This window comes from Bufo bufo, chromosome 1 (assembly GCF_905171765.1).
Source record: "Bufo bufo chromosome 1, aBufBuf1.1, whole genome shotgun sequence".
In the NCBI taxonomy this organism is placed as follows: Eukaryota; Metazoa; Chordata; class Amphibia; order Anura; family Bufonidae; genus Bufo; species Bufo bufo.
Window position 1 is genome coordinate 754,062,851 of NC_053389.1, and position 71,441 is coordinate 754,134,291.

General features: G+C 46.8%; 2 protein-coding genes and 1 long non-coding RNA gene across 8 annotated transcripts; 1 reads left to right on the forward strand and 2 right to left on the reverse strand.

The window, feature by feature from the left end:
* The first annotated feature begins 4,154 nt into the window (after positions 1-4,154).
* CNNM3 (cyclin and CBS domain divalent metal cation transport mediator 3) lies at positions 4,155-37,711 on the forward strand. Of its 6 annotated transcripts, none has more exons than XM_040414503.1 (10): positions 4,155-5,593; positions 6,022-6,165; positions 16,495-16,647; positions 17,844-18,013; positions 18,091-18,187; positions 18,279-18,385; positions 19,210-19,351; positions 27,273-27,330; positions 35,412-35,448; positions 37,270-37,711. In XM_040414503.1, the coding sequence occupies exons 1-8, from the start codon at positions 4,177-4,179 to the stop codon at positions 27,320-27,322; spliced, it is 2,280 nt and encodes a 759-aa protein (XP_040270437.1). In that variant the 5' UTR covers positions 4,155-4,176; the 3' UTR covers positions 27,323-27,330; positions 35,412-35,448; positions 37,270-37,711. The 6 variants fall into 6 exon arrangements, with proteins under 6 accessions (XP_040270437.1, XP_040270440.1, XP_040270436.1 ...); XM_040414506.1 differs by having other exon boundaries at positions 19,210-19,345; XM_040414502.1 differs by lacking the exon at positions 35,412-35,448.
* On the reverse strand, positions 16,656-32,554 carry LOC120986135. Its single transcript, XR_005775645.1, has 3 exons — positions 32,544-32,554; positions 28,996-29,000; positions 16,656-17,588 (listed from the first exon to the last, which is right to left on the reverse strand). It is a non-coding gene; the product is annotated as an uncharacterized LOC120986135 (long non-coding RNA).
* Positions 37,712-37,853: 142 nt separating the features above from the next.
* Positions 37,854-51,929, reverse strand: ANKRD39 (ankyrin repeat domain 39). The gene is made up of 4 exons (XM_040414507.1): positions 51,749-51,929; positions 45,566-45,669; positions 41,829-42,032; positions 37,854-38,239 (listed from the first exon to the last, which is right to left on the reverse strand). Exons 1-4 carry the CDS (start codon positions 51,873-51,875, stop codon positions 38,102-38,104), a joined length of 573 nt encoding a protein of 190 aa, XP_040270441.1. The 5' UTR covers positions 51,876-51,929; the 3' UTR covers positions 37,854-38,101.
* Between the last annotated feature and the right edge of the window lie 19,512 nt (positions 51,930-71,441).

Here is a 71,441-nt window from a genome sequence, read left to right on the forward strand (position 1 = left end):
AGGCATGATGGGACAGTAGAATTTAAGCATTGAGGATTAGGTATATTTAAAAAAAAAAAAAAAAAAAAAAAAAAGAAGAAATGGCATCTAGAGTAAAATACGCTTTAGGGGGACGTTCACATGGCAGCTTTTCAAGCAGAATTTTGGCGTGGACAGCCGACCCGAATTCCTGCTGAAAACCTGTCAATGGGCATGTCCTCTCTGCTTCCCATACATCTCAATGGGAGGCAGCACTGAGGATCGCGGTAAGGACATGTCCCTTCTTGCTGCCGCTCCGCAATCCTCAGCACTGTCTTCTATTGAGATGTATGGGAGAGCGAGTGGACGCTGTTGGCGGGTTTTCGGCAAAATTTCAGTGCAGCTGTCCGCGCCAAAATTTCGCTTAAAAAGCTGCCGTGTGAACATCTCGTTAAAGTAAAAATGGGTTTCTGGCCCAACCCCTTTAATGTATGATGTTGCATGGAGTCAAACAGCTGGGGTGTCGCGAGTTGGACCCCCAACAATCTGACATCAGTGATCTGTCCTGAGGAGAAGTAATCCGTGTGTCCGTAAGTCATTTGTTATAACCTAGTAAATTCCTTTTAAAAAAAATAAGCCTCATGTATAAAAGCATACCACGTTTATCCATCCCAACCAATCAGATTCCAGCTTTGTTATTCCAGGGCTCAGGTCGTGATATAAAAGCTGTGATGTGATTGGTTGCTATGGGCACTGATCAAAGTACACGAGGCGGCACAAGCCATACGTCATTACGTGCGGCTGTGGCAGATCGCTGGATCTGATCCTTCTTGCTCAGGGACTGGAAGCGAAGCAAAATTTTAAAATTTAAAATCTATTCCTGTTTACGGAGTTCCAAAGAAGGGAAATTGTTTTATGTTCTTTTTTTTCTTTTTTTCCCCTGTGTGTTCTTTACCCTCCGGAGGGGTAGTGGTTAAAAAAAGTGTATGATTTATGATGACTGTAAATATATAAATTGTTTAATTATTAAAGAGTTTATTATTTAATTGCACTGTCCCTGGGAGACATTTTGTGCGTGTGCTGCAGAGATTGGGGGGAGATTTATGATATGGTCTGTTACCCATAGCAACCAATCACAGATCCACTTTCATCTCTCACACTGCTGTTTAAAGATAAAAGCTGCGCTGTGATTGGTTGCAGTGGGCGCCAGGTTTTCTTTTAGCCTCTTTTCATAAGTCCGATTCCCGTTGCGTTGTACACCATTTTGTGCTATAATTGAGCTGTTTCCTTTATTCCACATGTGATTTTATTTTGATTTTTATATTAATGGACTCTAGTAGAGAGAAGTAAACCTGCTATGCGTGTGGGAATAGCACCTTCCGAACCTGACACAAGGGGTCCTCGTTCAAAACTGACAGAAAAATTTAGCTTGGTTTACCCACAGCAACCAATCACATCACAGCTTACAGAGCCGTTTAAGAAATGAGAGCAGAGCTCTGATTGGCTGCTTCTAGTATAAGGCCACTTTCACACTGTAGTCAGTGTTTGATCAGTGATTTTGACCCGCACCTAGTTTTGGCTCACAAACGCAGAACTGGAGCAAATCTTTCCATCCTTCCTTATCTCTGCGGAGGCTCCACTCCTGGTTTTTCCTCACAAGCACTGACCAAACACTGGGAGAGACTGGTGTAAAGTAGAACTGGCTTAGTTGCCCATAGCAGCCAATCAGATTCAACCTTTCATTTTTCAGAGCTTGTTTGGAAACTGAAAGGTGGATTCTGACTGGTTGCTATGGGCAACTAAGGCAGTTTTGCTTTGCACCAATTTTGATCTCCCCCACTGTGAAAGCGGCCTTAGTCGGTGTTGATAGATAAAACCGCCACCTACATCGATTCCCATGTCCTAAGCTGGCGATTAGTATGTGAAGCAAATGCGTCATTAGGCCTAGTAGACATTCTCACAAAGAAGACACGTCCACTGAAAAGCTATTGCACCCAGCTCCTATAAATGCACACTGGCTTGGCCGAGCATGCATGTGTTTTTAACGGGGATAGGGGGGGGGATTGCATTTTGTTTAGTTTCCTCCCCCCCCCCCCCCCCCCCTTCTAAGTCCACTCCTTTTATATTGATGACCTGTCGTTAATATGTGATCGGCGTGGGTCCGATACCCAGCACCCCTGCTGATCAGCTGTTTGCAAGTTGCGCCACAGTGGATGGAACTGTTACTGCGGCGCTCCCTATACCACGTACGGAGCTGTGTAGTTCAGCCCTGATATCCAGCATCGGAGCTACAGCAAACAGCTGATCTATAGGCGGTGCGATGAGACGGACTCCCACCGATCATATATTGATAGCCTGATCTGTTGATAAGCCATCAGTATAAAAGGAGTGGAGAACCCCTTTAAGCAATGTCCACGTGACTATTGCTGGGAATACTCCCGTTGAAGACTCTATAAGGCTAGGTTCACAGCAGCGTTGGAGGTTCGACCGCAGAAATTTTCCGAAAATTTTTACCTGTGCTATTTAACACCTTGACCCAACCCAAATTCTGAATCTGTGGGGTCTGTCAGGCGCAGTGCTTTTCCGTCATCCACTGATGAAATGATATGTAACGTTATAGGGGAACCACATAGGCAAAGCGGATAGGGGGTGTCCTGATAATTTAAAGGAAACCTGTCGCCTCTACTATGCTACCCACACAAGCGTTTCTAAATGTTCATTGTGCTACCCTAAACATATAAATTACACTTTTAATTTCATTTGCAGGCGAAGTCAGTAAGTATTATGCATTTTTGTACTTCCTGCTTTTTATGCAAATTAACATAAGAGTCATATCTTACCTGTGTGACCAGAGAAGTCATATTTTCAAGCTCTGACTCATCTCAGGGTAATTTGCATATGTATCAAATCGTTTTTTTTACACAATAAAAGCACACAGAGCTATGGGGACTGGGTATTGCGGATGTGCTAGCGGCGATCTAGCAACCCATGTCCTCAGCTCTATACCCAAAATCCAGGCGACAGGTTCCCTTATGCACTTTTCGACGCCAAAGGAAGGAGTGGATTAAATAAATGAAAAAGTAATAGCTGTTCTTTACATTAAAAATAATAATAATAATAATAAAAACCCTGCCCATGTGAACATAGGCACTGTTTATATGAAGTCTTTCGCAGCCTCCCTCGCCAAAAAGCTGCTGCTGGCGGCTGCGCAGTATCCTCTTTCCATTGCTTTTAATAGGAGGCCGTGCTGCAGCCGTGAACATCGTAAGAGAGAACATGTCCTTTCTTGGCACGCTGTCTGGACGGACGCCACTAGACACTGTGGCAGGTGTCTCCTCACAGCTAAGGTCTTTTTTAATGGGGCCTTTAACTGCGAGCAAGTCCACGGCAGAAATACGGCGGGTTTTACCTTCGCCCTTTATAAAATCCTCTGGGCGTAAGTATTCAGGATCTTTTTTCATTTTTTTTTTTTTCCTCCCAGCCTCTTCATAGACAATGATGTTTTCATTCATTCAGTGAAAGCAAACAAAGGGGGTCATTTATCAAACTGGTGTAAAGTGGAACTGGCTTAGTTGCCCATAGCAACCAATCAGATTCCGCCTTTCATTTTCCAAAGGAGCTATCCAAAATGAAAGGAGGAATCTGATTGGTTCGCATGGGTAACTAAGCCAGTTCCACTTTACACCAGAAATAAAAAGACATCTAAATAAAGTCTATTAAAAGTTGCAGACATTGGTAGCAAAACGATGGTTTTGGCCGAGCCCAGCCTGTGTAGCCCTCTGCGGTCCTCAGGCTGTGCCCTGGGCTTTCAGTGTGAATGGAGCTGTAATTTGATGCCTGGCTTGGAATGTATTGAATGCGGATGTGACTGTGGCACCAGTGCTGGCAGACACACCGCGCCGCAGGGCTCTACATGCGGGTACACAGCGTGCCCGGGCCCCGCATAATAATGGAGCCCTGTGTTCTCTGCACCAATCTTACCATTGGCAGAATCTTTCCATTGTTTTTATTCCTGAGCCCCTGGTACGGAAGGGGTTAAGCCCGTCTTGGCTCCACTTCTTGTTTACAGCTGCCTGCCTGTAACCACGCCCCATTTTCACGACACTAGCTTTTTATTGGTTGTCGGGGAGTGCCGCGTTTGGGCTGAAATAGCGGCGGCGGCTTATGATTGGCCGCAGTACTTATATTGTGCGCGGGGCGGCTTTTGCCTCCACCAAGATGGCCGCTGCTGCTTTGCGGCTTTTACTAGTGGCTGGATTTGGGGTGACACGAGCGGCGTCGCTGATAGATGAGGCCGGTGGTCAGGCCCAGGTGTTGGGGTTGCGACTGGAAGATGGAACTGGAGTGTCTATGAGCGGCGGGGTCATTAGGGCTCGTCCTGGTTCTCTTTTCCGTCTCCGTCTGTACGGCTCAGGTTTACGGAATGACACCTGGCCCTGGCTGTCCATTGGGGCCCCTGAGGGCCAAGGTTGTACCCCTGCGGCACAGTCTCCGTTGAATCTCCTGGATGATTTCGTGGTGTGCAGTGAGCACTCGGGACTAGTCACTGTGAAGGTTCAGGATGGGGTCACAGGGGGGAAAGGCCTCGCCTATCACCTGTGTATCCGCCAGGGGGCAGAATGGATCATATATCCAGGGGGTGACACAGTTGTCACAGTGGCAGAGGATGAAGAAGAGGAGAGGCCCCCATGGGTGAGGGTAGAGCAGGCGCAGTGTGTCCCGTTTTCACCCAGCCCTAGGTCTCAGGTGGTGGGCCTCAAGTGTTCCCAAAAAGAATACCTGGAGGTGTGGGTCCTGGCTCTGCTCATCGTCCTGTGTGTACTGCTGTCTGGCCTTCTTCGAGGAATACAGCTCAGCACCCTAATTCTAGAACCCCCTGAACTTGGCATCCTCAAGGACTGGGGCTCCCCCTCGGAGAGATCGGGTGCCACCCGGCTGGATTATCTCAGGACTCGATGGGGAGGCTACACGCTCATCTCCCTTTTGGCCTTGTGCTGTATTACTAATGCAGCTGTTGCTGTCCTCCTCTACTATGCCATAGGCTCGGTGGCTGGCGCCATTTTTTCAGCAGCTGGACTGCTCTTATTTGCTGGAGAAGCCCTGCCTGCTGCCGTTACTTCTGTCTGGGGTCCTTGGTTGGCATCCAAGTGTCTCTGGCTCACCCACTTCTTTCTGCTTCTGCCCGTGCCTGTTTCGTTTCCCCTATCCTGGCTCCTCGAGAAGGTCTTTGGGCAGGACCCAAGCTGCTGTCGCCTGAGATTGCGAATTTTAGAACTGGCCAGATGTGGGGATCCCTACATTGAGCTGGTAAGGGATGAATTCAGCAAGGTAACGTTGAGGAACCGGACAGTGGAAGACATATTGACACCCGTGAGCGACTGCTTCATGCTACCGAGCGATGCCCTACTGGACTTTAACACCATGTCCAGTATCATGGAGAGCGGCTACACCCGTATCCCGGTCTACGAGAATGAGCGCTCCAACATTGTGGACATCCTGTACTTGAAAGACCTGGCCTTTGTAGACCCCGACGATTGCACCCCTCTGAGCACCATTACACGGTTCTACAGCCACCCGGTCCACTTTGTCTTCAGTGACACCAAGCTGGACGCTGTGCTGGAGGAGTTCAAGAAGGGTGAGGGGATACGGCTATGTCGGAGCTGGGTCTGTATATGAGTGTCTGCTATTCCAGATGGGAAGGAGGCCCCTACATCAACCATGGGGGTACCTTCTTGCAGTGATGGTAGCAAGAGATATGAAAACGATCCCATTATACAAGCATCATCTCCGAACCAGGGATCAGCAACCTCCAGCACTCCAGCTGTTCTGAAACTACAACTCCCAGAATCCTCCTTTCACTTCTATGGGGGTGACCACGAATTGAGTTAAATGTGCATGCTGGGAGTTGTAGTTTCACAGTAGCGGAAGGTTGATGATCCCTGCAAGCTACATGATGTCAATGGCAGGTACCACTTAGTGTCGAGCTCATCTTGCTATGATGTGCTGTTCTGAAACCATGGCTGGCCTGTTCTCATTCACATGCTGTTTTATGTGTCTTCCCAGGCAAGTCCCACATGGCTATAGTACAGAAGGTGAACAATGAAGGAGAAGGAGACCCGTTCTATGAAGTGATGGGGCTGGTCACTCTGGAAGATGTTATCGAAGAGATTATCAAGTCCGAGATCCTGGATGAATCAGAAGACTCCAGTAAGGAGACGGGGAGGAGGTTTTCTTGGGGGGGGGGGGGGGGCATAATATGCATTATGAAAGTGGCCATGCACAGAAAGGGCATAAGCTTTGGGATCTTGCATTAAGTACATGAAGCCCACTAAATTTCCACCCATGTGGCACCAGTTTTGGTATAATTTATATACTGTATAGCAGTATAATTTGAGCACGGTATGGCACTAATATAGCTACAGTGGGGCTGATTTACTAATCCTGTCTAATTTCAAAAATGAGAATCGGACATCATACCGTACATGACAATCTCTTTCTAACAAAGCTACAACCAGCGCTGTACCTCACATGGATCCAGAGATCTCCCCATTCACTGCTCTGCTAGATTTATATCAAGCTGAAAACTCAAGGGGCGTGTCTTAGCTGCTGCAGCTCAGGGGGGCGTGTCTCAGCTCTGCCTATCACAGCTCAGGAGGCAGTTAAATGGATGAAACTGAGCATGTGCGACCTTCTCAGTGAACAGGGCAAAGAAATAAAAAAAACAATAGCAGGTGGCGCTATACAGATACATTTTCTTGAATAACTTACTGGCTATACAAAATGTTTAATAACATGCAATAACAAAAGTCTTCAGATCCAGGTGCTGGTTTGAAAACTGTAAAAATATTTTGTGGGACAACCCCCTTTAAGTAGATGTCAGCAATACGATTATTCGGATGACGACTCTTTCCCAAACCCCATATACCTTCTGTTCTGCCTAACGCATTTGTCAGGAGTCAATTATCAAGCCCTCTGTGCCAGAACAGTGGGCTCAAAAAGTCGCCAATTTTTATGCGAGCCCTGTTGTGCTAAAAAAAAATTGAGTTTTTAGCCCTTTTGCACTGTGCCACTACATTTGTTAAAAAAAAAAAAGTGGCCGTTAAGATTTCTTCTGCCAGTTTTTTGGTGCAAGTAACACCTAAAATGTACGCAAGCACCTAGCTGGCGTTCACTTCAGATTCTGGGGCACCAACCTGCCCACAGGCACCAAAATGAGTAAAAGGTGTGTAGCTCTTAGTAACTTGGCACATCTCAGACCACCACTAAGCAGCTTAAAGAGGACCTTTCACTAGAATAGAAAATCTAAACTAACTATACAGACATGTAGAGCGGCGCCCAGGGATCTCCCTGCACTTACTATTATCCCTGGGCCCCGCTCCGTTCGCCCGGTATAGGCTCCGGTATCTTCATAGTTAGGCTCCACCCAGTGGAACCTGCCGGCGTCTCCTTCTCCCATGCTGTAGCGCTGGCCAATCACAGCGCTCAGCTCATAGCCTGAGAGAAAAAAAAGCCTCTCAGGCTATGAGCTGAGCGCTGCGATTGGCCAGCGCTACAGCATGGGAGGAGGAGACGCCGGCAGGTTCCCCTGGGTGGAGCCTAACATATGAAGATACCGTAGCCTATACCGGGCGAACGGAGCGGCGCCCGGGGATAATAGTAAGTGCAGGGAGATCCTGGGCGCCGCTCTACATGTCTGTATGCTTAGTTTAGATTTTCTATTCTAGTGAAAGGTCCTCTTTAAGACTGGCATTAAAATAAATACTAACATAGATGTTCCATGTTTATCTGCTATTATGTAACATTTGCTTTTATATATTACATTGGGTTAGTGGGGGGGCAGTGTTCACATTATTATTATTATTTATTTTTATTTCCACAGAGAGCACATTGCTATTCCCTCACTGGTGTGGTGCTGGTGTATAGAGTAGCCCTATTCAAAGCCCTAAAGAGGATTTAAATGCTATCTTTCAGGGCAAGGACACCAGCACCAGAAGATCTGGGGGATATTTATCTAAGAAAAGATGTGCAATGTGATGAAAATCCCTACCCTCTAAATCCAAGAAGTCACTGTGTCCTAAATGTACGGACAAGATAGTGTCACGACCATGGTCGTGACTCAGGATCCGCATGCAGTTGCCTGCGGTTTGGTTTTATTGTCAACCACATGGTGAGGGCTCCTGGTATGTTGCCTCACCTGTGGTTGCCGCTGGTAACATGGTTGTACTTGGCAGTATAGCAGCCTGAGCTGTTGCTGGGCAGCTTGCTGTCAAGTGCATGCGGTAACTCCTGGTTGTGTGTGTATGTTATGCACTTTGTATGTCTGGTGTGCACGAGGTTTATGTAGGTGTGCACTGTGACACTTCCCTTCACTGTGGCTGCCCGTGGCAACGTTTGGTATGGTGTACATGTGGTGGCAGTGTCCCGGCCTTCAGGCTGACTCCCAGGACATGGTTGCCACGCATGTCGTTGCCTGTGGTTACAGCTTCAGTGTGATGTTCATTTGGACACTTTCTCCTTTAAGTGGTAGTCTTCCCTTCTGTGTGTGTGAACACTGGGTGTGTCTGTGTGGGTGTGGCTACTTGGTCTATAAAGCCTCAGTGGAGACCTGAAGCTGAGAGGTTCTCCAGCCTTGTTTGTAAGCTGGAGGCACCCTCCTGGTTTATACCATCTGCCACTGAGAGCCACCCTTGTGGTCATAAATCTTGTTTGATGTGATGAAGATGTGTCTGTTGTATGTTTCCTATTGCAGCTTATGGTCCTGGGTTCCTGTGTGATGTGTGTTGTGTGCTGTGTCCGTTTCTGTGTTAGGACAGCAGCACTTGCGCATGGGTTCCAGGCTTTGTGTCTGTGGCAGGTGGGTGTTGTGCTTATGGCATTTACCTGCCACTGCCATGAGTTGTATATGTTCCCCTTTATTGTAGCTTGGCCTGTGAGACTCCTGTTCCTCCGTGTCTAGGAGGAACAGGTCGTCTTACCCTGCTCCTAGCTTTAGGGATCTGCGGAGGGTTACTAGGGATCCAAGGTTCCGGAGCATGAGCCCTCCTACCTTCAAGGTCGGCTCATGCAGCTAGTAGTCAGGGTCAGATTAGGGATGCGTTAGGAGGTGACCTGCTCCCTAATTCTGTGCTCCTGGCCAAGCAGCGACCACCGTCATCGCACGGCTGAGGGTTTTCCCCATCCTCAGCCGTGACAGATAGTGGCAGAGGAATCGCCCTCTCTTCTTGAATCAATCCGTGATATGATTAAAGGGAACCTGTGACCGGGATTTTGTGTATAGAGCTGAGGACATGGGTTGCTAGATGGCCGCAATATCCAGTCCCCATAGCTCTGTGTGCTTTTATTGTGTCAAAAAACCGATTTGATACATATGCAAATTAACCTGAGATGAGTCCTGTCTGTCACGGGGTTCCGAAGGTGCACTCGGTCCCCCATTGCCCACAGAACTGTTGCTTAGCTTTTGGAGTGAGGTTCTGTGTTTGACCTCATTCCCAGGGCGGCTTTACTAGCTGGGTGGCTCCCTGCTCCTAGTCTGCCTTGAGCGCCGAGCTGATCACTCGGTGCTCGACTGGTTGGTCTGTCGGTCATGTGACGCTGGCCACGTCACATGACCCTCACTCCCCACTATAAATACAGGCAGCCTGCTGGCTACAGGTTGCCTGTTAATTTCTAGGTTCCTGGCTATTTGTTGGACTACTGAATATTTACCTGATCCTGTTCCCTGACGATCCTCTGCCTGCTCCTCCTGTACTGCGCATACATCCTGGTATTGTGACCTCGGCTCCCACCTGACTACTCTCTTAGGACTCCTCTTGTACTTCGCTACTCTCCTGGTATTTGACCCCGGCTTCTCCTGACCATTCTTTGCTTTATCCGTTGTACTGCGTAGCTCTCTTGGTTCTGACCCGGTCCGTTCATGTTCCGTATTTTGTCTTGTCTGTCTTCCCTGCACATATCCTAAGTTAGGGACTGCCGTCCAGTTGTCCCCTGTCATCAGGACTCGTGAGGCAAGTAGGCAGGGCCAGGGGTGAGGGTGGAGCGCAGTGGTCACTACCCTTCCCCCTGTGTGTGTGTGGACGTGACCGTTACACTGTCCCTGACTCATCTCATGTACAGGACTCATCTCAGGTTAATTTGCATATGTATCAAATCGTTTTTTTGACACAATAAAAGCACACAGAACTATGGGGACTGGGTATTGCGGATGTTCTAGTGACAGATCCTTCAGACTAATAATCAATTTAAAGAAACTAAACAAATATATGACCTACAAGAGATTCAAAATGGAATCGATCAGATCCACAGTGAATCTCCTATCCCGCAATTGTTACATGGTAAATATAGACCTCTCGGACGCATATTACCATGTTCCCATACACAGAGCATACCAGAGATATCTCAGAATAGCCCTACTCCTAGGAGGTCAGGAGTTCCACTTCCAATTCCAGGCCCTTCCCTTTGTGATATCATCAGCCCTAAGAATTTTTTCCAAAATCATGGGCGAGGTAACGGGGTATCTACACCTTCAGGGTATCTTAATAGTTCCATACCTAGACGACCTCCTGATAGCGGGCTCATCTCTTCAGGTTCTCCAGGGGCATCTGCAGACAGTGCAGGAGAAACTGACCGAGTTAGGCTGGCTAATAAATATCCAGAAATCCGACCTGGTTCCCTGTCAGCAGAAAAAATTTCTAGGAATATTGCTAGACTCAGTCAACCTCCATGTCCTTTCTACCTCCAGAAAAACAGATGATCATAAGTCAGAAGATCTCCCAATTCTGCGAAGCAAAAAGAGTGGCCATAAGGGACATCATGAGACTGTTAGGACATCTAACATCAACCATCCCCGCAGTGCGATGGGCCCAACATCACACAAGAATATTACAAAGATTTCTCCTGGAATCCTGGGACGGAGATCAAAGCTCCTTAAACAGGAGAATAGAAATTCCATTAAGAGTAAAAATATCTCTCTTCTGGTGGAAGATAAAGAAAAATCTCCAAAGAGGAGTTTTTTGGCGACCGGCAAATCAGATCACTATAACTACCGACGCCAGCAGCCGAGGCTAGGGAGGCCATACAGGAAATCAGGTAGTTCAGGGCACCTGGAACCCAGAGATGTCAGCAGCCTCTTCAAACATAAGGGAACTGTCGGCAGTACTGGAAGTTCTTACACATCTCCTTCCATATGTAAAAACCCATCATGTAAAGATACTATCCAACAACGCTACCACTGTAGCCTACCTAAACCGACAAGGGGGTACCAGAAGCAAAGAATTACAACAGTTTTTAGGGAAAATCTTCAGTTGGGCAGAAAAAAAATATAAAGTCCCTGGTAGCGGTTCATCTGAAAGGTTAGGAAAACAGAATAGCGGACTATCTCAGCAGAGAGGTTCTAAAAGTGGGAGACTGGTCACTAGATCCCAATATGTTCAAGCAAATATCTCTCAAATGGGGGTTACCAAAAGTGGATCTCTTCGCAAATCAAAAGAACAGACAACTCGAGTTATTCGTTCCCTCTCCAGCAGGGATCACCCACTGATGGTGGACGCTCTGTCCTGTCCATGGCCGAAATATCTCCTGTATGCCTTTCCCCCTTACAGTATAATTCCGAAGGTACTGATAAAAGGTAATAGAAGAGAAAGCACAATTGATATTAATCGCTCCATTCTGGCCAAAAAGGTCCTGGTTTCCCCTCCTCTTCAATTACAACCCACACAAGTGGCTCAGGTAGTGCAGCTTATCCAGGATGGCACATCAATGCGAGCTGTGGCAAGAAGGTTTGCTGTGTCTGTCAGCGTAGTGTCCAGAGCATGGAAGCGCTACCAGGAGACAGGCCAGTACATCAGGAGACGTGGAGGAGGCCGTAGGAGGGCAACAACCCAGCAGCAGGACCGCTACCTCCACCTTTGTGCAAGGAGGAACAGGAGCACTGCCAGAGCCCTGCAAAATGACCTCCAGCAGGCCACAAATGTGCATGTGTCTGCTCAAACGGTCAGAAACAGACTCCATGAGGGTGATATGAGGGCCTGACGTCCACAGGTGGGGGTTGTGCTTACAGCCCAACACCGTGCAGGACGTTTGGCATTTGCCAGAAAACAGATGAAAGCAGGTTCACACTGAGCACATGTGACAGACGTGACAGAGTCTGGAGACGCCGTGGAGAACGTTCTGCTGCCTGCAACATCCTCCAGCATGACCGGTTTGGCATTAGGTCAGTAATGGTGTGGGGTGGCATTTCATTGGAGGGCCGCACAGCCCTTCATGTGCTCGCCAGAGGTAGCCTGACTGCCATTAGGTACCGAGATGAGATCCTCAGACCCCTTGTGAGACCATATGCTGGTGCGGTTGGCCCTGGGTTCCTCCTAATGCAAGACAATGCTAGACCTCATGTGGCTGGAGTGTGTCAGCAGTTCCTGCAAGACGAAGGCATTGATGCTATGGACTGGCCCGCCCATTCCCCAGACCTGAATCCAATTGAGCACATCTGGGACATCACGTCTCGCTCTATCCACCAACGTCACGTTGCACCACAGACTGTCCAGGAGTTGGCAGATGCTTTAGTCCAGGTCTGGGAGGAGATCCCTCAGGAGAGCGTCCGCCACCTCATCAGGAGCATGCACAGGCGTTGTAGGGAGGTCATACAGGCACGTGGAGGCCACACACACTACTGAGCCTCATTTTGACTTGTTTTAAGGACATTACATTCAAAGTTGGATCAGCCTGTAGTGTGTTTTTCCACTTTAATTTTGAGGGTGACTCCAAATCCAGACCTCCATGGGTTAAAAAATTTGATTTCCATTTTTTTTTTTTTTTTGTGTGATTTTGTTGTCAGCACATTCAACTATGTAAAGAACAAAGTATTTCAGAAGAATATTTAAGTAATTCAGATCTAGGATGTGTTATTTTTGTGTTCCCTTTATTTTTTTGAGCAGTGTATTCCACTCATACTGGGTTTCTTGCAGGCAGGTCTTGACAAAGGTCTCAAACCTAACACCATAAAGGTGCAAGTCTCAGCTTTAAGTAGCTTCCTTGATGTGAAACTGGCAGACTTACCATTAATATAGAGATTCATAAAAGGAGCATTCAGAAAATGCCCATTTATTCATTCTACCATTCCTCCTTGGGACCTGAATTTAGTATTAGAGGTTTTAATGGAAGCACCCTTTGAGCCCTTAGAAAAGATCTCACTTGAGCTTCTGACCCTAAAGACTGCCTTTCTACTGGCGATAACATCGGCCAAAAGGGTAGGTGAGATTCAGGCCTTTTCCTGTAAAGCACCCTATTCCACAGTACTAGAGGACCGTATTATCCTTAGACACACCCCAATGTTTCTACCCAAGGTGGTCTCAAAATTGCATCGCCAACAGGAGGTGTCCCTTCCATCCTTTTGTGAAAATCCAGCCTCTGACTTAGAGAGAAAATACCATAATCTGGATGTCAGAAGATGTCTGCTAACTTACATGGAAGTCTCATGGGTATTCAGGAAATCGGACCATCTCCTCCTTCAGTATCAAGGCCAGCATAAGGGATCAGCGGCAAGCAAGAGCACCATATCCAGATGGATCCGAAACACCATCGAATTCTGCTACCTGCAGAGAAGCTTGACCCCCCCTTAAAGGGATCAAAGCACACTCTACCAGAGCCGTGTCGGCCTCATGGGCAGAAAATGCCTCTGCGTCAGTAGAACAAATATGCAGAGCAGCTACGTGGAAGAATCCAAGTACTTTCTTTAAACATTATAAATTAGATGTACTCCAAAATCTTGATTTATCGTATGGCAGAAAAGTCTTATCTGCAGTAGTCCCAACCTAGAGTTTATTTCTCTATTAATCCTCCTGGAGTGCCGTTGTGGAGGTGCCGGGGAAAAGAGATGATTACTCTTACCGGTAATTGGATTTTCCAATAGCCTCCACAACGGCACTGGATTCCCTACCCAAGTTGTGTAATTATTGTGGGAGTGTTATGTTATCATTAGATCAATACAGTTCTTGTACTAACTAACCGAGTCCTATATCATTAACTGAATCGGGTAAAGGGAGGGGGCCTTTTAAACTTGAGCTTTTACGTTCTGGGGAGGCAGGGACACCCTCCTGAAAGTGCTGTTGTGGAGGCTATTGAAAAATCCAATTACTTGACTTTGCTACTGATGCAATGTATGTCAAATATTGTATGATGTATGGGAACTTAAGGGGAAAAAGGAGACACCTCTTACTTGTTGTATCTTTTACAAAATATATTACAATAAAAATTATGTTTGATTTAAAAAAATAATAATAATCCAATTACCGGTAAGAGCAATTAACCCTTACGGTGGCAACTAAGAATAAATTAGCCATTTTTTATTTTTTTTATATATATAATTTACATAATATTTATGTAGTCCGGATTATTATAACCCCCCTCATCCTTAAGAATGCACCCATATACTGCAGTACATGGGTGCATTCTTATGGATGATGGGGGTTATAGTCCTATTTAACGCACAGTTAATTTTTAGATCAGCCTGAGCTGTCACCAGGGACTTTAGGTGACAGGGAATAGAACAGGTAACGGAGGCCACTAAAACTCCTTCCTCCCTCCTATCTCACAGCAGTTCCATTGGTGGTCTGTAGCAACAGCGCTCATGGCCGGACTGGAGGGAGGGGGTAAGCTTATTGGTGGAGGCGGCAGTTTCCGCCGGCACACACTACCAATCAGCAGTACGTGTAGGCGGCAGTGCAATGGAGAAGGAGAACTGCTCTCCTCCCCCTTTCTCTTCTATTGAGTGGACCCAGGCAGCAGCTGCGTACTATGGAAGTGCGGGCTGGCGGCATTCAATGAAGGCTTAACTACCGCCTCCCGCCCCACACTTAAATCGCAGGATCAGGAGCAGGCTAATTAAAAGCTCCTGCAATACTGCTGGCCTGCTTGATTTTCAACAGATTCGCTTTATAAGACGCAGTCACTTTTTCCCCCCACTTTGGGGGAAGGGGTGCGTCTTATAAAGCGAAAAATACGGTAATAGTCCCACAAGACTATAACAGACAGCTTTTTGATTAATTTTAAAATGCAATGCCAGAGGGGGCGCAGCCTGTTGGAAACTAATAAAGGCAGGCTTGGGGCCTTCATATACCCCAGCCAGCCTTCACACACATCGGCACCCCGCGATCGCATTTGCAGGGTGCCGAATGGAGACAGAGGGAGTCCGCTCCCTCTGTCAGCGCTATACATGCGGCGGATGCCATTGCTAGCAGCATGTAAAGTGTTAAACAGCCCGGATCGGCACTTCTGCCGGTCCGGGCTGTGGCTCTCATGTGAGAGCCAGGACCCTGCTTCTCGCTGCACGGGGGAACCCTTAGTGACCACCGTAAAAAGGCGTATAGGTGGTCACTAAGGGGTTAATAGCGATGAAAGTTTTCATGTAGAAGCTCAGGAACAACTAGTTTAGATATCGGAGCAAATGGGAAAGTCAAACTAGTTTACACCTGCTCGCTTCTTCTGCTTAAAGAGGACCTGTCACCTCTCCTGACATGCCTGTTTTAATAGCTTCATGCATTTCATGTGTAATAACCATTCTGGAGCATCTATTCTTATGGTTCTATGTTGTGTCATTCCTGTATTATTTCTACTAGAAGTTATGAATGAATTGCTAGCAGTCTGCAGTAAGGGTACAGGGGGAGGTAACCAGTTGGGGGTGTGTACCTGCACAGACTCACTCTATCCAATCAGTGCTGCCATTTTCAGACTGTGCAGGAACACACCCCCAACTGGTTACCTCCCCTCTGTACCCTTACTGCAGACTGCTAGCAAATCATTCATAACTTCTAGTAGAAATAATAAAGGAATGGTACAACATAGAGCCATAAGAATAGATGCTCCAGAATTGGTATTACATGGGGAATGCATGAAGCTATTAAAACAGGCGTGTCAGGAGAGGTGAATGGTCCGCTTTAAACTTAGCCCACCATAAAGAGGTATCCCAGTCAGAAGCATTTAGCAACTCGGTGTAGGTCTAATAACTCGGAACCCTACCAATCGCCAGAATGTGGGACCCCCATTTGCAAGACCACTGCTAGGAGAGGTGTGAATGGAGCATGAACCCTGCCACTCTATTCAAATTCTATGGCACTGGTGGATACTCTTCCTCCACATACTTGCAGTTGTGGGAACGGGCTGATATCCAGTAGATTGGTGATGGAGTGCTTATTACTGGAATATCCCTTGAAGCTGGACATTAACATAAGATAAGAGGCCAAACCTGCTGATTTAGAGGGCATTGGCCAGCGATCTATGTGTATGAGGGGCCTCCTGACTCCACCAGTGACACATTATCTCAGCCCGCCCAATTCTTTGTCCCCTAATGTGCTGCTCGCTTTCACCCACTGTACTGAGTAGAGCCTGCATGTTTATGGTGGAGTTGTCATATGTGATGTCAGCTCTGACTTTGTTCCTATAAAAACTGAACAACATGATGTCCATTGTGGTCGTTGATGATAAAGTATGGCTAATAAGTAACATAGGCAGCAGTCTGATATCTGCCTTCCTTCCTCCTCTTTGTAGAGCATAATGTAAAGAAGAAGCAACCCAAAGTGCGTGCTATCCCAATGTCTCGTGGTGGGGAAGACCTGTCCTTTTTCAAGACCTCTGACACAGAACAGAAACTCAAGCTGTCACCCCAACTCTTACTGGCGACCCAGCGCTTCTTATCACAAGGTATTTCCGTTCCAGAGTCCTCGTCTGGTGCGTCACTGCTGGATTTCTACAGTCTGTCTCCTCTCGTTCCAGTTTCCCGGGGGATGTCACTCCCATCAGAATACAATGGTTTTCCTGAATGCTAAATTTCTTACCTATTATTGAAATGTCTTTAAATTACAGTCATACGTGAAGAAATCACCTAGACGAGTCGCTTTTTGAGAAGACCTTTAAGGTTCAGCTGTTTTCTTGGCTAGATCTAGTTGTGGGAAGGCTTGCTGACAATCTATATGGCCACCATTACAGCCTCAAGGCTCTTTCCAAGACTCCTGTATGGCAAACTCTTAGGCCCCTTTCACACGAGCTAGAATTCCGCACGGGCGCAATGCGTGATGCAAACGCATCGCACCCGCACTTGAATCCGGACGCATTCTTTTAAATGGGTCTCTGTACATGAGCGAGTGGTTTTCTCGCATCACTTTAGCGTTGCGTGAAAATCGCAGCATGTTCTATATTCAGCGCTTTTTCATGCAACGCTGGCCCCATTGAAGTGAATAGGGCTGCGTGAAAATCGCATCCGCAACAAGTGCGGATGCGATTTTCACGGATGGTTGCTAAAAGATGTTGTTTGTATACATTTTGTTTTTTATCAAAACGCAGTAAATCGCATTGCACCCGTGCAATAAAAAGAACAACTGAACACGATCGAAAACAAAACTGAATGGCTTTATTTGCGAAATTGCGCAGTTTTCACTGAACGCATCCGGACACGCTCATCTGCAAGGGGCCTTAGTTATGCAGCTTGGGAAGAGGGATGCATCTTCTCTTAATATTGCAGTGTTATCCTTAGGATAAAATGGGGCTGACTGACGGTACAATTGGCGGTGGTACGATGTGCTATGAAAAATTATTCCATTGCATGTCCTCTTCCATCCCTTCGAGGATAGGTCATCAATATGTACCTTTTGATCCACTGAACCACAGACCATCTTTTCTCATGTCATCTCGTACACACACGTGTGAAAGAGACCTACGTCTGTGAAACATGCTGCAAATCTGCAGCAAGTTCCCTGCCAAATTCGCATGTAGATCATGCAAATGTTTGTCGCAGATTACTTCCTGTGTGGATATTCTCAGCATTGCAAACTAACTGCGTTGTGATCAGCGAAAAAGGAAAAAAAATTTGAAAATCTGAGCGGAGTTGTTCTCTTTGATAGAAGTGGAGCTCTTCAGCACCTCCCGAGTGTCAGAAAAGGTCCTCCTGCACTTATTAAAGCTTCCAGGGGTCACTCAGGAGGTAAAGTTTGATGACAATGACCGCCTGGCCCCTGAGCACTACCTGTACCTGCGCAGCCAACCTGTGGACTACTTCATTCTCATTCTGCAGGTGAGTGTATTAGGGGAAACGTCTATGGCGGTCCGTTCCGTACTCCACTGATCTTACTTTGTATTTCATTTTTTCAGGGCCGAGTACAAGTGGAAATTGGAAAGGAAGGTCTGAGGTTTGAGAATGGGGCATTTACTTACTTTGGGGTGGCTGCACTGAGCCCCTGTCTACTAGGTGAGGGCATCATCTATGTGGTATTGCAGAGCTGAAGGACCACTTGAACTATAGATAGAGGATGTACCAGTGTTTTCATTTCTTTATTTAGGTCACCAGTCTCCTACCAGTGGTCAAGACCAAAATGAGTCTCCAGATTCCGGCTTCTACTGTCCAGACTATTCTGTGAGAGCCTTATCTGACCTTCAGATAATCAAGGTTAGGCACAAACCTCTTCTAAATCCCTCCATCTCTTCCAAAACACCTTCCCTGTTTTGGCCAAGGCCTACTGAGGGGGCAGAGCTTTGCTTCTACCTATTGCACACCGAGGAGTTTAGGAAGGTTTCTGCAGGAGCAAGCTGCCTCCCTACAAGAGATTACACATGTCTAGAAACCTTGCATTTGTTTTTCCACATTTCAGGTTGTTGCAGAACATGATCAAGATGGAAAAGAGGTCATGATTTTATTGTTGTTGTTTTTTTTACCATCGTGTTCCTTTTAAGGCACTTTCACATTTGCGTCATGGATCAGCAATAAACGCTTCCGTCATAATACAACCGTCTGCATCAGTTCTGAACGGATCAGGTTGTATTATCTCTAAAACCATTGTAAGTCAATGGGGGACGGATCCGTTTTCTTTTGTGTCAGACAAAACGGATCCGTCACTATTTGACTTACATTGTGAGTCATGACGGATCCATCTTGCTCCGCATCCCAGGACGCACTCAAAAGCGCTGCTTGCAGTTATTCTGTCCGCGATGGGAACGCAATGCAATGAAACGGAACGGAATGCATTCTGGTGCATTCCATTCCCTTCAATTCTGTCCCCATTGACAATGAATGGGGACAAAACGGAAGCGGTTTCCCCGCTATTGAGATCCCATGACGGATCTCAATAGCGGAAAGGGAAAGTGCAGATGTGAAAGTAGCCTAAGCTGTAAAAGTTGTTATTGTCAGGTTTTAGATTCATGTTGCTCTAAAAAGATGTGGTAAAGGTCTGAATTTTCTGGATTTCTAAATGTATTGGCCATGCTTGTACCCAGGTCTCCCGGCTGCAGTATTTGAACGCTCTCCGGACCTCGCACTCGCACACCAGTGCTCAGTCTCCAGACAGCATAGAACTGAAGATATTTCCAAGCAGCCAAACTCAGCTACTGAATGACAAGAATGTCACCTCGGGTACAGGTAAGGCAGATTACAAAACGAGTTAATGGATCTATGTTCAAAAATTGATACAGTGCCGAATTATCTGCATCCATCTAGCTGTGAAATTCTGTCTAGTCTGCAGTTTTTTGTTTTTTTTGGTGGGGTGAAGTGTTCTGTTAAGGAGGGAGGTATATAAAATCAGACTATCACAACGCGAGCCACAGTATAGGCTGACAGTAAAGCAATAGTCTATATGAAAGCTAAAGGACAAATCCAGCTCATCATCCTTGGACTCATCGCAGTGATGTCAGAAGGCCCCACGGAGCAGCTGTAAACCAAGCCAAATGACATGTCAGGCGGTTCGCCTGTGCAATTTGCAGGTAAAATTCATTACCTGCAAAATCCTGCACCCATTAGGGTCTGTTCATCAATGATTGCACAATTTCGCAGGTAAATTGCAGTTTTACCCACAAAACAGGCTGAACTGGATGGACGGATGCAGACCAATTCAACATGCTGTCTGGTGCAGTGTTCAGCTCCAACACAGGTGCTTCATTGGGCCTTAAAGGGGTTTTCCAGGAGTTTGATACTGATGACTAGGCTTGTGCAAATCATAGATCCGAAGTCGATTCGTTCATAAACTTTGTTTGAAATGCTTCCGTACAGCATTAAAATGTATTGGCTCTGTGGAGGAAATGTTTGTCTCGCCCAAAGTTGCGTGAGATTTCGGTAAATAACTTCGGTATTCCTATCTGCTTATGGGAATCCAAAGTCGTATTCAGTATGGGCTGGTACCTCGGTACCAAAGCCCACTTTGGAATCCTGTTTTCTAATGTTTTTAAGTAAGCAGATAACTTTGGTTAAGGGTACTTTCACACTTGCGGCAGGACGGATCAGACAGGCTGTTCACCATGTCGGATCCGTCCTTCCGCTATTTCGCCGTGCCGCTGCTCCGTCCCCATTGACTATAATGGGGGCGGAGCTCCGGCACAGCACGGCGAAAGGCCGCCGGACTAGAAGTCCTTCATGTCCGACTATTTAGTCCGGCGGCCTCTCACTTCGAACTGCCGTACTGCGCCGGAGCTCCGCCCCCGTCCCCATTATAGTCAATGGGGACGGAGCGGCGGCACAGCGAAATAGCGGAAGGACAGATCCGACAGGGTGAACAGCCTGTCTGATCCGTCCTGCCGCAAGTGGGAAAGTACCCTAAGACGAAGTTTTCCCTCATGGAGCCAATTATATTGGTGTACGGAAACAGCATTTCAAAGTTTTTGAATGATCTAGGATCCGAAGCTTGATTCACTCAGGCCTCATGATGACCTACCTCTGAACACCAGGAACCCCTGCCGATCAGCTGTTTAAGAAGGCACTTTGTGAGCGCCGCAGCCTTGTCACTGGCCTAGGAAAAGCTGTGAGAACACTTTCATCGGTCACGTGGCCTAGGAAAAGCTCAGCCCCCTCTTAAGTGAACGGGGCTGAGCTGCGATACCAAGCAGAACTGTTATACAATGTATGGCGTTGTGCTTGGTGAGCATGGAGAGGGCCGCGGTGCTCACAGGGACACCGGTGCCTTCTCAAACAGCAGATCGGCAGGGGTCCCTGGTGTCGGACCCCCACGATCAGATACTGGGGACCTATCCAGAGGATTGGTCATCGGTATTAAAATCTTGGAAAACCCTTTTAATCGTAGATTTCTCGCCCATTCCATTGGGGGACACAGACCATGGGTATAGCTTAAGCCACCACTAGGAGGAGACACTATGCAAATAATAAAAAACAGCTCCTCCTCCACTGGCTATACCCTCATGCTCCAACAGGAGGACCTCAGTTTTAGCTTAGTGTCGAATAAAGACGTGACACTCCTGCTCCTCCTAGTTGTCCCTATAGTTTTTTCTTCTCCTGTTTTTTTCTAAACAGAGGACGCAGGGTTGCATGGTGCGTCCCTGGTCTCTCAGCGGAGCGAGCGCCAGGGTCGAATGACCGTCCCCGGCTACCTCCCTTTCCCCCCAGAAGATAAGTGGAACCCGGCTCGACCTGCAGCTCCGGTGGCCTACCAGATCCGGGGTCACCTAGTCCTGCCCTCTATCCAGTGCACTGCCACTCCTTGTGCCAGATGACTGAAGAAGAGGTGACCCCATGCTGGTCCGGAACAGAGGGTGAAGACTGCAGGACTCAGATAAGTACAACGGCTCTCCTGCAGCTCCCCCTCCCCCCGTGCTCACACTGTGACACGGTTCTTCAGGGCTTACCTGTGGATCTGAGAGGGCCTGCTGGCTGAGAGGGAGGAGGGATTCCTTCTTGGGGCAGTGGCTATTCGCAGCGCCATGCTGCTGCGCCTTTTCCCGTTTTGTTCGGAGGGCTCGTTATACAAGGCAAGCTCTGTTGTAATGCTGTTGCCCCATGTCCAGGCTTTCAGTGTTCAAAGCCCCTTTCAGCCTCTAAAATATTTTCCAGCTGTATCCTGACGGCGGGCGCCATTTTCGGAGCCGGGGTCTGCCTTTTTTCATGTTTCTTTTTTCTGCCTTTTTTTTCACGCGACTGGGGCTCTTCCGCTTTGCCTCAGCGCTTCTCCACACTTGGCTGCTACTCCAGCTCCTCACAGGTCACAGTAGGACAGATAGTGTTCCGCAAAACTGTAGGAGACCCTGACTCCGGGATTGCCGCCGTCATGCCAAGTCCGGGGGCCCCCCAAAAATCTAAAGCGACACCTCAGGTCCCACTGGGATCCTGTAAGGTATGCTGCTTGCCACTATCGTTTACAGGCTCCTGTGACTCTTGCCCTGCCTCGGGACAGGATCATCCACCTCCTCCTCCCCCTCCATCAAACCAGCCCCTTCAGAGCCCTCCTGGGCCTCTGCCATAGCTAGGGCGGCCGCAGACCTGTCCCAAGTCTCGCGCGTGGCCATGGCCTTTATGGAACGCATGGCGGCCTCGGATCCACCGCCTGTGGTTAGCACCGCTCCACCTCCCGGTGCCCCCCACAGAGGACGCTCGACCGTTAAGAGGCAGCGTGCGCAGCAGCATCCCTCCTCGGATGACTCTGCTTCTCCCCCTCGCCTGGAGGCGTGTTCAGCCTCTCCCCTTTGCGGGGACTGCAGGTCTGAAGGGGAAAGGTCCGGCTCGGATGAGGAACCGGAACCCTCGCCTAAGCTCTCCACCATGGGGGCAGACTTGGTCACGGCGGTCCGTGACAGACATACAGGGGGAAGCTCCCTCTTCTAGTAGCCAGGAATTCCCCCTTTTCCACTCCAGAAGTGGTGACGCACCAGAGGCAGTCACATTCCCCATTCATGGCGAGTCGCCAAGGTCCTTTCTAAGGCTTGGGAGCGCCCGAATCACCGTTTTTTCTGCCACAAGGCGCATGGATACTCTGTATCCTTTCCCGGCAAATAATGCGCAGCAGTGGTCTTCTCTTCCTATGGTCGACCCGCCGGTGTCCAGATTGGCTAAGAATTCGGCAATACCAGTCCTGGACGGGTTCTCTCTACAGGACTCCGTTGATAGGCGTTTGGACTCTCTTTCCAAAGCCATCTTCACTCCGGCAGGCACTCGCCTCGGCCTGGGTAGCCAGGGTGCTTTCGGTGTGGTTGCAGCGCCATCATCAGGACCTCGCAGAGCAGGATACCTATGCAAACACCCAGAGCTTTGCCCTCCAGATGTCCCAAGCGACAACATTCCTCTGTGAGGACTCATTGGACTTCAGCACTCTCTTTGCGCGGATTTCGGCCCTCTCGGTCACGCAGCGCAGGGAGGTCTGGTTGAAGTTCTGGGACGCAGACGCTTCCTCCAAGCGCTCCCTCACTAACCTCCCCTTTTTGGGCTCCAGGCCCTTCAGTGCTATGCTGGAAGAGATTATCTCTGACGCTACGGGGGGCAAGAGCACACACCTGCCCCAATCTAGATCCAAGCGCGCCTTCAGAGCTCGCCCCTTTGGCTCTAGAAACCAGTCCTTTCGAGACAGCCCCCTCCTCCGGCGGCTCTCAGGACTCCCGCAAGAAGCCTTCCTTTAAACCTCAGCCTCCCTGGTGTCCGCGGGCACAATTCCAGGGGAGTTCTGCCCGCCCCGCGGCTCCCTAGCAGCTCTCCGCCTAAAAGGGCGCCCCCACCGCCTGCTGGGGGATGGGGGGGGCCGTCTGCTCTCCTTTCAGCAGGTCTGGAGAGCTCACGTTCGAGACGCCTGGACCCTGAAAATTGTAACTTCTGGTTACAAGATAGAATTTGCTTCCAGACCTCCGGAACGTTTCTTCCCTTCTCGGGTTCCGAGGGATCCGGCCCGAGCCTCGGCCCTTTTACAAGTGGCCTCTTCCCTTCTGGTCCGGGGAGTAGTTGCCCCAGTTCCTCTGGAGGAACAGGGTACAGGGTTCTACTCAAATCTCTTTGTGGTGCCAAAGAAGGAGGGATCTGTACGTCTGGTCCTAGACCTGAAGCTCTTAAACAAGTCCCATCGTGTGCGGAGGTTCCGGATGGAATCCCTCCGCTCAGTTATTGCTTCTCTTCTTCCAGGGGAGTTCCTCGCGTCAGTGGACATCCGGGACGCCTATCTGCATGTCCCTATCGCAGAATCTCACCACAGATTCCTGCGCTTCGCCATTGGCGGCAGTCATTATCTCTGGTGCCCTACCTGGACGGCATACTGATAAAGGCTCCCTCTCGTCCCCAGGCCGAAGACAGCGTCAGGTTCACTGTTCAGACTAGACTCTGCAGCAGTTCAGCTGGCTGATCAACTTCCCGAAGTCTTCTCTCCAACCTGCCCAGAGGGTGACCTTCCTGGGGATGATTCTGGTCACCACTGCAGCCCGGGTATTCCTTCCGGATTACAAGTTCTCTTGGATACGGGAGTCGGTGTCTCGCCTTCCGCATTCTCCGTGTATCTCCATCAGGGAGTGCATGCAGGTTCTGGGGCTTATGGAGGCCTCCTTCGAGGCTGTTCCCTTTGCCCATTTTCACACACTGCCTCTGCGACACGCGATCCTGTCCTTCTGGGACAGGACATCGAGGGGTCTGGACTCTCAGATCCGCCTCGGGTTCGCATGGGACTCCCGTGGTGGCTGTCCCCTCAGAATCTGGCTTCAGGGAGATCCTTCCTCCCAATCTCCTGGACAGTAGTCACCACCGATGCCAGTCTCCTGGGTTGGGGTGGCGTTTTCCGGGCTCGGACGGTTCAGAGGGTGTGGTCAGAGGTGGAAGCCCGCCTTCCGATCAACATACTGGAGCTCAGAGTAATTTTTCTCTCTTTGTCTCATTGGACCAGTCGGGCAATGCCACAGTGTGGTCTACATCAATCTTCAGGCGGAACCCGCAGCCGGACTGTGATGCCAGAGGTGAAAAGGATCCTCCAGTGGGCGGAAGCTCCTGTTCCGATATGGTCTGCAATGTACATCCCAGGGGTCGAAAACTGGACGGCAGACTTTCTCAGCCGCAACAGGGTGGATCCGGGAGAGTGGTCTCTGCATCAGGACGTATTCGAGGACGTCTGTCGCCGTTGGGGCCGCCCGGACGTGGACCTGATGGCGTCCAGGCTCATCAACAAGGTTCCCACGTTCCTGGCCTGAGCTCGGGATCCTGAGGCGTACGGGGGGGACGCTCTGGTGTCTCCGTGGCGAGACTTCGCGCTCCTCTGTCTTCCCACCACTGCCTCACTCCCAAAGGTTCTTCGCAGGGTCACGGCGGAAGGGATCCCGACCATATTCATCGCCCCCGATTGGCCTCGCCGCACCTGGTTCTCGGAAGGCACTTGGATGCTGGCAGACATTCCCTGGCCTCTTCCTCTCAGGGAGGACCTGCTGTCTCAAGGACCGCTCTTCCACCGGATGTTACAGCCGCTTCATTTAACGGCGTGGCTGTTGAGACCTCCATCTTGAAGTAGAGGGGCTTCTCAGACTCTGTCGTGAAGTCCATGATAAGAGCAAGGAGACCAGCTTCCTCCCGGATATACTATCGTACCTGGAAGGCCTTTCTTGCCTTTTTGCGAGAAGTTAGGCGTTTTTTCACTTCGTTTCTCCATTCCGGTGATCCTCTCTTCTCTCCAGTCTGGTCTTGAGATGGGAATGTCCCTGAGCTCTCTGAAGGGTCAGGTCTCTGGTCTGGCCATTTTCTTTCAGCGGTCTCTGCTCGGTCCGGTGAGGACCTTCCTACTGGGGGTGGCGCATTCGGTCCTTCCGTGTGTCCCTCCCCTGCCCCCCTGGGATCTGAACCTGGTTCTGTCTTCTCTGCAGGCAGCTCCTTTGAGCCCCTGAGGGACATTTCCCTGAGTCTTCTCACCGGGAAGGTGGTCTTTTGGTGGACATCACCTCTTTCTGGAGGGTATCGGAGCTGGGCGCCCTTTCCTCCAAGGGGCCCTTTTTGGTCTTCCATAAGGATAGGGTGGTACTGCGCCCAGTCCCTTCTTTTTTGCCCCGCTCCGGCGAACCCCAAGGAGCGCGCTCTCTATTCTCTGGATGTTGTCCGTGCTTTGTGGATGTACCTGTCGGTTACTGCCCCATTTCGCCGCTTGGACTCCCTTTTTGTGGTTCCCGAGGGGCCTGGTGAGGGTCTGGCGGCCTCCAAGGTCACTGTGGCTCGGTGGATTAGGTCGACTATTACCATGGCCTATCGGTCCTGGAGTAGGGTTTCCCCTAGCGGGGGTTACCAGGCACTCCACCAGGGCGGTGGGGGCCTCCTGGGCTAGGCGCAATCGAGCCTCTACATTACAACTTTGTAAGGCGGCCACCTGGTCGTCCTTACATACCTGTACCAAGTTCTACCAGCTGCACTCTCTGGCGTCGGCTGATGCTGCCCTAGGGCGCAAGGTATTGCAGGCTGTGGTTCCTGTTTAACCGTTGGATGTTTCCCTCTGGAGGTGTTGGTCTTCCCACCCCATGGACTGCTCTAGGACGTCCCATGGTCTGTGTCCCCCAATGGAATGGGCGAGAAAAGGAGATTTTTTGTGAAACTCACCTGTAAAATCTTTTTCTTGTCTTTTCCATTGGGGGACACAGCTCCCACCCATTCTTGTCTGTTACAGGAAGGGTTGGTTCTATTCTATTGGGACCTTATGGTTTACGGCCTGAGGGCGGTATTCCTCGGTTCTGTTTTCTTTATTAATATTTGGTTTTTGTCTCCTTCTCCTACTGCTTTTGTGCGCTCTGAGGTCCTCCTGTTGGAGCATGGGGGTATAGCCAGTGGAGGAGGAGCTGTTTTTTCTTATTTGCATAGTGTCTCCTCCTACTGGTGGCTTAAACTATACCCATGGTCTGTGTCCCCCAATGGAAAAGACGAGAAAAAGATTATTTTACAGGTGAGTTTCACAAAAAAATCTCCTTTTCTCAAAAATCCCCGTTTGACATCTTCCCACCCTGGACTGTAATAGAACATGGTGAGTTCTTGCCACAAACCACTGTACTGTTACAGCACCTTCTCTCGCTAGTGTTGGCAGCATTATACAGCTGCCGTAATGCCAGGATTAGAGATAGTTACGCAGTCAATAGCTAACGCAGCACCTAGGGAATGGTCTCTCTGACGGCCCATCAGCGCCTAGCCCTGCACTGCGACTGAGGCACGGCTTAATAGATTGCATGTTATGATGATAAAAAGAAAAATCACTGCCTCATGAAGGCCCAAAAAAGCTTGCACCCTAAAGGGGTTATTTGCTTTAGGTAATGAAAGTCATTATGAGAATTGGTGACTTTGAGGTCACTTCAGACGACCTTTTCTGACCTTTCACTGCAACCCGGTGAGGGTTCTTTTAACAGACTTTTCCTTTAGCTGCAGATTTCATTTTTGCAAGGCAAAGAGGCAAATCTGGAGCTCAACCATGGGAAGCATGTGGTCTTTCCCCTGATTTGTCTGGAAATATTCTGCAAGGTCTTTACCAGCCCAGCGACGCCACCAGTGTGTAATCTGTGGGCGTGCTCTGATTGACGTACACTTTTCCGTTGCCTACTCTTGTGGTTGTTGATCTCTGTAACCCTGTCTGTTCCAGCACTTCTTTTCAACACTGCAGTTATGGGCACAATTGAGAGTGTCAGCTAATAGCAGAGGTAACTCCATGTATAACTTATACACTGTGGGCCAGATTTATCATGACTCTGACAGCTCACTCCACTTTCACATATGGCTAAAGTCAGTTTTAGCCAAGTCAGATTTATGATCGGCCCTTTAAGACTGTAATAAATGTGGTTTGACGGTAGCAGTTTATCCATCAGTAAGCAGCTTTACGAAAAAGTCGCACGTCTTTACGAAAAAGTCGCATGTTCTATTAAAAAGTCTCATAAGATAAGCATGGTCCTCACTGGAGTGAAATTGCGACTTTTTTTGCGACTTTTTAAATAGTCCCAATAGTAAATCTGTCTAGAGATTCATTTACATAAGAAAACACGCCCACTTTCAGAAAACTGGCGAGCATAGTGCAGAGCAGAAAAAAGTCGCAAATTTGTGCGCAGTTTTAGCGATTGCGCAAACTTTCGACTTTTTCACTCCATTATTCTGACTTGAGCTAATGATAAATCTGGCCCTGTGTGCTTGTGCTGCTAATGATCAGTGCACCCATCATCCTCTGCTTGCTGCACATTGAATAAGTTAAGGGGAATCTATCATGGCGTCATTTTCCTTTTCATTCCTACTTCTACATTAGTTTACCCAATTAGTGGATCTGCATGACCAGTCTAACAGTCCTGTAACTGGAGTTACTGGTTTCTGTAGCCTACGGCTTGTTAGCTTATTCCACACTGGCAGCCTTTATTAAAGGGTCTCTCTGCCTGCAACTCGTCTGTTCAGGTTATGCGTCAGTGAAAGCAGAAATTAAGAGTGATGCTGTCGCAGCCAGGATAGCAGAGTAGCGGTCATCCCATGGAAATTAATTGGATCGCTGCGCGAGTCGCAAAAAAAAACCCAGCAGTGTTGGATTTTTTGAGACTTGCGCTGCGATCCCATTCATTACTATGGGATCACCACTACGCTGCTATCCTGGCCACGACACATCGTGCGACCTTTTTCGCTATGCAAATTATTAGGGGAGCAGACCGTGATATAAGACAAATAAAAAGCTGAACTTACCTTCTATGAGCACCTTCACACATGGCAGATTTTGTTGCAGAAAATGTCTGTGACTGAAAATCGGTTCCATTCATCATCATGGGGTTGTTTTGGCAGGAAGCACATAGATTTCTGCAGTCCCCATTCAGATTAATGTAACCGATTTTCAGTCTCAATAATATTCCGAAGACACCCTAAAGGTCCCGCCGTTCCAGTGCTGCAAGTCCGGTCCCTGTCGTTCTGGAAGTGATGACATCACGTCACCACTTCAAGGTAGAAGACCATTTCTGAATAATGTGATCACATGCAGGCCAACGGTGATCAGACCCCAAGCAGGCAAGTTCAGCTTTTTTTTCTTTGATTTTTATAACCCTGATAATTAAAAAATAATTAAATGGCTGACAACCCCTTTAAAATGATTTCTTGCCCTGGTTGGACAATTAAGTAATAAATTGAGAAATTTCTGCCTTTCAACACATTGAGCAGAATTTCTTCAGAAAACATGTTGTAATGAAGTAGACACAATCTGCATGATCTAATACGAAATGGAACCCCCCCCCCCCCCCCCCCAATATGATAGATTCCCTTTAAACTTTGCCGTTTGCTGTGTTTTATCCCACACCGATAAGCACGAGTGTAATGTGATTTCTTCTGTCGCGCCTTTCATTTACTTCTGCTCAAAGCATCTATGAAATTTAGAGAATAAATATTACTATGTAAGGGCTCGTGCACAAGAACATATTTTTTTTTTTTTCCCCGTTACAGGGTTTTTTTGCGGTCCCTTTCACTTCAATGGGAACAGAAATGACTCTGTGTGCATTCCGTGTCCGCGTGGCCATTCCGCCCCCAAAAAAATGTAAATGTCGTATTATTGTCCTCATTATGGACAAGAATAAGACAGTTCTATTAGGGGCCGGCCCTTCCATTCTGCAAAATGCAGAACGCACACGGCCAGCATCTGTTTTGTGGATCCGCAATTTGCTGACCCCAAAACATCCAACAGTCGTGTGCATGAGACCGAGGCGCTACAGAAGGCAAGCTGTCACAGATCCATGCTCAGTGTTAAATGGGTAGAGCTAGCTTTCTGATACCATGCACACTACATACGCTAATGCTTATGGTCGCTTGGAATTAGAGAACACTGCTGCAGGCTTTATGTAGCAAAGGGCCTGTGCAAAATGAAAAGTGAAGCGCCATCTAGTGTCCCAGTTAGGGATTTAAAATCTAACAAAAACATTTTTTTGGAGAGCCTGTTCCTATTCCAGCATCTCACACCAGGAGGGCCAGAGCAGATAGCCAGTTGGATTCTGTGGGGAGGGGGAGGCTCAAAATGCTTCATTCCAGCAGTCTCCTGCAATCCTGAGGGACCCAGCTCATCCAAAAGGGTTGTTCCCTTTAAGAAGGATCTGTCACCTCTCCTGACATGTGTGTTTGGCTACATGCATACGACCTTATGTATTTTTCGGTCCGCAAAAAAAAAAATATGGATGCCATCCGAGTTTTTTTTTTGCGGATCCATCGTAACAATGCCTAAAACGGACAAGAAGAGGACATGTTCTATTTTCTTTGTGGGGCTACGGAACACACATTTTTTGCGGACCCATTGAAATGAGTCCGCATCCTATCCGCAAAAAAAAACCAGAATGGACACGGAAACAAACAACTTTCGTGTGAATGTAGCCTTTTAGTAAGTACTTATATTCCTCATGTAATGACAATTCTGGACCATCTATTCTCATCACTCCATGTTGTGTAATTCCTTCATTATTCACGCTGGAATTTATGAATGAGTCACTAGCAGTTTGCAATAAAGGTCCAGCTGGGTGTTACCAGTTGGCGGGGTGTCCTTGCACAGACTGACACTATCCAATCAGTGCTGCCACTGTCAGACTGTGCAGGGACTAGGGTTGTCACGATACCAAAATTTTGATTCGATTTTGATACCATGAAAAAGCATTGCGATACTTGATACCACGCAGAAAAAAAAAAATGCCAAAAAAGCTGCATGCATTCCGCATTTTATGGAACATTTGGCCCATAATAGTACAGTCCTATCCTATTTTTCGGAGGGACAAGGTGACAAATTTAGAATTATTTTTTTTTCCCCCGATAAGGCGTTCACCGCATAGGAGATATTTTTTTATATTTTAATAGTTTGGACTTTTTTTGGGCGTGGCGATACCTAATATGTTTATTTTTTTATTCTTTGCTCAATTTTACATATAAAATATATAAAGTTTAAAAAACTTTTAATATTTTGGTGTTTTGTTATTAACCGCCTCCGGGCCGCCTAACGAAGGATCGCGTTCCGGGGGCGGCTCACTCAGGCAGAGTCACGCATATACGCGTCATCTCGCGAGACGCGAGATTTCCTGTGAACGCGCGCACATAGGCGTGCGCGTTCACAGGAACTGCAGGTAAGCGAGTGGATCTACAGCCTGCCAGCGGCGATCGTTCGCTGGCAGGCTGTAGATGCGATTTTATTTTTTATTTTTTTTAACCCCTAACAGGTATATTAGACGCTGTTTTGATAACCGCGTCTAATATACCTGGTCCTCTGGTGGTCCCTTTTGCTTGGATCGACCACTAGAGGACACAGGCAGCTCTGTAATAAGTAGAACCAAACTACACTACAACCCCCCCCCCCCCCCGTCACTTAATAACCCCTGATCACCCCATATAGACTCCCTGATCACCCCCCTGTCATTGATCACCCCCCTGTAAGGCTCCATTGAGACGTCCGTATGTGTTTTACGGATCCATGGATCGGATCCGCAAAACACATACGGACGTCTGAATGGAGCCTTACAGGGGGGGTGATCACCCCATATAGACTCCCTGATCACCCCCCCCCCCCCCCTGTAAGGCTCCATTCAGACATTTTTTGGGCACAAGTTAGTGGAAATTGATTTTTTTGTTTTTTCTTACAAAGTCTCACATTCCACTAACTTGTGACAAAAAATAAAATCTCACATGAACTCACCATACCCCTCACGGAATCCAAATGCGTAAAAATTTTTAGACATTTATATTCCAGACTTCTTCTCACGCTTTAGGGCCCCTAAAATGCCAGAGCAGTATAAATACCCCACATGTGACACCATTTCGGAAAGAAGACACCCCAAGGTATTCGCTGAGGGGCATATTGAGTCCATGAAAGATTGAACTTTTTGTCCCAAGTTAGCGGAAAGGGAGACTTTGTGAGAAAAAAAAAATCAATTTCCGCTAACTTGTGCCAAAAAATAATAATCTTCTATGAACTCGCCATGCCCCTCATTGTATACCTTGGGGTGTCTTCTTTCCAAAATGGGGTCACATGTGGGGTATTTATACTGCCCTGGCATTTTAGGGGCCCTAAAGCGTGAGAAGAAGTCTGGGATCCAAATGTCTAAAAGTGCCCTAAAAAGGAATTTGGGCCCCTTTGCGCATCTAGGCTGCAAAAAAGTGTCACACATGTGGTATCGCCGTACTCAGGAGAAGGTGGGGAATGTGTTTTGGGGTGTCATTTTACACATGCCCATGCTGGGTGAGATAAATATCTCGGTCAAATGCCAACTTTGTATAAAAAAAAAAAAAAAATGGGAAAAGTTGTCTTTTAGAGAGATATTTCTCTCACCCAGCATGGGTATATGTAAAAGGACACCCCAAAACACATTGCCCTACTTCTTCAGAGTACGGCAATACCACATGTGTGACACTTTTTTGCAGCCTAGGTGGGCAAAGGGGCCCACATTCCAAAGAGCACCTTTCGGATTTCACTGGTCATTTTTTTTTTTTTACACATTTTGATTTCAAACTACTTCTCACGCATTAGGGCCCCTAAAATGCCAGGGCAGTATAACTACCCCACAAGTGACCCCATTTTGGAAAGAAGACACCCCAAGGTATTTCGTGATGGGCATAGTGAGTTCATGGAAGTTTTTATTTTTTGTCACAAGTTAGTGGAATATGAGACTTTGTAAGGAAAAAAATGAAAAAATAAATCATCATTTTCCGCTAACTTGTGACAAAAAATAAAAAGTTCTATGAACTCACTATGCCCATCAGCGAATACCTTAGGGTGTCTACTTTCCGAAATGGGGTCATTTGTGGGGTTTTTCTACTGTCTGGGCATTGTAGAACCTCAGGAAACATGACAGGTGCTCAGAAAGTCAGAGCTGCTTCAAAATACGGAAATTCACATTTTTGTACCATAGTTTGTAAACGCTATAACTTTTACCCAAACCATTTTTTATTTTTTTTTACCTAAACATTTTTTTATTATCAAAGACATGTAGAACAATAAATTTAGAGAAAAATTTATATAGAAATGTAGTTTAAAAAAAATAAAATTACAACTGAAAGTGAAAAATGTCATTTTTTTGCAAACATTTCGGTAAATTTCGATTAATAACAAAAAAAGTAAAAATGTCAGCAGCAATGAAATACCACCAAATGAAAGCTCTATTAGTGAGAAGAAAAGGAGGTAAATTCATTTGGGTGGTAAGTTGCATGACCGAGCAATAAACGGTGAACGTAGTGTAGGTCAGAAGTGTAAAAAGTGGTCTGGTCATTAAGGGGGTTTAAGCTAGGGGGGCTGAGGTGGTTAAATACATTTTTTTTTTTTTAAACTATTAGCACTCTAAGGGGGCTAGAACCCTTATCCTATTCACCCAAATAGAGCTCTATCAGGGTGAATAGGATTTTACACTCCGCCTGCTGCCCTGGGCTTTGTGCACACAGCAGCAGGGAGCCGACCATGGCAGCCAGGGCTTCAGTAGCATCCTGGATGCCATGGCTCAGATCGGAAGCAGCCAAAGTGATACATGATGGAGTTAATGTGATGCACACGTCCAACCGTTCCTACTGATAAAACCCCCATGTGCCTCATAATAACCCTATCAAGTATCCATATCCTTGTAGAATGGGCAACATGGGGTTAATGCATGAGCTACATGAACAGTCGCTTGCTATTGGCACAGTCTTATGAATTTTGACTTCAAATCCATGTGCCTCATATTAAAGGGTTTCTGTCACCAGAATTAACCCTATTAAACTACCTGACATTATCGATGTGCTAATGTCAGATGAACCCAACTAGCCTATTCCTACTTTTATCTATTCCCCCGTTACTCCAGAAATATAACTTGTATAATATGCTAATTAGCCTCTAGGAGCAGGGGGGAGGGGGCGTTGCCCCTGCTCCTAGAGGCTCCGTTCTCCCACCTCTGGTCACGCCCTGCTACACTAGATTGACAGGGCCAGGCAGCGTTGGTCTCCTACTGCCGGCCCCGTCTGCTGTGTAAATCTCGCGTCGTTCAGTATTCGGCGCAGTGAGTGAAGGGCGCTCGCTGGCTGCCTCACTGTGCCTGCGCCGAATACTGAACGGCGCAATATTTTTCCGAGCGCACAGGGCCGGCAGTTGGAGGTGAATTCTGCCTGGCCCTGTCAATCTAGTGTAGCAGGGCCTGGCCAGAGGTGGGAGAACGGAGCCTCTAGGAGCGGGGGCAACGCGGAACGGAACAACAGATGCGGACAGTACACAGTGTGCTGTCCGCATCTTTTGCGGCCCCAGTGAAATGAATAGGTCCGCACAATTGCGGAACGGATGCAGGCTCATTCATATGGTCGTGTGAGTGAGCCCTTAACGTGAGGCACATGGGGTCCAGTCCAAAAGCGTGTGCCCAGCCTGACATTAAAAATAAGTGACCCCCATCATGTTTAAAACATGGCAGTGGCAAGATTGGGGTTAATGAGTCACATTAACCCCAATCTTACTGGCTGCCTGTTACATATGGTTTTTTTGCCTGCCTTTAATTTGAGGCAGGCTAATCACTCTGCTATGCTGGCTATTCAGTGTACTAATGCACACTGAGGCCTCATGCACACGACCGTGCCGTTTTTTGCGGTCCGCGGATCAGCAAAAAAACGGAAGCCGTCCGTTTGCCTTCCGCAATTTGCGCAACGGAACGGACGGCCCATTGTAGAAATGCCTATTCTTGTCCACAAAACGGTCAAGAATAGGACATGTTCTATTTTATTTGCGGGGCAACGGATGCGGACAGCACACGGAGTGCTGTCCACATCTGTTGCGTCCCCATTGAAGTGAATGGGTCCGCACCCGAGCCGCAGTTTTTACGGTCGTGTGCGCACAGGTCACTCAGGAGGAGGCTGCTGCCTCCACTGTTCGCCGAGCTCACTAGCTAAGACGGTGCAGCAATTTATTCCCTCCCCCTCCTGCTTTAATTAGCCGCACATTCATTTGCGGGTGGTTTCAGTGGCGGCCGTGTCATAGGAGGGCGGGACTCCCTCCTTCTCCACTGTCTGGCTGTAGAGAACATAGCTCTCTTATAAGAGGAGATACTAGGCTGCGCAGCCTAGTATCGCAATAACGCAAATCCCGGTACTGAATTGATACAGGCACTAAAGTATCGATTGGGTATCGAAATTTCGATACCCGATGCAACCCTAGCAGGGACACACCCCTAACTGGTAAAAAACCAGTTGGACTCTATTGCAGGCTGCTGACTGTTGATTCATAACTTCTAGTAAGAAAAATAGAGGAATGGCACAACACAGAGTTACAATAAATGATGCTGCAGAATCTTTATTATATGAAGAATGCAATTAGTTACTAAAACAGCCGTGTCAGGTGCTCTTTAAAGCTATGGTGCTCTAGAAGTGATCTGAATTCTGGCAGGCTGTTCCGGCAGTGAATAGCCTGCAGGAATTCACCGCATCCAGGAGGAATGCCTGCCGGCCCCATTCATTATAATGGGGTCCGCCGGATATCCGTCTGCTACACGCTGCGGTTTGCGTCTGGCCGATTCCCGGCATTCACACTGCAGGTGTAAAACTAGCCTAATTCACTCCCAGGGTTCTGATCTCGAAGAAAAATATGCTTTTAGCCTAAAAGGTATAATAAGTGCTGTCATAGCTCTGAGAATCTGTGGTGCACACCTCTCTAGTCTGCTGGCTGCTGCTTCTCTGTGCTCCGGGTCTTCAGAGTATCCCTTTCGCTCTTTGCCACATTCATCATTTCTATGGCACTTATATTTGCACAAAAGAAGAAAAAATGTTTTTGCTATATTATTACTGTCGTTTTCAGCAGCATGATTGACCGTGGATAAAGATCTGTTTGTCAGGTAGGTTACACTATTTTCTGCATAAGAAGAAGGAGCAGCCTAGAGCCATGTGAAAAGTAACAGAAGATGCAGTGTGACCATCCTGAGACCACTAAATGACCTCGATAGACCGGAGCAGCTGGTTTACAATAAATGTGGCCTATTCATGAGGAATAAGATTGTGTAATGTTCTTATGTTTCTAGTCACAGATACATTGGGCATATATATATTTTTAAATGGATGTCTTTTCTACAGCCTTCTGCTGAAGTGAACATGAGATGATCTGTAAATTACAGTTTAAAGGGGGCGAGTAACTGCTTCTTCCCATTGAAGTAAATGGGACGGTGGAGCTGTAACTACACTGTGTTTTGAGGGTATGCTCACGGGGTTTTTTTTTAATAAAGGTTTTCCACACCAAAATCCTCAGTTAAAAAAAGGGCTGGACTGCAGATAGGGAAAGTCCAACACCCAGGCTCTTCTTCTGAGAAGCCATGCGGTTTGTGGTTTAGCATTGTCTTGCTAAAATTTGCAAGGTCTTCCATGTTCGAGATGTTGTCTGGCTGGAGCATATATACTGTTCAGCCTTGACAGTGCCTTCCCACACCTGTAAGCTGCCCGTACCATCAGAGATGCAAGCTTTTGAATGGATACCAAGCTGGACGGTCCCTCTCCTCTTGAGTCTGTAGGACGCAGCATCCATGGTTTCCAAAAAAAATAAAAATCTAACATTTTGATTCATCAGACCACAGAAAAGTTTACCATTTTGCCTTAGTCCCCCTCAGGGGTGTTTTGAGATTTTTATATTGATGATCTGGCCTCAGTATAGGTCATCGGTATCTGATAGATGGGGGTCTGACACCTGTGAGCACAGCAGCCGTCTCTCAGCCCAATTGACAACACGTTCATCGATCACATGGCTTAGGAGCAGAGCGGAGTGTGATACCGAGCACAGCCGCTATACAATTTACAGAGCTGTACTTGGTAAGCTGTGAGAAGGCCGCGCTACTCATAGGAGCACCAGTGCCTCCTCTAACAGCTGATCAGCCAAAACCCACGTGGGTTTCTCCAGATTTCTGAATGTTTCGATGATATTATGTATAGATGGTGGGATATTCAAAGCCTTCACAATTTTACATTCAGGAGCATTTTTCTGAAACTTCCACGATTTTTATTAGTACCACTTACTCTTCCAGCCGTTTGTCGCCCCTGTCCCAACTTTTTTAAAGCGTTGCTGCCATCTAGATCTAAATGAGTTAATATTTTTCATGAAATGGTAAAATGTCTCACTTTCAACATTTGATAAGTGTTTTATGATCTTCGCTGAATAAAAAAAAATAATGAGTCTATGAGATTTGCAGATCAAGTCTTTTGGGGTGCAATAATACCCAAAATTTTACCATCCACCCCTGACAGGTTCAAAAACCGCATAAGAAAGGCACATGTGAAACACCGGCATAAGGGCTCATGCACGCAAAAGTATTTTGTCCGCATCTGATCCGCAAAAGCTGCGGACAGCACCACATCCATAAGTCCATTCCGTCACATCCTGTTCTTGTCCATTTTATGGACAAGGATAAGACTGTTCTATAGAGGCCAAGACGTTCTGCTAAATGCACACAGCCATTATCCGTATTTAGCGGGACCGCAAAACAGGCTACGGTCATGTGCATGATCCCTAAGATGAAGGTTAGTTTTTGTGTGCACGTTGTTGGGAAAGGTCCAGGCTTAGTGTGTTCGTATACAGAACGCTCATTAACTGCACTGCTTGCAAATTATCTTCTCCGCTGTGATATGAATGTGTCAAGACGTGGAGATACTTAACTGTATTTTTCACTTTACAGAAACAAAGAAAGATGCTGGAAGGCCGAGTGCTGAAATGGAGAGGAGAGCAGAGGGCTTATCACCCTAAACCACCATTACCTCACCAGAGAAGCCTGGGATGAACCTTACCTAGAGACTCCTTAGTGGAGTGGATAGTGTCTTACCTGTGCCACGTTATTCTTCTACAATGAACAGTACTTTGTGAAGAAAGCATTAATGTCGTAGATTTCCCTGGCAGGTCACAGGGACATCGCCTTCTCCGTCCCTGGAGTAGTTGTACATAGTGTTAGAACACTTCTCCTGTGGAGGGTGAGCCTGAAGATTGTGAAGGTGTAGGGTATAATAATAAGTTAGAGGATTTATAGACGAGATATGTTATAGGTTTATTTTGTATTAAGCTAATTAGGGACTGGGGTATGGAAATTGGAAGCATTTATGACAATGAAATCAATTTATCCTTAAGATCTGTAATGTGTGGTGACTAGAACAGGATTTCTTCTTCCCCCTCCGACAACATCCGCACCAGTACAAGTATGGTATATATCTCGTCTGCGCAAACATCCACGTCGTTTCACTGCGTCATCTGATAAAGCTGGAGAATGGTTTGTGATGGTCACTGAACATAATACGGACCCTGAAGTCTCGGGGTGGGTTCACATGGAGGATTTCAGTCGGCGACAAAATCCTCAGCATATCTCGCGGCAGAAACTGCTGCACGGTTCTGGGGTTTTTGCAGCGGCCATTGAATGAGCTCCGGGAACAGCTTTGTGAGGGGTCCTCGCCAACAACGGACCTGTACATTTTTGGCACAGTCAAACTGCGATGTCCAAAATCCTACGTCTGAACATACTCTCAAGATGAAAACACATCGGCAATACCGGATGGAGCCAGGTCTGCAGCTGTGTGTCCTCTGCAGTCCTTTAAATCCAGGAGACCTTTACAGTGACGTAGAAGAAAGAGAGACAACTCCCGGTGACCACCTTCTGCTGCCTGTCCAAGAAACAGCACACGTAAGCAAGGACTAGCATGGAAATCCACACAATACTTGCGACAAGCATTAGAGAACTAGAGGTCCTGCCACCCTCTAAAGACGTCTTTTTAGTAATAATTTAATTCCCCATTAAAGTTGAGACCTGTGGAGGGCAGCATACTTACCTTCTCCCAGCTGCTCGGGCCACTGTGCGCCAGTCCCTGCTTGTCCGTTCCTTAAGTTGGCAAGTGTGGTAGATGCCTGAGGAGTCCAGGGATACTCAAGTGTTTCAAAGCTGGGCAACCCCCTGGGGCAGATTTTTCTCATTATAAGGGTTGATTCAGACATCCGTAGTTCAGGGTCCGCATTGATTTCAATTGGGCTGCAAAAGATGCGGACATCACACCATGTGCTGTCCGCATCCATAGTTTTGTTCTGCCACCCCGCAAAAATACAGCATGTCCTATTTTTGCAGACAAGAATAGGCATTTCTATAATAGGGCTGGCCATGTGCGGTCAGCAAAATGCGAAACGCACACGGCCGGTATCCGTGTTTTGTGAACGTCTGAATGGACCCATATAATTATGAGTAAATTCACAGCTGTGTGTTAGTTACTATTCCATCCCTACACAGTCCGACACTGGTCACACTAAGGTTATTACCACATGGCGCAGTCCTGTCACATTTGTGAGGCAGCCACGTTGCGTTTGAGTACCACGTGGCTGTACGGCCATACAGGGCTTTAAGCTAATGAAGACTGCACTGGTTGGTCTATTGTTAATGACAGTGCTGGCCATTAACCCCTAAACACAAAAAGCTGTACATGTACGACATTATGCACCAGCAATTGTATGGAGCAGGCTGCTATGGTGAGCCCGCTTCATACCCCAGCTATATTATACAGCTGGCACCCGGCTACAATGACAGGGAACAGTGATCTTGCTAAACCCAGTCATTAACCCTTCAGATGCTGCAATGAGCGTTGATCTCAGCATCTGTGGAGTTAGGCGGAGGGATGCGGCTCCCTCTGCCTTCTGATCTGAGCCCCTGCCGTGAAATGGTGGGGCTCCGATTGGTTACCATGGCAGCCTGGATTCTGCTCAAGCCTGCTATGGTAAGCTCCCTGCTGCTCTGTCCAGGAGGCACAGCTCAGCAAGGAGCGCATCAGAATGTCATTCTATTAGGGTGACTAGGACAAGGGATCAAAAGATCCCAGGTTCTAGCCGCTGTAAAAAAAAAAAAAAAAACGTTATGACTGACAATATGGCAATGCAAAGAAAATTGATTTATTTTTTTTTGACGTAAAATTGGCATTGCCGTAATCGTATTGAGCTGCAGAATTAGGACAACATGTCATATTTTGCTCACAGTGAACACGATTATGTCAAAACCCCAAAAACCTTTTCTTTCCTGTTTTCCAATACAAGGCATGGTAAATGGCTGCATTAAAAAATGCATCTTGTCCCACAAAAAATAAGCCCTCATATGGCTACGTGAACGGAAAAATAAAAAATAAAGTTACTGGTATTGGAACGTGGGGAGGAAATATCAAAAATGTAAAACTTCAAAAAATAGGCCCAGTCTTTAAGGGGTTAACACTGGCAACAGACTAAGGCTACTTTCACACTACCGTTTTTTCGGATCCGTCATGGATCTGCAAAAACGCTTCAGTTACCATAATACAACCGCATGCATCCGTCATGAACGGATCCGGTTGTATTATGTCTTCTATAGCCATGACAGATCCCTCATGAACACCATTGAAAGTCAATGGGGGACGGATCCGTTTTCTATTGTGTCAGAAAACGGATCCGTCCCCATTGACTTACATTGTGTGTCAGGACGGATCCGTCTCATATCGCGGACAGAAAAACGCAACCTCCAGAGCGGAATGGTGACAGAACGGAAGTAAACTGATGCCTTCTGAGCGGATCCTTTTCCATTCAGAATGAATTAGGGCAAAACTGATCTGTTTTGGACCGCTGGTGAGAGCCCTGAACGGATGTCAAACGGAAAGCCAAAACGCTAGTGTGAAAGTCACCTAAACTGTACGGTCTTCATTTGCTTAACTGGAGCCCTCTGCGGCTGTAAGGTACAGCTGTGTCGTCATACCCTTACTGGACAACCCTACTAGTTACACCAAGTTGTCAATATATTCATAAATTGTTACTTCATGAAGAAAAAGAAAGAAAAAAAAAAAAGTTAATGGAGAGAAAAAAAAAGTCACAGCTATGTTGCAATTATAATTTTAAAAAACAAAACGGCACAAAAACAAATATATGTTTACGTATATACACTAATTGACAAAAAAATTAGGGGATCTCAAACCCGAGCCAAAACGAATCAGTTTTGTCCCCATTCATTGTCAAAGGGGACAAAACTGATCAGGATGCTTTCTGTTTTATTGCATTATTATTTTTTTTTGCTGCAGGCTACGGTTTTGTGTCCGGTCTGCAAAACAGAACACACCAGATCTGACCTGAAAAATCAAGGGTACTTTAACACTAGCGTTGCTGGAGCCGGCAGGCAGTTCCGTCTGTATGCAAACGGGTGCCATTTGTAGCAGGATCCGGACGCGGATCCGTCTCACAAATGTATTGCAATACCGTATCCGTCTCTCCAGTTGTCATCTGGAAAAACGGATCTGGTATTTATTTTTTTCACATTTTTAAAAGGTCTGCACATGCGAAGACCGCAAAACCAGATTCGTTTTTCTGGACCACTTAGGGCCGGATCAGGCATTAATGCATTTCAATGTAAAATAATGCCAGATCCGGCATTCCAGCAAGTGTTCCGGAATTTTGGACGGAGAAAATATCGCAGCACGCTGCGGTATTTTCTCCGTCCAAATACCGTACAGTGACTGAACTGAAGACATCCTGATGCACACTGAATGGAATAGAATTGCTTTACAAAAAGACTCTCAAAGGCCAGTTTTGGGCAGTGTGCATCTCGGCGAGAGATTGTTGACTACTAGACATGCATCCATGATGAATCTAGGTTCAGTTTGGGATCAGACAATGGTCAGGTTCAAATATAGAGGCCTCAAGGCGAGCTTTTTAATCCTGCCTTTGCTGTGAAGTGACACATTGCCACAACTGCTGGTGTGAAGATCCATTCCATAAGACAGTCTGTGTCCCCTAGTAGTCGTATGAGGGACACCAACAGCTCTGCGATATGTGCAGGACATCCTGCGGCCACATGCGTTCTCTCTCATGGCAGGGCTTCCGACTGGATTAATGCTCGCCCACACACCGCTAACACTGATTGCAACAATTCCTTGGCTGCCCGGTCACCAGTTTTTGCCAATCAAGTATTTATGGGACTAGTGGGAACCCCACTTTCGGCAACCTAGGAGTGTGTGGCTCTACAGGTGCAGCTGTAACATCTGTGGGCAAATGTGCCACCGGATACCATACAGAACCTGTATACCTCCATGTCCAGCCGTATCCAGAGGCGAGCAACAGGCAGTTTTGTCCTTTTGCTCCAATACTGTAATCACTTACCGATATCATTACATTCACACAGAGAAAGTTTAATTCAATTCTAACAAAAAAAAAATTATATATAAATGTGTCATTAGGTTTTTTCCATTTTTCATCACTTGCCTTGTGCAGCACAGTCCTCCTGTCCGAGTCTATCTTCGTGGGGTCAGCGCCATTCTCCAGTAACAGCTGGACTACTTGGAGGTGTCCACAGTATGCGGCACGGTGCAGAGCCGTACTGCCCCCATGTGTCTGCGAATTACTGTCAGCCCCGCTCTCCAAAAGAAATCTGCACACTGACAAGTGACCGTGCCGACTGCTATAGTGCTAAAGGAGAGACCAGGAACAGAAAACGTCATGGTAGAAAGCGCTAGTGGCGAGTTAGAGACAGTAATGGAGCGCTCACTGCAAGCAGGTGGCCTTATACATAACCTAGAGAGCAGTTCACTTGGTTTTTTTTCTTCCCAAAATCTGGTTGAAATTTGTCAGGAATAAAAGGGGGGGATTCGTGAGGGGAACTTGTGAGTTTTGCAGGATTCTGTGTTGCCATAATTGACACCAAAGTTCTTCAAATGTTTGATAAATTTGGCGTATCTTTCAGCCTGGCTTATGCAAGGGAACGTGTGCGGCCTGTGCTGCGGACCACAAATGCAATGCATCGGCCGTGTGCCCACCATTCACTTGAATGGGTCCGCGATCCACAAGATTCAGTCCGGACCGCAAAAAAAAAAAAATATATAGAACACATTCGATTTTTTTTGCAATGCGGAGGCACGGAGAGAAATCCCATGGAAGCGCTCCGTATCTTGCTGACGCATTCAAGTGAAGGCTGCAATACGGGCCACACACACACACACGTTTGAGTGCATTGGCCCTAACACTTCTGTCTTGAGAAGTTACTCCACTGAGATTTTTATTTTTAAAAAGGTAGCAGTTGATAAATCTGGAGGTGAAACTCATTAATAGGTGAAATTTTCCACTTACTTTCCAGAACTTGAGTGAGTGGTGAAAAAAAAAAAGTTGCCAAACATTTGCAAAAACAAGCCCCAAAAAGTTGCAAAGCCCTATTTTGGTGCTTTTTTGAAGCCAGAATTCTGGAGTGCGGGACGTCATATGTTCCTACAAAGAGTACAAAAGCAGAGCACCTGCATGTGTGTATTCATGTGCAATGCACCATCATGTCCCCATTGTCATCAAATATGAAAAATTTTTTAGGGGGGGAGGGGGTTAAAGGGGGTCCGACTCCCAGCAGCAAGCAAAATGGGAACAGCTCTGCAGTAACCAACTTCAACCACTACACAGTGGATGGAGCCGCTTGTTAACAGATGATTGGCAGGGGTGCTAGGATAGGTCATTAGTTTTAAAGAGGACCTTTCACCAGAATAAAACCTCTAAACTGACTATACAGACATGTAGAGCGGCGCCCAGGGATCCCCCTGCACTTACTGTTATCCCCGGGCGCCGCTCCGTTCTCCGGTTATAGCCTCCGGTATCTTCATAGTTAGGCTCCACCCAGGGGAACCTGCCGGCGTCTTATTCTTCCATGCTGTAGCGCTGGCCAATCTCAGGCTATGAGCTGAGCGCTGCGATTGGCCAGTGCTACAGCATAGGAGAAAGAGACGGCGTCAGGTTCCCCTGGGTGGAGCCTAACTATGAAGATACCGGAGGCTATACCGGGAGAACGGAGCGGCGCCCGGGGATAACAGTAGGTGCAGGGAGATCCCTGGGCGCCGCTCTACACGTCTGTATAGTCAGTTTAGAGGTTTTATTCTGGTGAAAGGTCCTCTTTAAAATCCTGGAGAACCCCTTTAGGGCACCTTCACACGCGGCAGAAAATTCTGCGACTGAAAATCAGTTCCGTTGATTTAAATCGGGCAGCAAGCACATGGATTTCTGCAAGCTCCATTAGGCCCCTCTCAGACGAGCGAGTGTCTCGCTCAGACTCGCAGTGCAGCACCCGGCCTGACCTTCCAGCACTGCTGGGGTCACATAGCATTATATTGATTTATGACGCTATGTAACCCTTACAGTTCTGGAATGTATAGAATAACACTGACAGCATTAGGTCAGTGTCATCCAATACATTCTAGAACTATAAGGCCCTTTTCACATGAGCAAGTTTTCCGCGCGGGTACAATGCATGACTTGAACGCATAGCACCTGCACTGAATCCTGCCCCATTCATTTCAATTGGTCTGTGTACATTATTTTTTTTTTTCACGCATCAGTTTTACGTTGCGTGAAAAACACAGCATGTTCTATATTCTGCGTTTTTTCACGCAGCCCTGGCTCCATAGAAGTGAATGGGGCTTTAGTGAAAAAAGCATCGCATCCGGAAACAAGTGCGAATGCAATGCGTTTTTCACTAATGGTTTCTAAGGCTACTTTCACACTAGCGTTCGGAGCGGATCCGTCTGATGTTTCATCAGACGGATCCGCTCCTTTAATGCAGACGTTCGCATCCGTTCAGAACGGATCCGTCTGCATTAAAACTTAGAAAATTTTCTAAGTATGAAAGTAGCCTGAGCGGATCCGTTCAGACTTTACATTGTAAGTCAATGGGGAACGGATCCGCTTGAAGATTGAGCCATATGGTGTCATCTTCAAGCGGATCCGTCCCCATTGACTTACATTGTAAGTCTGGACGGATCCGCTCGCCTCCGCACGGCCAGGCGGACACCCGAACGCTGCAAGCAGCCATTTATTTAATGTGTTTTAGAGACTTTGAAACCCACTTAAAATAAAATTTAAAAAAAGTTTTAAAAAGTGTCTAGAAAAGAAGGCTAAAAAAAAGGAGAGAAAAGTGTCTAAAGCTAGTTTCACACAAGCGCTCGTACGATCCCTGCCGGATCTCTTTGTATCCGGCATCGCAGGAAGCTACAGGGTTGCTGTCCAGCCCCATTAACTATAATAGGGATCTGCAGAGATCTGGCTGCAACATGGCAAATATGCAGAAAATCGACGGACAAAAAACGCTGCACTGTTCCCTGCCGGATGCACAAGCGCTAGTGTGAAACTAGCCCAACATGTCTGACCGTAATAATAAATCTGAGAATATAACATTACTGACTGCAATTGTTATTAATCCGAATTTCCTTCCCGTTACTTGTGTGTTGGTGGACACATTTTCACAGGTTGCACAGAGGATGGCTTCAAATATCCGCAATACATGTGTTTTCACCTATTTTTTTTCTTTAGTATTTGTAGGCCAAAACCAGCGGTGAAACAGAGGATGTCTAATGGAAAGACGTGCAATTTCCCCTCCTGGTTTTAGCTTTAAAAACTGACCAAAATATTAAAGTGTGAACGAGGCCCAAGGATACTTTCACACTTGTGGCAGAGGATTCCGGCAGGCAGTGCCGTCGCCGGGACTGCCTGCCGGATCTGGCAATCTGGACGCAAACTGATGGCATTTGTCCGACTGATCTGGATGCGGATCCGTGTGACAAATGCATTGAAATACCGGATCCGCCTCTCCGGTGTCATTTGGAAAAACGGATCCGGTATTAATTTTTTTGCATTTTTAAAAGGTCTGCGTTTTGCCGGAACACTTAATGCCGGATCCGGCACTAATACACTTCAATGTAAATTAATGCCGGATCCGGCAAGTGTTCGGGATTTTTGGCCGGAGAGAAAACTGCAGCATGCTGCGGTATTTTCTCTGTCCAAAAAAACGTAAGAGGGACTGAACTGAAGACATCCTGAACGGATTTCTCTCCATTCAGAAGGCATTAGGATAAAACTAATCAGTTTTTTTCCGGTATTGAGCCCCTAGGACGGAACTCAATACCGGAAAACAAAAACGCTAGTGTGAAAGTACCCTAAAACACATGGTACAGAAAATGGACAGTCTCACTCACCAGAGCTGTGTAGCCAAAATTATCAGCCAGGTTGGGATCAGTGCCCTTCTCAATAAAGCGCTGCACTCTCCTCAGGTCTCCATCCATAGCAGCCGACCATATACCTGTAATCAGACCGCACAACAACCTCAAACGTATCTATCAGATTCATGTCTGACAATTTAGTGCAGGGCTGGCCAACCTGCGGCTCTCCAGCTGTTGTAAAACTACAACTCCCACCATTCCCTGCTGTAGGCTGATAGCTGTAGGCAGACTGGGCATGCTGGGAGTTGTAGTTTTGCAACAGCTGGAGAGCCGCAGGTTGGCCAGCCCTGATTTAGTGTATCCGTTCTCCAATTTTGCCCAACGGCTGGGGACCCATTCATTTCAATGGGGCCTCCAAAGACGCGGACAGAACACGGTGTGCTGTCCGCATCGGTACTTCTGTTCCGTCGCCCTGCAAAAAAGATAGAGCAATTGCGGACAAGAATAGTAATTTCTATCAGAGGGCTGGCCGTTCTGTAAAATGCAGAACGCACACGGACGGTATCCGTGTTTTGCGGATCGCAAGAAACAGATACGGTCGTCTGAATGAGACATTTCTAGCGTCTCTACAATTCGTCTCTCATCATAGGACACACACAGTATAAAATGATGGTAAAGAACTGCTGGGAGTCTGTGGAAAGACCCGAACCATGAGAGTGAAGAGGCCATGGCCCGGCCTGTGGACAACGCCTTTAAGAAGGTGTTGTATTGATGGGACAAGTGATAAATGTCGGATTGCTGGAGGGCTGACCGCTGGGATCCTCACCTATACCAAGAGCGGTGGGTCCTCAAGTCCCCCCTTTGAATGCAGCAGTGGTGTGCATGTCAGTCCCCCCGCTCCACTCTCCTCTATGGTGGGACTGGGCGTTCTACAGAAGTGAATGGACGGACCTGCATTACCGCTCGGGGACCTCCATTATCATGATTGCTGGGGGCCCCAGGGGTCAGACTCAAACACTGGATTTAAAAACTGTTGCAAATTTTAAGTTCTCAGCACGACAATTTGTTCTACAGGATTAGGGTCCATTCACACGTCCATAGTGTATTGCGGATCCGCAATACACCCGGCCGGCACCCCCATAGAACTGCCTATTCTTGTCCGCAATTGCGGACAAGAATAGGACATGTTCTATTTTTCTCGGGGCATCCATTCCTGCCCCATTGAGAATGAATAGGTCCGCACCCGTTCCAGATATTGCGGAACGGATGCGGACCCATTCCACGGACGTGTGAATAGACCCTAAGGCGACATGCACACGACACGGACATTTTTAACCGACGTTTATTTCACCGATGCCTTTCTGAGTCAAAAGTTAAAAATGGACCCATTCAATTGTATGGGGGCTGTCTGTCATTGAAAAACAGACAAGATAGAACATGTTCTATTTTTTTACGTCCGTTTTTTCACTGACAGTCAAAAAAACTGCCATGTGGATAACCCCGCATAGACGACCATTGGTCTTAAAACGGACGTGTGATGGGCGTTAAAAAAAAAAAAAAAAAAATGTACATCACATGTCCGTTTTTTCACTGTCGTGTGCATGTAGCCTTTAAAACTGTGGATTTTACCCTTTGCAATGCACAAGGAGAAATCTGCACGTAAAGGTTTCCATCGTGTGTGGACGCATCCTTACAGAGCAGCTCACAACAGTATCTTCAGACTTGCCAAAATCAGTTATTGACCTGTGGTGCCGATTTGAAATCCTCACCATATCAATTTAGGCCTCATGCACACGACCACTGCAGTCAGCAAATGACGGATCCGAAAAACACACTGGCCATGAGTATCCCGCCGTATTGTACTAAAAACACAACAGGGGGGGGGGGTATATCAGACGTTTTACATCTCCTCTGTGGTGTTAGAAAGTCACTAATTTGGCGCATTCCATTTTTGCACAAACATTTGCAATTTTTTGGGGGTTTGTTACGCTGCACTTCATTTTATTTTTTGCGCTACTTGCTTATATAACACCAACATATTCCGCAGCACGTTACAGATATCATTATCATAACGCTGTCCCCAGTAGAGCTCACAATCTAAGGCCTCATGCACACGACAGTGTTTTTTCACTGTCAGTGATTTGGCTTCAGTGGTCCGTGTCCGATTTTGCTTTAGTTGTGTTTCCTTGTGTCTTCCTTTTTTTTTTGTCCGCTAAACTGTGAAAAATGACGGAACGGACGCGGATGCACACAACGGTCGTGTGCATGAGGCCTAAGTTCTCTATCCGTATGTCTCTGCAGTGTGGGAAGAAACCGGAGGAAACCCACGCAAACACAGGGAGGACCTACAAACTCCATGCAGCGCACCAGTGCTAACCACTGGGCCACCATGCTGCCCATTAACTGGGGGTGGGTGGATCTTAGAGAGGGGCAAGGCCTCCCGCCGCCCAGTACATTTACTATAAATTGACTCCAGAAACTGGAGTTCATTATAATTCAGCTCTACACAAGCTCAGAGTTGGTGTAGATTTGGCTGTCTGGTGCACATAGGGCCAGAGATGACCCTAATTTAGGAAAAGGCCTTCAATGGGGGCAGGGCTCCAGATGGCAACCAAAACGGTCGCCAATGCGACTTAAAATTACTAAATGGCGACAAGACTTTGTAGTCTTGTCGCCATTTGCGCCTAGACCCTCCGCTGCTCTACCGCTTTCACACACTAATAACTGACATGGCACGCGCTGCTGTCAGCGCGTGCCATGTTCTCCTCAACAGCACAGGGGAGAAGGAGGCGGCCCCTCCCCCTGTACTGCTGCCGCCACCAATGGGCTGATAGAAGCGAGGAGGAGGGGAGGGGCTGTGGCCACTGCGCCACCAATGAATATCGTTTATGCTTAATACAAACGCAGGCTGCGGGTGCCGGCCATATCCCATACCCAGCCTCTATAACTGCGCGCTGCGATCCGCCGCTATTAACCCCTCAGATGCCGGCACCCATGCGGTTTGTATTAAGCATAAACTATATTCATTGGTGGCGCAGTGCACCGAACCCCCCCAACCCCAGTATTATAAAGCAGAATCATTGGTGGCGCTGAGTTCCGTCCTAGGGGCTCAAATCCGGAAAAGAACTGATCAGTTTTATCCTAATGCATTCTGAATGGAGAGAAATCTGTTCAGGATGCATCAGTTCAGTCTTTTTGACTGATCAGGCTTTTCAGAAAACCGTAGCATGTTGTATTTTTACCTCCGGCCAAAAATCCGGAACACTTTGACTGAACGCCAGATCCGGCCTTTTTCCTCATTGACTTGCATTAGCACCGTGTGTTCCGTCAAAACGGATCCGGCTTTTGCATGTTAAACCCGAAAAATGTGAAAAAAAAGTCCATAAATGGCGGATCCGTTTTTTCCAATGCATTTTTTCATTGTGATCAAAATCCTGATCAGGATTCAAATGTAATCAGTTTTCACACGTTTTTCCAGATCAAGCGGGCAGTTCCGTTGACGGAATTGAATGCCGGAATTCAAACAACGCTAGTGTGAAAGTAGCCTTAAATCACCCCCTTGCCCAATTTTACATATAAAATATATAAACAATAAAAAAATTACATATCGCCACGCCCCGAAAAAGTGCGAACTATTAAAATATTTATATTTAAAAATATCTCCTATGCGGTGAATGCTGTAACAAAAAAATAAATAAAATAAATTGCAATTTGCCAGTTTTTAGTCACCTTGTCCCGACAAAAATTAGGTTCCATAAAATCTGGAATGCACGCGGCTTTTTTGGTGTTTTATTTTTTTCACGTGGTATCGAGTATCGCAATACTTTTTAATGGTATCGAAATAGAGTCAAAATTCTAAATTTTGGTATCGTGACAACCCTAAGGGCTCTTTCACACTTGCGCTTTTGTTTTCCGGCATAGAGTTCCGTCGTCGGGGCTCTATGCCGGAAAAATCCTGATCAGGATTATCCTAATGCATTCTGAATGGAGAGAAATCCGTTCAGGATGCATCAGGATGTCTTCAGTTCAGGACCGGAACGTCTTTTGGCCGGAGAAAATATCGCAGCATGCTGCGCTTTTTGCTCCGGTCAAAAATCCTGAACACTTGCCGCATCTACGGATCCGGAATAATAGCCCATTGAAATGTATTATTCCGGATCCGTCCTAACATCTTCAGTTGTTACGACGCAACGGAAGTTGCGCCTGCGCCAGGAAGTAGGAAGGAAATGGCTGGCGCGAAAAGAGACTGATCCGGAAATCCTGAAGCCAACATCAACGTTTTTTTTCCGGATCAGTCGTACGGATCCGGCCCCATACCGGATCCGTACGTCGGATCCGGAAAAAAAAACGTTGATGTTGGCTTCAGGATTTCCAGATCAGTCTCTTACCAAAAAAAGCCGGAAAGACGCATCCGGAAAGAAAAAAATTATGCGTTCTTACGCGTTTTTCCGGATCCGGCGTGTAATTCCGGCAAATGGAGTACACGACGGATCCGGACAACGCAAGTGTGAAAGAGCCCTAAGACATGTAAGACGTGTGTTTTTTTTTTTTTTTATTATACCGTAATTATATGTTATTTTAAATTTGGCAACTAAATTTTTCAGGTTAGGAGCCAATGGCTCCTTGATATTTTTTTTAGTCTGGAGCCCTGGGGGGCCTTTCTACCAGACCCCCCACCTCTCCGGTCCAGCAGAGTTAAGCATACTTACCTGCACCCAGGTTCCGGCTACCCCAGTCCCCGCTCATAAACTTCCAGTTTGACGGGGATCACATATGCTAATGCAGCCAAAAACTAGCAGCAGCGGTGATGCGTTTCCCCATGCATCACATGACATGTGGGCGGCACATCACCACTGCAGCCAGTCATTGGCTGCATTAGCATATGTGACCCCATCACACCCGACGTTTACAAGAGGGGACTGAAGCATTTCAAGGGCAGCGGGGGACCGAAGGGGTCAGAACCTGGGAGCAGGTAAGTACACTTCCCTCTGCGGGTCCAGTCAGGTGGGTGAGGGAGAGAGTCTGGCAGAAAGGCAGTTTTTGATATTTGCCAAAAAAACAACATGAATCCTGGTGTATGAAACGCCAGGCTTGATAAATTTCCCCCAAATTCGCAATCATGGGCAGTTAGGCTACTTTCACACTAGCGTTTTTTGCGGATCCGTCCTGGATCTGCAAAAACGCTTCCGTTACAATAATACAACCGCATGCATCCGTCATGGATGGATCCGGTCGTATTATGTCTTCTATAGCCATGACAGATCCGTCTTGAGCACCATTAAGAGTCAATGGGGGACGGATCCGTTTTCTATTGTGTCAGAGAAAACGGATCCTTCCCCATTGACTTACATTGTGTGTCTCGCTCCGCATCCCAGGACAGACAGAAAAACGCTGCAGGCAGTATTTTGGTGTCCGCCTCCAGAGCGGAATGGAGACGGATCGGAGCCAAACTGATGCATTCTGAGCGGATCCTTTTCCATTCAGAATGCATTAAGGGCAAAACTGATCCATTTTGGACCATTTTTGAGAGCCCATAACGGATCTCACAAACGGAAAGCCAAAACGCCAGTGTGAAAGTAGCCCAACATGATACTTGTCCATGACAAGGCGGCCTTCAGGTCAGTGCTTCTCCATTGTCCTGCTCCATCACATGATGGACACCAATGGCACTCCATGGTCTAGAACGAAGTCCATAAGGTTTTCGTCACATGCTGCCATTTTCTGACCCCATCTGTGATGGAGGTGCCCACAGCGAGGTCTACAGATGCAGATTGATCATAAGCTAGACCCGGTGGAACCCACTGACCATATGGAGCTTCCAACACAGATGTGAATCTCATCGGGGGCATGTCCTTTAAATGGGTCCTCTGAGGCGGAGACTAACCAATGGTCAGGGGGCTGGGCATTGTGCAAGAGGTTAGAGGGCCCCATGTCCAGCGTTGGGCGCTTGTCTCTGCCACTTCCGTGCTGACCTCTTGTGACCCGGGCCAATGACTGGCCTCAGCACCGAACCCTGAGCAAACAGGCTAGTCCATGTACCATTCCCAGTCCCCTGACCACTGGTTTCCAGTCAGAGAACCCGTTTAATGTTAAATAAACAGAGCTTGTGAAATCCCCGTTTTTGGATGACTACTAGCATGCTAGGGGTCTGTCTGTGCATGCTGGGGATTGTAGTGCAATGGGAAAGCCACAGGACGGTGCATGTATGTGGTGGGTTACCTCTCTGGAAGTCCATCTCCTGCACCGTCTCCCGCACTCCCGGGGTCGCTCCCGTGCAGCACACGTCACACCCCCCGGGTCCCTTCCCCTCTTCATGGTGACAGGAGCCGCCATCGCCGGCCTTCATGGCACTGACTTCTATATGAAACGCACTAAGCCGCCATATCTCCCGACCCACGGGTGCCGGGCAGCCGACCAATCAGCGGAGCAGAAGCCTCAGCCAATCACACCACGATTACAAGCTTTTCCTGCATTGCCTACAAACTGCCAGCAGATGGCGAACTAATAACAGTTTTTAATTGATAATAAAGTCTCGAATAAGTTACATCATTATTATTATTTAAAAAAAATAAAAATAAACATTTTTTTGTTAAATATTTTTTTTAGTTCCATAAGAAGTGAAATACCTTCGTATGATGGCCTCTATTGCTGTGGTATTCCCAACTTGTCCACCAGGTGGCGCTGTGACCGGGTTCTGCAGCCGTTGTATGTCTGTGGTCCCTGCAGAGTTTTCTGGGAAGTTTGGCCTCAGTTCAGACAACTGCAGAGGCGGACTGGGAACTTAAAGTGGCCCTGGAAAAAATACTGAAAGTGGCCCTGTGTTCTAGTCCGGTCGATTGATTGAAGGCAGGGCCAGCAATACCATATCTTGGCACATTATACCACCCCAAGAGAGCCAAATACCACAGTCCATCATAAATTACTGCCAGCAGCACAAAATACATCCCCAAATACTTCTACTGGCCGGCTATGAGAAGGGCTCAGGCGGCCCTTTGGCCATCGGCCCACCAGGAAATTTCCCTGTAAGGTCTATGGCCAATCTGCCTTTGGACAGCTGTGATACAGATTATAAGAGCTAAATCACTGACTGTCTACCGGGTCTAGGCCTTATATGCAGGGATTATCTTTAGGGTCCAGTCACATGTCCGTATCCGTTCTGCAATTTTGTGGAACAGGTGCGGACCCATTTATTTTCAATGGGGCCAGAATGTGCTGTCCGCATCCGCATTTGCGGATCCGCACTTCCAGATCCGCACTTCCGTTCTGCAAAAAACGTAAATAGAACATCCTATTCTTGTCCGCAATTGCGGACAAGAAAAGGCATTTTCTATGAGAGTGCCGGCGATGTGCGGTCTGCAAAATGCGGAACACACATTGCAGGTGTCCGTGTTTTGTGGATTCTCAAAACACATACGGACGTGGGAATGGACCCTTACTTCTCTTACTAGACATTTATGGTTACTAATGTAATTAATATACAGGGTGGTCCACAAAAAAGTAGCCCACCCCCCCAGCGATAGTACGACCAGATGAATGAGCAGGTGGATTTTTTTTAATAGTTTTTATAATACCCATAAGTCACAAAAGATGCAGAAAGTGGTCCCCGTTTCCATCGATACATCTGGGCAGGTTGGATGATGGTGGCTGAGGCTGCTTGTGATGTTCTCCTTGTGTTCCTCCAGGGGATATGGATTGTTAGAGGGCATTTTCTGGTTTAAATTTCCCCACAGATAAAAAATCGCATGTGGACAACTCTGGGGAACGTGGTGGAGAATGGATATTTTCAGCGGACCAGTACCTTGTATTCTTTGAATTTCCGTGACCTGATAAATGAAACCAAGCTTCGTCTGTCATGAATTCCAGCAATGGGTCCAAATGTCTGTCAGCCATCATCGTCATTTCCGCGTTCAGCTTTGTCACGCTCTTTCAGTTCCTGCGCACGCGTTATTCGGTTTCAGGTTCAGAGATTTCACCACAGACGTCTGAGACAGTCTTCAAGTTGGTTTTTGGGGGCTACTTGCAATCGGCTGCTGAATTTCATGTGCAACTTCAGTCGTCTTAATCGATGGAGGCCTCGGTTTATTCATGTTTGCAGCATAGCCAGTTTGATGCCATTTTCGAACCTGACTCTGGATACGACGTTCAACTGGTGGTTTTGTTCCTTACTTGTCAGCGAAGGTCTCTTGCGTTTCCTTAGTCAGTCTGCTTCGCACATCGCCTTCCGCAATCTGACACTGCAGGCCAGTTTTATTAAACTGAATAATAAATCACTCTTTGTTGCCTATAGCAACCAATCAGAGCTCAGCTTTCAGTTCCTACAGGCCTCTGATTGGTTGCTATGGACAACTAAGACTGATTTACTATTAGACAGTCTGATCTGGAGATCTTGGAGACTCTAACATACTCCATAGCACTTTACAGAGATTTCCATCACTAATTATCCCCAGTGGGGATTCCGATCTAAATTCCAAATAAGGCTGAGTTCCCACTTCAGTTATTTGGTCGGTTATTTCCATCAGTTAGGGCTCATGCACACGACTGCATGCCCTCTGAGACATATGTCCGTGAGCGGCATTGATCTCTGAGTAGGCTCCACTACTGGTTTTGGCTCACAATAAGCCTCTTGCACACAAACGTATTGGTTCCGTTCCGTGCATTGGGGGACTGCAACTTGCAGTCCCCAATACATGGGCAACGTCCGTGCGGCGGCCAAGACGGATTTAGACCCATTCAACTTGAATGGGTCCATGATCCGTCCGTTCCGCAAAAAGATAGAACAAGTTCTAATTTTTTGCGGAACGGAAGCACGGATCGGAACCCCACGGAAGCACTCCGTAGTGCTTCCATGGGGTTCCGTTCCATGCTTCCGTTCCACACAGCATCTCCGTATTTGCGTACCCATTCAAGTGAGTCTGCAAATCCGGAGATGCGGTGTGGAACGGAAGCACTACAAGGCCAGTGCCCCGTGTATTGCGGAACTGCCGTATGCGGCCCACAATACGGCCACGGGAGCACAACGGCTGTGTGCAAGAGGCCTAAGGGCTCATTCAGACGACCGTATTTTCAGTCCACATAGATTCTGCAATTTTGCAGATCGGATAGGAAACCCATTGATTTCAACGGGGTCGCAAAAGATGCGGACAGCACACTGTGTGCTGTCCACATCCATACTTCCGTTCCGTGGCCCCTCAAAAAGATAGAGCAATTGCGGACAAGAATAGGCATTTCTATGACACGACTGGCCGTGTGCAAAACGCGATAAGCACGCGGCTGGTATCCATGTTTTGCGGACCACAAAACACATACAGTTGTCTGAATCAGACCTAGGTGTGAACTCAGCCATAACCTATCACTATGTTTTTGGAGTGTAGGAGGAAACGCAGGCAAACACGGAGAGAGCATACAAACTCCACGTTGTCCTCGGTTGGATTTAACCCCTTAGTGATCTGCCTATTTTGAGCCTTTGTGAGCAAGGAATTTTTTTTTTTCATTTTTCCATCGTAACATTCCAAGACCTAGATTTTTTAAAAGTATTTTTCATCAAAGTAGTTGTGTGAGGGCTTGATTTTTGTGGGACAAGTTGTAGTTTTTAATGGCACTATTCTGGGGTACATATAACTCCATTAACATTTATAAAAAAAATTGGAGGGGGTGGAAAAAAAACTGAATATGCACCATTGACTTTTTACAAAACAATTTTAAGTTTTGCACTGTTCACTAGCGGCATAAATAACAGGTTACTATCCTCAGTAAGGCTACTTCCACATCTGCGTTTTTGCATTCCCAGTAATCTGCACCTGCATTGCCGCTGTGGCCTGCTGGATCCCTATTCACTATAATGGGATCTGTTAGGTGTCCGACGAGAATGCAGTTTTTCTGCTGAAAAAAAAACAAAAACTTTGCATGGAGTGGGGGATTTTTGACAGAAAGTGACTTTGATGCTGGAAACCCATTATAGTGAATGCTTTCAAAAATGGAAGAGTTAGGCCACTTGCAGACGAGCGTGTCCGGATTAGGTCCGGATGCGTGGCGTCTGCGATCAGGGAAAATCGTGCGAGAAGGTACGCAATTGCAGTCAGTTTTGACTGTAATTGCGTTCCGATGTTCAGTTTTTATCGCGCGGGTGCAATGCGTTTTGCACACGCATGATAAAAAACTGACTGTGGTACCCAGACCCGAACCCGGACTTCTTCACTGAAGTTCGGGTTTGGGATCGGTGTTCTGTATATTTTATTATTTTCCATAACATGGTTATAATGGAAAATAATAGCATTCTTTAATTCAGAATGCTAAGTAAAAGGTGGGGTTAAAAATAAAATAAAATGTAACTCATCTCATCCACGTGGTGAGCGCTGTGACGTCAGTGCAGGTCCTGCTGAATGAAGATAGAAGAACCTTCTATCTTCATTCAGCAGGACCTGCGCTGACGTCACCGCGCTCACCATGTGGTGAGTGCGATGACGTCACTGAAAATCCTTTTCCAGCCAGGTCCTGCATTTTATTTTATTTTTAACCCTTACTTAGCATTCTGAATTAAAGAATGCTATTATTTTCCATTATAACCATGTAAATGGGATCCCAGGTAACTCATCCCTCGTCTCCTTAGCAACCATGACTGAAAATCGCATTGCATCCGCACTTGCTTGCGATTTTCACGCATCCCCATTCATTTCTATGGGGCCTGCGTTGCGTAGAACCCCCCCCCCCCCCCCCCCCCCCACCGCAGAATATATACTGCCTGTCCAAAAAAAGTTGCCACCTGGATTTAACTAAGCAAATAGTTATGAGCCTCCTATTGGATAATTACTGCATGGGCGATTATCTTTCAGCTGGCAACAGGTTATTTAACCCCAACTGGTGCGATGAGTTGCTTCTCATTTCTTAAACAACAATGTCGAAAGACACATCTCGTGGTCGTGGAAAAGATGTTAGTCTGTTTGAGAAGGGTCAAATCATTGGCCATTGGCATGCATCAAGCAGAGAAAACATCTAAGGAGATTGCAGAAACTACTAAAATTGGGTTAAGAACTGTCCAACTCATTATTAAAAACTGGAAGGATAGTGGGGACCTATCGTATTCGAGGAAGAAATGTGGCGGGGAAAAAATCCTGAATGATCGTGATTGCCGATCACTTAAACGTTTGGTGAAATCAAATCGAAGAAAAACAACAGTAGAACTCAGGGCTATGTTTAATAGTGAAAGTAAGAGCATTTCCACACGCACAATGCGAAGGGAACTCAAGGGATTGGGACTGAACAGCTGTGTAGCCGTAAGAAAACCACTAATCAGTGAGGAAAAGCAGAAAAAAAGGCTTCAATTTGCTAGGGAGCATAAAGATTGGACTCTGGAGCAATGGAAGAAGGTCATGGGGTCTGAGTCCAGATTTACCCTGTTCCAGAGTGATGGGGGCATCACTTCATCTGCCTCTCTTCTTACCCTGATGCACCCATCATGCCTAGTGCCTACTGTGCAAGCCTGTGGGGGCAGTGCTATGATCTGGGGTTGCTGCAGTTGGTCAGGTCTAGGTTCAGCAACAGTATGTGCTCCAAGAATGAGGTCAGCTGACTACCTGAACATACTGAATGACCAGGTTATTCCATCAATGGATTTTTTCTTCCCTGATGACACGGGTATATTCCAAGATGACAATGCCAGGATTTATCAGGTTCAAATTGTGAAAGAGTGGTTCAGGGAGCATGAGACATCATTTTCACACATGGATTGGCCACCACAGAGTCCAGACCTTAACCCCATTGAGAATCTTTGGGATGTGCTGGAGAAGGCTTTGCGCAGCAGTCAGACTCTACCATCATCAATGCAAGATCTTGGTAAAAAATTAATGCAACACTGGCTGGAAATAAATCTTGTGACATTGCAGAAGCTTATCGAAACAATGCCACAGCGAATGCGTGCCGTAATCAAAGCTAAAGGCGGTCCAACAAAATATTTTTGGTGGCGACTTTTTTATGGACGGGCAGTGTAGAACATGCCGCGATTTTCACGCAACGCACAAGTGATGCGTGAAAATCACCGCTCATCTGAACAGCCCCATTAAAGTGAATGGGTCTGGATTCAGTGCGGGTGCAATGCGTTCACCTCACACATTGCACCCGCGCGGAATTCTCGCCCGTGTGAAAGGGGCCTTAAAAGGGTTATCCAGTAATTAGATCATCAGTATCAGATTGGTGGGGGTCCGACAGCTGTTAGAAGAGGCAGGTGCTCCGTGACACATGGCCTAGTTGCTGCTTAGTCTCATTGAAGTAAAAAGGGGCTGAGCTGCAATACCAAGTACGGCCAGTATACAATATAAGACGCTGTGCTCGGAAAGCTGCTGGGAGCCGGCTTTACTCACCAGACCTCCGGTGAGCATAGCAGCTCCCTGAAACAGCTGATCGGTGGGGGTGCCTGGAATCGGAACCCTGCCGATGTGATAATGATGACCTACCTTGAGGATGGCTCATCATTATCTATTTTTATCAACTGAATGAACAAAAGAGAAATGAGAAATCGAAATCTGGTCAATATTCAGTGTGACCACCATTTGCCTTCAGAACAGCATCGGTTCTTCTAGGTGCATTTATTGAAGGAACTCGGCAGGGAGGTTGTTCCAAATATCTTGGTGTTACATCTGTGTCTCATGTCCGACTCTGACTTCTATTAGGAACATTGGAGGTAATTTACTAAAGGCGCCCAGCCACTGTTTGGCGAAAAAAAAGCCAGACTACAAAAAAATTGAATGCCAAAATTAACATTATACTGTCACATGGGTGTTTTTGTTCTGTGCTTGCCATTTCGGAGTGGTGGGGGCTGTTTCACACGTGCAGAATCATACTGACAGCTTTATGTGACTATGATTCTGTGGAAAAAAGTCCATGCAGAGACACATAGCCTTATAAATAATGATAATACCGTGCGCTCCTGCAAGTCCAGAGCGGAGGATCACACTCACACACGGAGCCTGATTCCCGCAATGGACTCGCTCGTGTGAAACAGCCCTTATACCGGTTTCCAGGCGTAAATGTTGGTGAAAAATGACTCCACTGTGGTTTTTGTCTCCAGGCACATGGTTGTCGTAGATGCGCCTAATTTATGATGAGACACACCCCTCATCATAAATTAGCCGAATCTTATGGCAGCACAAGGGGAATTTAAGACCAGTATAAAAAGGCGTTCTTAGTAAATGACATCCATTATTCATTGAGCTACTGCTGCTCCCATGTTTGCCACTGCCCTTCTCTCCTTGCTCTGTGTGTAGTTGCACAGCTGCTTCTAATTGTTATTCAGCTTTTTCTACAAATGCCCTCTCATTCCTTGCCTGAGCTTAGGTTCCTAGTTTACTAGTTAAACAGTGAAGGTGTATTATTCTGATCATCTGCCCATGAACTGAACTTCTGCCTGTTACCGACTCTGATTTTCTGCTGTATACCCTGACGTTAGCCTGTCTACCATACTAATCCTTTGCTGCTTGCCCTGACTTTAGATTGTTTCATGGAATTGCATAACCTTTGCCTGTTCTGACCTTATTCTTTTTAACAACTAAGAGTATTGCTTGACCCCTTGGTGCTTTGCCCTGGTGTCTCTGACCACTGAGGGCCCACTACCAACTATATCGGGACTATTCCAAAAGGTAGTGACCTGGTGGGTCCCCAGCAGTGAAGGCCAGGTCTCTGTATAGGGGTTAAACAGTGAAATTCATGGGATCACCAGGATAACGCCCATAGGATTAACCCAAAGTAAAACCGGTTAGTTGATACAGTGGCAGAGTAACACGCCTCGTCATAAATTAGACAGATCTAATGGCAGCACAAGGAGGGAAACTAAGAGCAGTGTAACAAACTAACTAGTAAATGAACTAATTATAAACTAGTAAATGTGCCCCAATACATTTTGGATGTGACTTTTTTTTTGTGTTTTTTCCATAGGTGTTTTATTAGGGCTTAAAAGGACACAAAAAACTGCATTTGACAAATAGAGACACCAAGAATGTATTTTTTTTTACAGTCATGCACATGTAAGCCATGTACCGGGGTGGGCTCCCCAGGATACAACGAAGTCACGAACGAGGAAAGCAACTCTGACACTAGCTTTTGCCAAAACAGAATTTTACTAACACGTGATAATAAACACAACCACAAATGCTGAGAACATAAAATAGATTTACACACACCCAGCCCGAAGGCTAAGACCCCTGTGCTGCACAACACGGCTCCCTCTGATAGATGCCGGAAGAAATTGTGCGGTAATTTATCTACTGGCGGGCACAACTAAAACTGCCTTGCCGTACCTATTATTACCTTGAAGCAAACACAAACAATTGTTCGGGTGCTTAGTACGGGCTAGCCTGCGGTGCAACACAACAGTTTACAATCTCCCATAACTAGTCCGGTAGCACGTGCCCGAGTATTATTCCTGAGCAAAAACACTGAACTGGATCGAGTTCGTGGGCGTGTTTATCAGCTCTCAAATGTGCAATGTCCCTTTAAGTAATGGAGTAACAGTAGCAACACTTTAGGCCTGACGCAAAGCAGAGACCCTAACTAGCTAACTACAGGCCTGGTCTCAGTCTCTAGGCGCCAACACTGCACTGAGGTGCGTGCACGATCTTACCGACCAGGGTCTGCTCTTCTTCCGCTGATGACTCTGAACCGAACAACCAGTCTCTCCAGCAAACATGAGGTCCTGCAGGGTATGTAGCTTTGTTCCTCAGCTCATATCAGCCTTCCTGGAAACAATTCTCCTTTCCCTGGACAGGATCTGGGTCTTGGACAACGATCAACTTCACTGTGGGGTCCTCTCACTCCTGGATCCTTCTGATTCTCTGCTCACACACAGCTCCACAGTCTCAGCTAGCTTCTAAGATGGCTGCTGCCTCATTTCGAGCAGGTACTCAAACCCCACCTCCTTTGAATATTCAAATACCTGCAGTCTGTTATCTGTGTTTAAGAAACAGCGGCATCTTGTGGCCAACCAGTAGAATATCAGTCCTGATTATTTAACTTAAAGTGAGTCTTTAACCTAATCTGAGCGTTTTAGACAGCTCAGATCAGGTTATAGACTCTTTGACCCTCATTACAATCGTAACTTTCTTTTATGTGTCCCTCGTCCAGATCATGAAAAAAACACTTTTTAAACATATGCAAATGAGTTTCTGAAGGTGCCCAGGGGCGGCGTTACTTGGCTATGTACACAGAAAACACACCTCTTTCAGCCCTCTGGCTGTCTTTAGTTGGCCGGCGCATGCGCAATATGAAAATCTGTTCCTCTGCCCATATTTGGCAGAGCAGTGCGCAGGTGCGGGCCAGTTCCCAGCCTGACTTTTTCTCTTGCCGCTCGTGACGTCCGCCGGCTGGAGGCAGAGGAGGAGGTAATAATAGGACAGAAGGGCGGGCTAGAGGGCTGAAAGAGGTGTGTTTTTCTGGGCACATTGCCCAGTAACGCCGCCCCTGGGCAATTTCAGAAGCTCATTTGTATATGTTTAAAAAGTGTTTTTTTCATGATCTGGACGAGGGACACATAAAAGAAAGGTACGATTGTAATGAGGGTCAAAGAGTCTATAACCTGATCTGAGTGGTCTAAAACGCTCAGATTAGGTGAAAGACTCCCTTTAATCCACACACAAACAGTGTTCAAATAACGAGAGCTGTTTCTCAATCTCACACACACACACACACACACACACACACAGCAGACTTAACACGTAGTCTCCTTACTCATCCCTAGTGGGGTGGCTGAGATCACTACTCACTCCAGAGTATCTGGCTCAGCCTTAGGGCTCATGCCCACGGCCATAGCCGTTTTTCCGGGCCACAAATTGCAGATCTGCAAAACATGGATACCGGCCGTGTGCAGAACGGAGGCCCAACAGCAGGCCCAACTCCTATCATGGATCATCCTCACTGTTATTCCGGGTGTAGGCTGACGTCATCGGCGCAGGCGCACTGAGGAAGGAGCGGGCAAGCGAGCGTCCTTCTCTCAGAACGCCTGCGCCGAATGAGGACCAGTACGGCGCAGGCGTGGAATTTTATGGGCAGAGAGGGCCAGCGAGAGGAGGAGAGCGCTCGCTGACCCTGTCGGTCAAGTGGAGGAGGGGGCGTGTTTATAGTCCTAGGATGCGGCGGCTACCAGCAAGTAACCGCCCAACTTGCTGGTAGTGAAGTAATTTGCATATTATAAAAGTACGATTTTTACTGAAATTACAGCACAGAGAGAGGTAACAGTGATATATATGGACTCATCTGACATTAGTAAATAGCTAATGTCCGATATCGAAAATTGCTAAATGGGGGGTGACAGAAGCCCTTTAAAGTATTATAATAGAAAAAAAGAAACACATTGCACTAGAAAGCATTACTATTCACAGTTCACAGCATATACAGTGGATATAAAAATAAAAAGTCTACACACCCCTGTTAAAATGTCAGGTTTCTGTGATGTAAAAAAAAATTAGACAAAGATAAATCATTTCAGAATTTTTTCCACTTTTAATGTGATCTATAAACTGTACAAATCAATTGAAAAACAAACTGAAATCTTTTAGGTAGAGGGAAGAAAAAATATAAAAATAAAATAATATGGTTGCATAAGTGTGCACACCCTTAAACTAATACTTTGTTGAAGCACCTTTTGATTTTATTATAGCACTCAGTCTTTTTGGGTATGAGTCTATCAGCATGGCACATTTTGACTTGGCAAGATTTGCCCACTCTTCTTTACAAAAAACACTCCAAATCTGTCAGATTGTGAGGGCATCTCCTGTGCACAACCTTCTTCAGATCACCCCACAGATTTTCAATCGGATTCAGGTCTGGGCTCTGGCTGGGCCATTCCAAAACTTTAATCTTCTTCTAGTGAAGCCATTCCTTTGTTGATTTGGATGTATGCTTTGAGTCATTGTCATGCTGAAAGATGAAGTTCCTCTTCATGTTCAGCTTTCTAGCAGAAGCCTGAAGGTTTTGTGCCAATATTGACTGTTATTTGGAACTGTCCATAATTCCCTCTAGCTTAACTAAGGCTCCAGTTCCAGCTGAAGAAAAACAGCCCCTTGGCATGATGCTGCCACCACCATGCTTCACTGTGGGCATGGTGTTCTTTTGGTGATGTGCAGTGTTTTTGCGCCAAACATATCTTTTGGAATTATGGCCAAAAAGTTCAACCTTGGTTTCATCAGACCATAACACCTTTCCCCACATGCTTTTAGGAGACTTCAGATGTGTTTTTGCAAAATGTAGCCTGGCTTGGATGTTTTTCTTCGTAAGAAAAGGCTTTCTTCTTGCCACTCTACCCCATAGCCCAGATATATGAAGAATACGGGAGATTGTTGTCACATGTACCACACAGCCAGTACTTGCCAGATATTCCTGCAGCTCCTTTAATGTTGCTGTAGGCCTCTTGGTAGCCTCCCAGACCAGTTTTAGAGGGACGTCCAGTTCTTGGTAATGTCACTGTTGTGCCATATTTTCTCCACTTGATGATGACTGTCTTCACTGTGTTCCATGGTATATCTAATGCCTTGGAAATTCTTTTGTACCCTTCTCCTGACTGATACCTTTTAACAATGAGATTCCTCTGATGCTTTGGAAGCTCTCTGTGGACCATGGCTTTTGCTGTGGGATGCGACTAATAAAATTTCAGGAAAGACCAACTAGAGCAGCTGAACTTTATTTGGGGTTAATCAGAGGCACTTTAAATGATGGCAGGTGTATGCTGACTCCTATTTAACATGATTTTGAATGCTATTGCTTAATTCTGAACACAGATACATCCCCAGTTATAAGAGGTTGTGCACACTTTCAGTCTGTGGTAGTTTCTATCCTAGGAAGGGGCAATAGTCTCTGAGCATTTAGGAGACTGATTGCTTTGGGGTAAAAGCTGTTCTTCAGCCTAGTGGTGCGGGCATGCTCTAAGACGCCTACCGGAGAGTAGGGGAGTGAAAAGGCTGTGGCTGTGGTGAGTTGGATCCCCGCAGATACTGTTGCTGCAACGAGCAGCGAAGATGTCATCCAGAGATGGTAACTGAGTACCAGTGATTCTGTCAGCCATTCTGATGATGCGCTTGAAGGTCTTCTTGTCCTCAGAAGAGCAGCCAGAGTACCACACTGTAATGCAGTATGTGATAACAGATTCTATGGTGCACCTGTAAAAATTGACTAGCAGCTGTTTTGGGAGTTGTGTTTTCTTCAGACTCCTAAGAAAATAAAACCTCTGAAGCCCTTTTTTGGTAATTTCTGTTGTGTTTTTTCCATCCAATTCCGGGACAGGTTTTCCCCTAGCCTGAGGGATCCCCAGCTGAAGCCAGCTGGGATCATCAAGAGGAAATAAAGCACAGTCCAGGCTGTCAGTCTAGAGAGAGTGATGCCTGGAGAAAGTCTGGGAAGCTGGCTGCCCTGCTGGCTAGAGAAGCCGAATTCTCTGTGTGACCTGTGTTCAATAGGCGAGTTAGGAACTTCACTGTATTAGCCAGAGCCCAGACGGGCAGGGGTTTATTTTGGTTTATGTTTTGTGCTGCTGGACCTTCACCTTACCCAGTGAATTATAACTGGGATTGCCTGTATTGCCGAAGTGTGATAAATAAAGCAGCATTTGCACTTTAACCCTGTGGTCTGCAAGAGAATCTGTCATCGCCGCCCAGCCTGAGAGTGTAACCCCTTACAGTGGGCATAACTACTTTGAGGGGCACAATGTGGGCATAACTACTGTGAAGGGGGCACATCTGGGCATAACTCCTGGGAAGGGGGCACAATGTGGACATAACTACAGTAAAGGGGGCACAGCGTGGGCATAACTACTTTAAGGAGTACATCTGGGCATAACTACTGTGTAGGGGGCACAATTTGGACATTACTACTGTGAAGGGGGCACAGTGTGGAAATTACTACAATGGCACAAAGGGGAATAATTACTATGTGGGGGTATTAGGGGTATTGCGTGGAACTGGGTGTGTATAATTATGTTTTGGGTGGAGTTTGAGACATGGCCTAGAATAAAAATATTGCTGTGGCATGCTATGCGCCCCGCACATATTGTCCCTCTGTGTTTTTCAAAAATTGGGAGTAGGGTTGAGCGAATCGTTAACTTCGTTAATATGGGCTCCGACATACTGCAAAATGTATGTCCTCCGGCGCAGATCTTTCCGAAGTTTCTGCAAATATCGCTGGACTTACTTCGTCTCGCCTCTATCACATGTCAGTTCGTTTATTAGCAAAAATTACTGCATGAAAATACTAAGCCGAACTCGGCTTCATGCCTCATTAATGAAGCAGAGTTCAGCTTTGTATTTTGATACAGTAATTTATGCCAATAAACGAACTGACACGTAATAGAAGCGAGACGAAATGAGGCTGTAGTTCCCGAACAGATGCTTGATGGGGTGTCGGACCTCTGTCGGTCAGATATTGATGACCTTTGCGTTGGAGCTCCTATGGATAGGTCATCAATGTACAAATCCCAAGTTGCCCGATGGCATAGTACATACCATGGCAAAACATAACATAATGGCGGTGACCAGCTTCTTTACAGGCAGTTATAGTTCAAGGATAGGGTTTGCTGAAGAGGGTGGTTAAAGGGGTGTCCCAGTGAGATGTATGATAAGACGCGGGCATAGACATAAATGACATGACTCCTGCAGAAGTTCATGTGCCAGAATGAGAACTACATCATTATTTACGCCAGTTTCTGCCATAAATAATGATGAATGCAGGGGGGAAGGGGCGAATAACCCCACCCACACTACGGCCCCTTTTCAGAAACTGGTGAGGGGGGCATAAAAATGCCAGTCGCAATGGCATTTAAAAATTCACAAAACCAGGGTTTTGCAACTTTTTAATGCCAAAAAAGGCATAGGGGTGATGATAAATTTCCCCCACCATGTTTAGCATTTCACTGTGGTTTTTTTTTGTTTTGTTTTTTAGCTAAAATGCTGCGGTCAGTTGGGAGTCTATAAGGAATGATAAGAATGTCTACATGTAAAGCTTTTTTATTTATTTTTTCTGTGGCATTTTGGAGGTGCAAAACTTTTTCCCAACATGCAGCATGTTGAAGGTGTGGCTTTTTTCCTGCCATTTTTCCCCATATGCGTCTCAAAAACACCTATGCAAAAAGACACATTTGCATGTGAAAAGTCAGAATACCACATGATAGAGTGCCCATGCCTCCATTAAAGAGACTGTGTATTTTTTTTAATGACTCCATTAATGCCCCCCAGAATTAATAATGCCCCCAATAATAGTAATGCATCCATTAGTGCCCCCCAGAATTAATAATGCCCCTATTATTGCCTCCCAGAATCAGGGCCGGGGCGACACAGAGGCTGGGGAGGCTCCAGCCTCAGGGCGCAGGCCAGCTCCCCAGCCCCTGGGCGGCAGGCAGACCACTGACCACGTCGCTGCTGCTGTCGCGCCTGACGGCCGCGCTGGGGGACGGGGGGGAGTAGTGAGCACTTGGCACTGACTTATGTGCTCCCTCCCCGCTCCGCCTCCTGGCTCGGCCGCTCCGCTGCTCTGGTCTCTGCTCAGTCGCTTGCCTGACTGGCTGCGTACAGCGCGCACTTTGACCTGACGCGCTGTACGCAGTCAGGTCACATGTGCGCCCTCTGGAGACCAGGAGCAGCGCGGGCAGCAGCACAGCACTGTGTCAAGACCCAGCCCAGGCCCCAGCAGGGATAGAGCGTGAGAGTCTGCCCTGAAGTGAAGTAAGATAGTTCTTAAATAAAGATAATATTCTTTTCTGTCTGATCTGAGGTCTGATGGGGTAGAATTACAAGGAACGCCCTGGGGTGGGGGGGGGGGGTCACACTTGGGCAGCTCAGCCTCTGTTGGTGGTGGACCTTGCCCCAGCCCTGCCCAGAATTAATATTGCCCCTATTAGTGGCCCCAGTAATAGTAATGCCTCCATTAGTCCCCCCCAGAATTATAATGCCCCCAATTAGTGCCCCCAGTAATACTAATGGCTTCATTAGTGCCCTCCAGTATTAATAATGCCCCCATTAGTGCCCCCAGTAATAGTAATGCCCCCATTAGTGTCCCCAGTAATATTTATGCCCCCATTATTGTCCCCAGAATTAAGTGTCCCCATTAGAGCCCTCCGTAATATTAATGTCCCCATTAGTGCCCCCCAGTAATATTAATGCCCCCATTAGTGCCCCCCAGAATAACTGCTGACTGGAAGCTCAGGACAGGACCTGCGCTCCAGTGTGATGACTTCTCTCAGGTCCTGTCCTGCACATCCAGTCAGCAGCGAGTGTTCACAGCGGCAAGATCAAATGGAGGAGGTGAGTTTTTTTTTTCTTCTTCTTCTTAACACAAGATGGCTGTACTAATGTTAGCGCTCATTAGTAACAGTCCTTATAGGAAAAAAACCGCAAATATTATTGCCGGTAGAAAACTACCGGCACTGACAGGGGCACTAAATTACCGGCTTGCCTGGTGAGATACCGGCTGGGTGGCAACCCTAACTGCATATAGCACCGAATTTCCTGCCTAGGGGTACAACCCAAAACAATAATGATCACAGAGCGGTGTAGTGATTGATGCCCCCTCATTACCCAGGAGCTGACGCCTTCTAACAGATGATGTGACAACTGCACGTAAGAAGTGATATAGTATGGGGTTAAAAGTCCCATTGCTGTGGCTTGTTTCCCGAAACAGTCCCTGGGAACCCTTGAAAGAAAAAAAAAAACGGTCTCCAATTCTCCCACGGGAAGTGAATTATCTTATCTAAGCAGCTGCAATATGTCAAATCCCCTTCCAAGTAAAAGTTCCCAGCCGTCGTCCCGCATTCGGGAAGAATAGGGAATTAGCATGATTAACTGTATAGAAGATTTCCTTCAACAAATCTATTGCCCCTTTTCGAACAGAGCAAATGTGAGAGAATGAGAAAAGCCGTATCCTTCATAGCGATCATGTGACCTAAAAAACATTATAATCCGGTTAATAAATAGAAGTCCTTGGGGATGATCGCGCCCCTTTGATTGTGACGGGCTCTCCTTGCTGGCTGAAGACGGCTCATACAAGTCTACAGGGGGAGGTTATCATTCCTGCAGGGCCACAAGAAGTCGCATGCTTTTTTTTGCATGCACCAAAGTTTTGTGGCTTTATGACCAGCACTTTAGAAAAGTGGATGTGGTTTTCTATGCTAATTAGGTGCAAATCAGATTAATAAAGAGTGTGCAAGATTTATCAAAATTGGTGCAAATGGAAATTGGCTTAGTTGCCCATAGCAGATTGATCCTTTCATTTTTCCAAAGGAGCTCTGAAAAAGGAAAGGTGGAATCTGATTGGTTGATAGAGGCAACTAAGCAAGTTGTCCTTCATACCTTGTGACTTTTTAAAAAGTCTTAAAAAAACAACTTATTCCAGTATGGGAGGATGGCGTACGTAAAGTGGAGTAACATCTCTAGTCGAAAGTATGTAAAGATGCATCTGAGTTGTCACATGGTCTGCATAAAATGTTACCTTAAAAACCCCTTTGAAGGATTTTTTTTCTGTTTGCATGAACATCCGTTATTATAATCATTTATGGAGCTGTAATATTGTAATGTATTTCTTTTACCTTTATTGATCCTATTTTCCGTTCTGGGCTGTGACCATGTCCATGCAGCTCCTTCTTATTTCCTGTGATGTCATGTCATGGGGCGGTGATAGGGGAGTGTCTATGTAACTAGCTGGTGGGAAGAGCGTCTATGTAACTAGCTGGTGGGAGGAGCTATAAACTAGCTGGGTGTTAGGGGGAGTGTCTATGTAACTAGCTGGTGGGAGGAGCTATAAACTAGCTGGGTGTTAGGGGGAGTGTCTATATAACTAGCTGGTGGGAGGGGCTATAAGCTAGCTGGGCGGTGCTGGAGCGGTGGCAGAGAAAGGAAAAGTGCATCATGGGTTTGGTTGGAAACAGTAACAGGAAGTGCTACATACAGAAATGAAACAAACCAGAGGGATTTGTATAAATGGTGAAAACAGATTATAAGGCTAAAAAAAAGACATCTGTCCATCCAGTTCAGCCTGTTATCCTGCAAGTTGATTCAAAGGAAGGCAAAAATACCCCTGTGAGGTAGAAGCCAAGTTTTCTCACTTTGGGGGGGAAAAATTCCTTCCCGACTCCAATCAGGCAATCAGAATAACTCCCTGGATCAACTAAGCGCATTTCTGTAAAAACATAGTAATCCCAGAAAACCCCTTTAAATAAGAGTGATCTGGAATGAGACAAAGGTCAAGGACAAAAAAATTGGATTTGAGAAAGAGAAGGGAATACAGAAAATTGGTAAATAAAGCAGGACATGCACATTAGGTAATGTACGGTGGCCTCCCAGCAGACCATACACATTATTATGTGTTATCAAAGTGCCATTCATTCCGCTGTACATATCATAAGCGGTGCACATACATAAGATACAATTGCAAAAACCATGAACAAGACGAGTTACAAACTGGTACAGAAGGAGAGAGGACCCTGCCCGCGAGGGCTTACAATCCTCAGGGTAACACATGAGATAATTGTAAGCTGAATGTATAGACCCCCCAGAGCGTTACACCTTTAGGTGTTTAGGGTAAAGGTTTTTGTCATATTTGTGTGTCTCTCCCCCCCCCCCCTTCTTTTTGTTTTACATTTGACAGGTAAGCTACCTCAGGTGAATTTTACCTGAGAGAAGACGACCGGTTTCATCTGGTTAGAAGTGGTGTTAGGCCAAGAGTCAAGGTCTCTGCTGATCGGTTGCCGAGGAAGAAATCCAAGCTGTTGATTTGTTGAGGCTGTGAATGGCGGGAAACTGACCCCTTTATATTGCAGCATTTGGCGGAGCTGGGGTGCCAGTTTGAAGAGGACCTGATCTGCGCTGGACCTGTGTCTGACCGCGCCATGGAAGAGTTGCTGCGACAGCTGATCCTGTTTTGGGGCAGCTTGTTGAAGGGCTCTCCTAGGATGGGGTTGAGTCATCTCCAAGCCTCCATAGAAGATTGAAGACAGCCTCTGGAGCGGTCCAGGAGGATCACTTGGATGGGAAGAGCTTTCATGTATTGTCTATGTTTGAGTCCACGGGCTGGTTAAGCTGTTGGCAGAGGTTGCTAGCAGGCAGGTGCCTCACACAGCGTCTGATGTTTGGATTAATAATAAAAAGCAGGTTGCTTCTAGTAATGCTGCAGTTAGTTCATTGCCGGTTTTGGAAAGGTGTGTTGGAGTTAATGAGATGTGTGTTAAGGAGGCGATGGTGTGCGAGTTATCGCCCCTTGGTTATCATTTGGCTCCCGGCATAAAGGAACGGATTTGGAGAATGGAATATGTTGACATCATGTCCCTTTTGCCTTCTGCAAAAGAACATGTGGTACGTGATAAGAAGGAGGAAAACAATGAGGATGATAGAAAGCGTGCTATACCAAGGTCTTAATTGGCTGCACGCTTTCTGAATTATTCTAGTCTTTTCCAGCACTTGGACATTATTCTTGAAGCGTACCGTAATTTTAGCAGTATGGCGTGGTATCAGTACGATGAAGTGTTCTGTCAGAAGCTGGCGGTGCACCCGTCACTTAAATGCAGAGTTAAAGATATTGGTCTCTGGGCAGTGGCGTGCTTAGGGTGTTTGGCACCCAGGGCGGGTGCTTTCTCTGGCACACCCCGCCACTACCTTACAGTAGTATTGCGCTCATTGTACAACCTTCACAGTAGTTTTTTCCAGATATGTGCCCTCTCATGGTAGTTATGCCCATAATGTGCCCCTTAAAGGTAGTTATGCCTTCACTGTACAACTTTCACAGTAGTTATGCCCACATTGTGCCCCTTTAAAGTACTTATCCCTTAATTGTGTCCCCTTCACAGTAGTAATGCCCTCACTGTGCCCCCATAACAGTAATAATGCCCTCACTGTGCCCCCATAACAGTAATAATGCCCTCTGTGCCTCTTCATAGTAATAATGCCCACTCAGTGCCCCATAACAGTTATGCCCACCCACTTTACAAGAGTAATGCTCTCTGTGCCTCCTTCACAGTAGTAATGTCCATTGTGCCTCCTTCACAGTAGTAATGCCCATTGTGCATCCTTCATAGTAGTAATGGCCATTGTGTCCCCTTAATAGTAATAATGCTAACTATGCCTCCTTCACAGTAGTAATACCCATTATGCCCACTTCATAGTTATAATGCCCACTGTATTCCATTTATAGTAGTAGTGCACATTGTGCCCCCCTAATACTAGTAATGCTCTTTGTAGTAGTATTGCCCTCTGTGCCCCCTTTGTAGTAGTATTGCCCTCAGTGTCCCCTTTGTAGTAGTAATGCCCTCTGTGCCCCCTTTGTAGTAATTTTGCCCTCTGTGCCCCCATGGTAGAAATGCCCTGTTAAATAAAAAATTAAAAAACACAGTACCTACTCACCTTGTCCCGTTCCTGAAGCTCACAGTCCTCTCTCCCCTTCAGACAAAGATCGCTCTGCATCACGGTGTGGGCGGAGCTTATGCAGATTTCCAGGCTGCAGCGCGATTCGTGCCTGCAGGCTGAATGGTGGAGCGGGAAGAAGTCTTCCTGCTTCACCATTCAGTGCGGGAGAGACAGAGCGCAGGGAGCTGAGTGACAGGACCACAACTCCCTGTGCTCCAGCAATGAACGCTTCCATCTATATTGATGGAAGTGCTCATTGCTTCTAGGCGCTGGCACCCCCTGAGAGCTAGCACCCGGGGCGGACCTTGGGCCTTGGTAGAATAGCTGGTCCTTTTGCTAGTCCTCCTTTGAACACTTCCACCTTTCGCCATTGGGAGTGGTCCTAAAAAAGGAACCAGGGGAGTTTAGGCTTGTACACCACTTGTCATTTCCAGAAAAAGACTCTTAATGATGTGGTAGACAAGTCTAAGGCCTCTGTAGAATATGCGTCTTTCAATGCCGCATTGGCTTTGGTGAGGCATTTTGGGAATGGGGCTTTGCTGGCTAAAGCAGATGTG

Coding starts and splice junctions, on each gene's coding strand:
- CNNM3 (XM_040414501.1), top strand. CDS start 4,177: ATGGCCGCTGCTGCTTTGCGGCTTTTACTAGTGGCTGGATTTGGGGTG. Junction 16,648..17,843: donor CCAGCGCTTCTTATCACAAG/GTATTTCCGTTC, acceptor TCTCTTTGATAG/AAGTGGAGCTCTTCAGCACC. Junction 18,014..18,090: donor ACTTCATTCTCATTCTGCAG/GTGAGTGTATTA, acceptor TCATTTTTTCAG/GGCCGAGTACAAGTGGAAAT.
- ANKRD39 (XM_040414507.1), bottom strand. CDS start 51,875: ATGAAGGCCGGCGATGGCGGCTCCTGTCACCATGAAGAGGGGAAGGGA. Junction 42,033..45,565: donor ATTTTGGCTACACAGCTCTG/GTGAGTGAGACT, acceptor TCTCTCCTTTAG/CACTATAGCAGTCGGCACGG. Junction 38,240..41,828: donor GGAGGACTGTGCTGCACAAG/GCAAGTGATGAA, acceptor TTTCTTGGACAG/GCAGCAGAAGGTGGTCACCG.